The sequence below is a fragment of the Labeo rohita genome, unplaced genomic scaffold (assembly GCF_022985175.1).
Source record: "Labeo rohita strain BAU-BD-2019 unplaced genomic scaffold, IGBB_LRoh.1.0 scaffold_194, whole genome shotgun sequence".
In the NCBI taxonomy this organism is placed as follows: domain Eukaryota; kingdom Metazoa; phylum Chordata; class Actinopteri; order Cypriniformes; family Cyprinidae; genus Labeo; species Labeo rohita.
Genome location: NW_026128154.1, coordinates 1 through 56,797, shown reverse-complemented (window position 1 = coordinate 56,797; position 56,797 = coordinate 1). Strand labels below are relative to the sequence as shown.

The window sequence follows — 56,797 nt, the reverse complement described above, 5'->3', positions numbered from 1 at the left end:
TTGACTTGACTTGTTCCATCGGCAACCTCCATACTGCAGGCCCAAGTGGTCAGTACAGCCTTAACCCAGAAGCAGAAGAAAGATTAAACTGTTAGTGAGTACGATGAAAGATTTTGTCAGACAGCTGTAACGTACAGTGGAATAGTTGAGGATCCTGAAAGTGTGCTAGATGACAAGGGATCCCAAGTCTGCATCTGGTCAGATGGCCTTGTAGCTGAGCACAGAAAAGCATTGCCATTTCTAGAACTAGCTTGGTATAACAGAACTCTCAGAAGTAACCTAGACTGCTTGGCTTCATGGGAAAGATACTCTGATGTTAAAGCCAGAGTAAAGATTGCAGCAGCATCCCTTCAGGTCAACACAAAGAACCAACAGAAATGTAAATGTCCTAAGAGGGAGGGCAGTTGTCATTACTGTGGTAAACCTGGACACTGGATGAAAGAGTGTAGGAAAAGCAAAAAGACATTAGGAGAAGTGAACAGCTCTTACTCAGTCTACTTACCACTCTGAAGCAGCCCCTCCCCACTTCGCCGAACTGTTGGAGCAGCTTGCTCAGGTGTTAACTGTTAGGTCTGTGAGTGCTTAATTTCCCCAGTACTGCACAAGAAAAAATATTCTTTGTAAATAAAACTACAGGAAGGTGACAGTCACTCCCATCCATTGAGAGAACGCCAGTTAAGTATACTCACAGCCTTCAAAGCTATACTACAGCACACTCCAGTCACTCACCTATCCTCTATGGGTTATGATGTTTGCTATGACTGATGTTTACTCTAAAATACTTTTTTTAGAGGATGGAGTGATTGCACAGTTAAATTCACACACCAATTACAGGGACAGACTAGGACACACACAGACCAGTGAGGAGCCGAAGTGCAACAGGCCTCGGGGGCCAACCCTGTGGTGAAGACTTCCTCACAGGTTTCCCCTATCAGTAGTTTATCCCCACCTCACTGGTCCATAGGTGTCAAATGACTTTAGTGCTCCTATTATGCCTTTTCAAATATGATCTTTCATGTAGTGTGTCATGTAGCTGTATGTGAACATAAACTGTCTGCAAAGTTGTGAAGCCGACAGTGCACAATAAATAAAGTTATTGTCTATCCAAAAAAAAGAGTCGGCTCACATTTGCCTGAATGAAACCTGAGGAATTTGAATCTTTTTCTGTTACGGCCATACGTCACGAAGTAACACATTTGCATAATGTCCGCCCAAGTTCTACGTCGCGAACAACTTGCCCGCCCCCAAACAGTAAAATTTCCATGTGGTTTACATCACATGGAAATTTACACGTACATTATACAGAAGACGCTGTATCCTACGCTGTGAGTAAAATTGTTTTGTACTCACTTCGAAAAGATGATGAATCTACAAAGATTGTATTTTCTAGCGATCGTTCAAAATACGTAGTTATGTATATTATGTTGTGTAACAACCCTGCACGTCTTGTTAACCGGCTAAATCACGTTTCTGTAGGTCTGTTGTTCAGCTGTGGACCCACTGTAGTCTGAAAATTTGTGATTGATGCAGCTTGACTGTCTGTCTGTCTCATTAGCTGGAGTAATGATAAAGGCTGGCGCACAAAGCGGCTTTCACACCGAATGAAATTGCCAGCACTTTCCACGGTAGACCGTGCTAACTTGTCGATCAGCCACTTCAGCCGTTTCATCATCAGACTTTGGCTTGAATTGGCATGGTGAAATCGATGCCATCTTTTCTATGTATTGACAAGTCTCCAGGGCTGTCAGTCAGTTATGGCAATGGGCGTTTCGTTCTCCGACACACTGTACATGGTAGACCAATCATAAAGAACTGCGCCATCTGACCAAACACAGCAGTGAGGGCTCACGGAAAGGAGGGGTTTAGAGAGACTGATTCTTCGAACTGATTCGCACGAGTCGTTTACGAATCATTTAGAAATGGGGTAAAATTAAATCTATTTTTGGAGAAAACTAAAGTGTTTTTTGACCTTGCATACATGTAAACCTGTTTTGGGAGTCTATTAAAACAATATTAGCAACCTTTAAAATGGCATAATAGGGGCACTTTAAGACTAGGTCAACAAAACCACTATACAATCACTAGACTTAAAACCACTATACGATCAATAGAAGTCTAAAGATGTCTATGCATGAATACCGCTGATCTGCTGTTTCTTTGTTTTTTTTTTGTGTTGCAGGTATGTGTACATGCCATGTCATCTTCATAAGCGGCACCCTGGTGTAAAGCATCACCTCAGACATCCATGAACAAGCTTCATGAGGACAAAGAGCCATCTGAGTGAATCTACGTAGGAAATGGACTACAGAAAACAGACTTCACAACTATTCAGGCGCCATGGACTTCAGGACATCCACTCTTATGCTACATGGTTTTTTATGTCATCATGTAACTTGTACGACATGTTACCATCCATGTCGTATGTGTCAACAGTTATGGTTCTAAAAAGAACTATTACACCTAATTAAATCTAGGGCAAGACATGGAATAAGATATATGTGCCTGTAACTATTTGAAGTTATATGAATGGAAGATGGGGCTTAAATGTTAACAAACATAGGCTATAGAGTGGATTTATGGAGGTTTAAATTTGTATTATGTAAGAGTTATTAGAACTCTCAAAGGGGGTACTGTGGGATTACAAATTTAAGAATCTGTTTAAAATCATTTTCAACAGCCTGTAAAAATATGATTAACATGATTTTTTTTTTTTTTTTGCTTCAGATTTAATGACTATTCCTAATTTAATGAGGACAACTCTGTAAACATAAAATTAACATGATGATATTTATCAATGTCCTTGTAATGCCACGCCAGCAGAGGGAGCCCTCACCCACTGACTGACTGTTGCTGCTCCGTCTGCTGCTTCACTGGTAACTTCCTGTTTGGTGGCAATAAAAGGAGGCCATTTTCAAACAGGAAGCTGTGAAGTATTGTTTTGCTATAGCGGACTTTACCAAGCATTTTCCTTTTCTTCTGTTTTCTTTGCCCTGTTTTTTGATTATCACGGTTTGGTTTCTTATCATAGTTTTGTCTTTGTTTTTGTCACAGTTTTGCCTCGTTCATTGCCATAGTTCTGTCTGGTTTCATTTCCTTGTTTATTTGTTACTTTTCGGACTGCTCTCCCTGGTTTTGGACTCTGCCTGTTTATTGGATTTACGCTCTCTCGCCTTGCCCTGGATATTACTGTTTGTTTGGTTATTGACCCTGCCTGTCTTGACTAGGATCTGTTAATAAAAGCTCGCAATTGGATCTTACACGCTTCCTACGAGTCCTGCTCATTACAGTCCTCTACCCATTTTGTCACATCGGTTATCTTTGGGGTCAATTTGACCCCAGGCTCTTTTTTCTGTATAAAACATAATAAATATCAAAATTTTACACACATTTTTTGGGTGATATTGCGGTCACTATAAAATGCTATAATTTTATAACATTTACTATAATTTTATATATTCAGTGTAATATTCAAAACATAATTTTTGTGGTTTTCTAGGGAAATATTAAAATCTCTACTGAAAATGGCCTCTAAGCAAAGGTTTTCTGTCAATAAGATTTTGTCACTTTTTTTTTTTTTGACAGTGAAAGTGACAGAGTGACTGAATGGTCTGAGATAGACGATAATGCAGAGGAGGACCCTGATTATGAGGCATCCTCCTTACATGAGAACACTCCTAGTGTTGACCCTTCTGTTGTCTCTCAACCACCAGCAGACACATTACCTTACACAAATAGAAAGTTATTATGGTCCCGCTCCCCACTTGAATGACTGAGAAGACTTAGTGCTACTAATGTCATCAAAATGGTTCCAGGGCCCACCAGATATGCTGTCAGCCTTGTCCAATATCAGCATTTGAGTTTTTCATTACACCATCAATTGAAAAGGATATACTTGAAATGTCAAACTCAGAGAGAAAGTTGTATGGCCGGGGGTTTCAAATCTGTCCTGGAGGCCCCCCAACCCTGCACGTTTTGTTTGTCTCCCTCATCTAACACACCTGATTCAACTCATCAGCTCATTAGTAGAGACTGCCTTAGTAGAGAAGACCTGAACTGGGTGTCTCACATAGCGGAGATATATACAAAACATGCAGTGTTGGGGGCTTTTGATGTCATATAACAATACCTGGTTATTTTAGGCAAATTAGAAATCCTGTGCTGAACATGTCCCCAGGAAGTGGTACGTCTGGTCACCTTACTTTACAATCCACTCCTCCCATCACTGTGGATGATTGTCTGGTTCCCTTTCATGGCCCTTCAGACAATACATGCCAAACAAACTAGCCAAATATGGCGTACTAATATGGGCCACATGTGTTTGGAGTTTATTTAAAATGCCTATTTAACTGGTCAACAAAAATATAAATGACCTGATACATTTTTTTTTTTTTTAAAAAAGTCATATTCTGGAGGTTCCACTTGCTGGGGTCAAATTGACCCCAATGGAACAAAGGTGTTAGTGGATTTTAGGGTAACAGGAGGGTTGAGACATTCAGTGATCCTGATTGCACTGTATTGGCCAGGAAAACTGTGGATAGCGGAAATAATTCTGCTTCTGTACGATCAACCCTGGCCTCCCCTGCTGCGCAGGGACCTTCTTTCTCAGGCGAACGGGGAAATATTTCATCCAGCACCACACAAGGTAGCTCTGTGGGCCTGGCCCATGAGAGGATAAATTATGATATGTATATGAAACCTCTAATATGATTGACACAATTCAGAGTGCGAGGGCAGCCTCCACACACTCTCTGTATGGTCATACATGGAGAGTGTCTGAGCGATGGTGTGCAGAGAATTTCATTTTTATCTTCTGCATTGGATGTTTTTTGCTTTCTGCAAGAACTATTGGATAAAGGTAGAGCCTTTTTGACTGTAAAAGTCTATCATTCAGCATGTCATGTGGGCTTGGATTCAGGAATGATAAGCCAACATTCCCTGATTTGTAGACTTACGAGGGGGTGAGATGGCTGTGTCCGCTCATTAAATCCCTGATCCTGTCCTGGGACTTAACAGTGGCTCTGGAGACGCTCTCGCAGCCTCCTTTTGAAGCATTAGAGGATATTGATTTGTGGCGTCTTTCCTTAAAGACTGCATTGTTGACAATTCTCACTAAAGCAAAGTGTGTGAGTGAATTACATGGTTTGTCAGTACATCCGTCCTGTGTGCAGTTTGCATTGGATGGATCGAAAATTATGCTAAGGACTAACCCGGCATTTGTTCCTAAGGTCAGGGACACAAGAGGACAGACCTGTGGAATTGTTAGCGTTCTTTCCACTGCCTTTTTCAGAGGAAGAGCGGTTACACTGTTTATGCCTGGTAGGCTCTTTGCATGTTTGTGTGCAGAAGACAAGGCTTTTATAAAGATGTAATTAGCTCTTCATCTATGTTCTTGGGCTATGGGAACCTGGGAGCCCTGATCATCTCTGATTAAGAAAGCGCCAATGAAATTTGGCTAGTGGATTTGCATAATGCACCACTCCCGTGTAACGGGTATAAAGAGGTGCAGGTGCATCCACTCATTGGATTTTACGCTGAGGAGCCAAGATGGTCTCCCTGGCCACCAGCAATGGTTCGAGACTGTGGCAAGAGAACGTAACGTCTCCGTTCCCTCCATCAGGGAACGAGGGTTACATACATAACCGAGACATTCCATCTCTGTCGGTCACTACGAGTTATATTGTGACGACATTAGGGGTCCATGTGAAACATCACAACCTGAACTATGTCACAATCCTGAGCATAGCAAATGTTGGCAAGCGATGCATGTCAGATAAATCCTGTGCTAAGGTCATAACCTTCCCACTCAGATATGGACTGGGGACTCAGATATGGACTGACCCAGGCCTGGGGCAGTACTACATATGTAATGGGTCTCTGAAGCATATCCTACCTGAGAGTAGGGATGGAATGACTGCCGGCAGAGACTGACAGAGTGATCTGTCCAAGGGAAGACATGGGTTTACCGAGCGGGAAACCTCACCGTGGAAGAATACACATATGGAATGGTCCGCAGGGAATCAAGCCATATGGACACTGAGCCCAGTACAGGGGCCAACCGGAGACCGTATATGCGCAATGCTCTTATGGGACACAGCGACGCCAAGGCTGGATCTGCCTCCTCTGGGGGCAGTGCTTGTAGGTTCACCACCTGATCTCGGAAGGGAGTGGTGGGAACCTTGGGCACGTATCCAGGCCGGGGTCTCAGGACAACGTGAGAGTAGGCCGGCCCGAACACAAGGCACTCTTCACTCACCGAAAATGCTTGGAGGTCCCCGACCCTCTTGATGGAGGTGAGCACGGTCAGGAACGCTGTCTTAGCAGACAGGAACTTAAGCTCGACTGACTCCAGCGGCTCAAAGGGACCTCTCTGAAGTCCTGCCAGGACAACTGATAGATCCCAGGAGGGCACCAGGGGTGACCTAGGAGGATTTAACCTTGTGGCACCGCTCAGGAACCTAATGATGAGATTGTGTTTTCCCAGGGACCGGCCATCCACTGCATCGTGATGTGCTGCGATAGATAGATACACTTTAATGGTGGAGGGTGACAGCCTATGCTCCAACCTTTCTTGCAGGAAAGAGAGCATGACTCTAATCAAGCATTTCTGGGGTCTTCTCGGTGAGAAGAACACCAGTTCTTGAACAGACTCCATTTCAGAGCATAGGCTTGCTTCGTAGAGGGAGCTCTAGTCTGCGTGATAGTCCCTACCACTGCCGGTGGTAGATCACGTAAGTCTGCCGCGTCCCGTCCAGGAGCCACACGTGGAGGTTCCAAAGATCTGGACGTGGGTGCCACATGGTGCAGAGACCCTGAGAGAGCAGGTCCTGCCTCAGGAGGATGTGCCAGGGGTGGGGGCTGTCGCAAGGAGCATGAATTCCGGAAACCAGGTCCGGGTGGGCCAGAAAGGCGCAACCAGCAAGACCTGCTCCTCGTACTCCCTGACCTTGCGCACAGGCAGACATTCATTCATGACCAACATTCAGAATGGGCATTTCATCAGTGCACAGTTTAGGTGTCTTGAGATCAAGGATGGGCCTGCGCTTGCCATCTTTCTTGGGAATGAAGAAGTAACAGCTATACAAGCCTGACTCACTGTTCGTTAGGGGAACTGTCTTTACGGCCCCTTTTCCAAGCAGACTTTGCACTTTGGTCCGGAAAACATGTGAATCATTGTTGAATACCGAAGTTTGAATAAAAAGCAATTGGGCGTTCTATGGTCTGCAGAATCCAACTTGACATGCCCAGAATGTCTGAGGCTGAATAAACCTAAATAATCTTGTAGAGGATATAGGGGACACGAGGAAAGCGACCTCTGAATGAGATCAAGCCGCTCACTGCAGGCGAGGGGCACTGATCCTCGTGTAAAATACACTGGCAAATCGAGGCACTGTGGGGAAAGTCAAGTATGCGAGCCTGATAAGTTAAGATCAGTTCCGCTGCCCCGCTGTTTCTTCTTCCAGCACGTGAAAAAAAAAGTGTAAAAAAAAAAAGCTGATAATAGTGAAACGGTAACACTTACAATAAGGTATCATTTGTTAATGTATTAACTAACTTGAAGTAGCAACAAACAATACATTTGTAACAGTATTTATTATTTTTGTTAATGTTAGTTATTGAAAATTAATCTTATTTTAAATTGTTTCCAGTGAAACTATAAAATATAGGTGCTGCTTAAGTCATTATAAATTAAACATAAACAGCTAGAATAATTACATTTAGTATTTCAGTACAAAACTGTATTCATTTGAACACTTCTCTAGCATACAGTAACATTACCGTTTAATCTTCCAAATAAATTTGAAAAGTATTCGACTTCCAGTAGATGGCAGCAATGTTTTACTAAATTTTAGCCCTTTCTAACGTTATCATTTTAATGAGCCCAGTTATATACAAATATTACAAAATTAGCCACTTCCATTAGCCAAATACCATAAATACCAATTACTACACACAACTACTAGCGTAAAAATATTATTAAAACGTGTTATCATGTGACACGAAAAATGACACGATTATGTTACAAAGTCTCTGGAACTCCACTGTTATGAACCTATTTTAAATGTTTAGACTAGGCCAGCTGTAATGATAAGTCCATGATAAGTCTGTAATTATAAGTCCAACTGAAGGCGGCGAGTTGTGATGAACCCAAGTGCAGTTTTATTCATAATCCAAAACGTGAAATTCAAACAAACAATCCAACTATGATGAACTTGATGATTTGACTTGACATGAACGAACTCACCAACAGCAGGTTTACACTTCAATACACGACAAGGAACAATGGGAACATGAGGGCTACTTATACCAAACAATGGGGGTTACATGACATAAACCAACCAATGAGAACATGACACATGACTAAAAAACAACCATTCAGAACATGACACATTGAACAGTGGAACCAATGGCAGGAATACAAGAGGGCAAGGGAAGCAAGACACAAACAAAGAACATGGCAAAACTTCAAAATAAAAGACATGAAAACATGAACGTGAACAAAACCCAAACCCCACGTTACATGTCCCCCCCCTCTAAGGGCGGCTCCAGATGCCCAATACAAAACTCAAACCCCAAAGTCCAGGAGGGTGGAGCTGAGGCAAACAGGGGGAGGGATGGAGGGCCAGGCCCATGCAGGGGAACAGGATTGGGATCATGGGGCAAAGGCAGACCTTGGCAGTGGAGATTTGGTGGGCCTGGACCATGAAGCAGTAGCAGACAGTGAAGCCGTGGAGGACTTGGGCCGTGAAGCAGTGGCAGGCTTGGAACATGGAGCCATGGCGGGGCAGGCAGAGCCGACAGGAGTACCACCAGGATCCAACAAAGTGGAATGGTGGCTGGATTGGAACAAGGAGCACAGCGAGTTCATGAATGGCCTCCATGGCCGTGACAGGACAGGCAGAGAGTACGTTGATGGCCTTCATGGCCGTGACAGGACAAGCACAGAGTCCATAGGGAAACACCACCCCTTTAGGAGGTTCTGCAGCCAAAGCTGCCACCTCCGGGGGCACTGGTGCAGGCTTGCGGTCAGACAAAGCCTTTGGAGCAGACTCGTGGACAGACGAGGCCTCTGGTGCAGACTCATGGACAGACGAGGCCTCTGGAGTGTAGTGTGTAGCCCACACACTTAAAATGGCGACGGCCATTCATTTTTTCAGTCCTGGCCCAAGCTTTGCATCAGCAGAAGCTTGAGTACTATGCCCCCCCCCAAAAAAACCTCTGGGGAAATTTTGGTGGCCATCTTGGCCGGGGACTCTGGCATGGCAGCCATCTTGGCCGGGGACTCTGGCGTGGCGGCCATCTTGGGAACTGGCTCTGGAAGGGCAGCTATGACAGGTGCAGACTCTGGAAGGGCAGGCATGGCGTGAGCAGGCCCTGGAGTGGCAGGCATGGTGTGAGCAGGCTTTGGAGCAAAAGGCGTGACGTGAGCAGGCTTTGGAGCGGCAGACATGACGTGAGCGAGACTTGGAGCAGCAGACATGACGTGAGTAAGGTTTGGTGTGGTGGGGACTATAGGATTGCATTCCTCATCTGCAACTCCCACAGTAAAAGGTGAACCAGCTAGCAACAGTGCAAAGTCACTGTATTCTTCTAGTGTAGCCGAGCATCTATTATCTGGCATGAGGTTGTACAAATTGTCCTTAAGTCCATTGCAAAAAATTCCTTTCAGGGCCACATCATTGCATTTTACCAAATGACACAAACTACAAAAGTCCTCCACATATTCCTCTATTGCCCCCCCAAAAGGGTCTTGCCCCTATTTTGATAGCTCCACCCCACATATACGTACACAACCCAGACAACGATTATGGCAGTGTTGTGTTGTTATTTAGGTACTGATCACAGGATCGATTTGAAGGTTTGGAAGGCTTTGCAGACTGTGCTGTATATGTATAAAATATTAATTCAAATAAATGTACAACGTAATTCTACCTCTAAAAAGTATATTTATGTTGTTGTTTCTTGTCGTGTGTGCTTATCAATCTCAGTTTAAAGCAGTTTATTGGCATGACTGTTTATTCTGTTTTTTTTTTGGTTTTTTTTTTTTTTTTTTTCTGACATTGAAATAAATATAAATAAAAAAAACTATCACAAATTAAAAAGGATTCATGCCAATATTATCCAAAACCCCACTTTTCTAGGGCGTTTCCAAACTTTTGGAGGGCAGTGTAGGCTACAGCACAGTGGCCAAAGCCATTGAAACCTTCAAATCTTTCTTGTGATCAATACCTAAATATATAATAAATATTATCATGTGATGTATAAGATAAATGTTAGAACCTCCCTGTATAAGAAACATAGGGGGAATAGAATCCTGTAGTGAGTCTGTTTATCTGTATTCCTACAAGTTCAATCAGATCAATATCCAGATACAACTCAAACTTGCGCCCGCAGTAATAAAACTCTGTTTGATAATTGCCAGCAGAAGAACAGCGAATGACAGGAGTTGTGCACTTGAAAACAAAACCCACTAGACAGTGACCATGTGCTGATTGTGAACATGTCTCTCACTGACAAAGGAGTATAACGTTACTTTAAATGCTTGCGCAGTCAACTGTTTGTGAAATGGAGCTTTGTGCTCTTGTAACCTACCTTTCTCATTCGGCACAAATCCAAATATTCCATAATATTTTCATATTGACGATGTATCTAAATACTAACGCATTCCTACGGTGACTAACTTTCCTCATACCAGCAAAATCAACTTAAACAAAAAACAAATAGGATGTCGCTTTCTGCCATTTTAGTTTCATTTGTCATAAAACTAAACTGAAACTCAGCAAATATAGGCTATGTTATGTGTTGCACTGTTTTTCCCCTTGTCTAACAGTTACTAAATTAAATATGTCAAGTATTTATTCCTCGTATGTATATATGTACTGCAGATTTTATAGCCTATATATGACATTATAATTTGATATAATATTTAGTATTTTCACATGTAGTTAGAAAAAAAATTTAATTTGTACTACTGTCTGTTAAAAATAAATGAAAAGAAATCTAGCGCAGTAGATTTGTTTTTTTTCTTCTGTTGTACCGAAATTGTATCGAGCCGTGACCCCCGAACTGAGGTACTGTAACGATGTGAGTGAGACGAGAGGCGAGCGGATCCATTTGCGAGCTTTTATTAATGGGACGAGGCAAAAACATGGTCGAACAGGCAGGGCAGCAACTCTCCAGGGCGGAGCCGGAGGCGGAGCAGGAAGTGCATGAGTCCTCCAGGGCGGAGCCAGAAGTGCGTGAGTCCTCCAGGGCGGAGCCGGAGGCGGAGCAGGAAGTGCGTGAGTCCTCCAGGGCGGAGCCGGAGGCACGGGAGCCATCCAGGGCGGAGCAGGAGGCGGAGCAGGAGGCACGGGAGCCCTCCAGGGTGGAGCAGGAGGCGCAGCAGGAGGTGTGGGAGCCCTCCAGGGCAGAGCAGGAGGCGCCGGGGCCCTCCAGGGCAGAGCAGGAACCCGCGTCATGGACTGGGACCTGGGGAGAGCAGGGACAGAGGAGGCAGACAGAATGAAGAGAGAAGCAGAGAGTGCACAGGTTAACGCCGCCTCCCTAGGAGGTTCTACAGCGAATGCTGACACCTCAGGAGGCATGGGCGCAGCTTCTCTGACGGAAGAGGCCTCTGGAGCAGACTTGAGACCAGACAGGACCTCTGGAGCAGACTTGAGACCAGACGGGACCTCTGGAGCAGACTTGAGATCGGACGGGACCTCTGGAGCAGACTTGTGAAGTGACGTGACCTCTGGGGCAGACTTGTGAACAGACGTGATCTCAGGAGCAGACTCATTAACAGACGTGACCTCCGGGGCGGTCTTGTGAACAGACGTGACCTCAGGGGCGGACTTGTGAACTGATGTGACCTCAGGGGCGGACTTGTGAACAGACGTGACCTCCGGGGCGGACTTGTGAACAGACGTGACCTCTGGGGTGGCCTTGTGAACAGACGTGACCTCAGGAGCAGACTTGTGAACAGATGTGACCTCAGGAGCAGACTTCTGAACAGACGAGACCCTTGGAGTGTAGTGTGCGGCCCACATACTAAGAATGGTGATCACCATCACACTGGCAGACATGACGTGACAAGGCTCTGGGAGGTCAGACGAGACGTGACAATAACTTCACTTGGCTCATGAAGATCAGCTGTGGTTTGACTTGGTTCATGGAGATTGGCTGTAACTTGACTTAGACCGGCTGTGGCTTGGCCTGGCTTGTGTAGACCAGTAGTGACTTGACTTGGCTCTTGGAGATCAGCAGTGACTTGACTTGGCTCGTGAAGATCAGCGATGACTTGACTTGATTCATGGTGAACAGCAGTGACTTGGCCTGGCTTGTAAAGTTTAGTAATGACTTGACTAGACTCATGAAGATCAGAAGTGACTTGATCTGACACGTGAAGACCAGCAGAGACTTGACTTGGTTCAGGAATGACAGCTTTGACTTCGCTTGGCTCAGGAACCACGGCTGTGACTTTGCTTGGCTCAGAAACCACGACTGTGACTTTGCTTGACTCAAGAACCTCGGCTGTGACTTGGCTGGATTTAGGAAGAGCGGCTCTGACTTGACTTGACACAGGAAACACAGCTTTAACTTGGCTTGATGCTGGAACCACAGATGTAACTTGACTTGACTTAGGAAGAGCAGCTCTGACTTGACTTGACATAGGAAACACAGCTTTAACTTGACTTGACACAGGAACAACAATCGTAGCTTGACTTGACACTAGAACAGCAGCCGTAGCTTGACTTGACTTGGAAACTTGACTTGACTCAGAAACTTGACTTGACTCAGGAAACGCAGCTGCAACTTGACTGGCCTCGGAAAACAGCTTCAACTTGACTGGCCTCGGAGAACACAGCTGCAACTTGACTGGACTTGGAAACTTGACTTGACTCAGGAAACACAGCTGCAACTAGGCTTGACTTGGAAACTTGACTCGGGAAACACAGCTGCAACTTGACTGGACTCGGAAACTTGACTTGACTCAGGAGATGCAGCTGCAACTTGACTGGACTCGAAAACTGCATCTGCAACTTGACTCAGGAAATGCAGGACCCTCGCGTCTGAGTCTCGCCTTCAAAGGCTCATTTATGCCATCACAGTAAATTTCAATAATAATACAGTCCGGGAGGGTAGAATGGTTAGCTATGGCCAGAAACTCACGGGTATATTGCTCGAGTGTGCGTGGTCCTTGTTTGATCCTGAATAGAATCCTGTCTGTGTCCATATCTGTCGATTGTCCGGGGGGTGAAGCTGCTGGATCCTGTTGTGACGGAGTATTCTGTAACAATGTGAGTGAGACGAGAGGCGAGCAGATCCATTTGCGAGCTTTTATTAATGGGACGAGGCAAAAACATGGTCGAACAGGCAGGGTCAAAACAACAGCAAACAGGTATGTCAAAGGCAAGGCGTAGGGATTAATCCAGAAAACGAGTCCAATGGCAGGCGGCGAGACAGACGAAAACGAGAAGGCCAGGCGAGGGAACTAAACACAGGGAACTGGGAATTGGGAACTAGGAACTAGGAACTACAGTAAATACAACAACAATACTAATCACAATACTCCGTGCTTGCATGGGGAAAGACCGGGGCTTTTATAGTGCCGCTGATTGGTCACAGGTGTTGACCCAATCAGCGTGCAGAATGACGGGGAATGTAGTCCGGGGTGTGGTGCAACAGTCTGTGTGTAATAATGGAGCGAGAGCGACATCTGGTGGTGAGCGGTCTGCAGAACACCGACCAGATTCGCGACAGGTATGTACCGAACCGTGACATCGGTGTACCATTACACCCCTAATATATATATATATATATATATATATATATACACACACACACACACACACATGGTTGCAATCAAAACGAAATTATTTAACCCCCAAGAGTTTGCAGTACTTTACAAATACAAGCTTTTCTGAAGATCCAGGACTTTATAAATCTGCATCTACAACGGTTTACTGGCATATTAAAAGTGATGATGTCAGTATATAATGTAATGTTTTTGAGTTATGGGATTTTTTCATAATACAGCTGTTACAATTATTCAACCCCTCTTCAACATTGCTGTTTTAAGTCACTTATTTTTTTTATGGTGGGAAACAAATGCTGACAAAATTGGCTTAAAACACAATTAAGCCTTTAGAAACTCTTTAAAAAAAACTGAATTATCTTGGGGTGTTACACATACATACATTTAGCCCATGCATGTGTTGAAGTTGAGTAGCAAATATGGTAAAGTCAACAGAGCTCTTACAAAAGCTATAGAGAAGCTATAGAGAAGAAATAGTTTTATTAAATTAGAAAGTCTAAGGCTACATGAAGATTTCCAAGACCTTAAAAGTTCCTAGAGACACAGAACTGTGATGAAATACTTGGTTGAATTTGAAGTAAGCAGTGGCAACCAGTGATCTTCTAAGCACTTCCAAGCAGTGATTATTGGTGGTTTTAAAGAATACAAATATTGGGGGAAGGGGGGGAGGTTGGAATGGGTTGGTGCCTGTATTGACAGAAAACAAATAATGTATTCTAATAGAAAAACTCAAGCCACTAAAGGGACATGGCTGCTTGCTAGCGGTAGCCTGTAATGTACTGTACATTACAGTACATTACAATTTCACTTACCACATAAACAGAGTAAGGAAAGATGACTGAGGGCGAATGATTTGCAGATCCTGAGCACCACTGACAAGCATCTAATCTTGTAAAATCTGTGGTAAGTACTACTGCTCTAGTATACGTGTGATCGCAAATATCGAAAGTGAAAGTAAAAAGAGATCATGCAGGAATCACAGACAGGAATCACGTTGCCACCTCAACATCGTGATGTCTATCAGGCATCGGCGATGGACGATGGCATTGTCTATCTGCCCAACCCTAGTAGGCACAGAATTTTGTTTATATTTTTATTTAGATTTATTTCAATATCAGAATAAAACAATCAGAATAAAAAAAATGTCAGTAAATTGACATTGAGAAGTAAACACAACAAGAAATGACGAGAAAAATATACTTCCCTGCTGAAAAAAAAAAAAAAAAAAACAGCTAAAACCAGCCTCCCAGCCTGACCAGCTAAGGAAGTGGCAAAAAACCCTCTAAAACCAGCCCGTTGACCAGCTAAGACCAGCCAACCTGCTTAGGCTGGCTTTAGCTGTTTTTTGTTTTTTTTTCAGCAGGGTTGGTAGAGGTAGAATTACGTTGTACATTTATTTGAATTCATATTTCATACATATACAGCACAAAGCCTTCCAAACCTTCAAATCGATTCTGTGATCATGAAAAGATATCAGAAACAGTAAAAGGCTGTTTGTCTGATGCTGTTTGCGTAGCGGGAACACTAAACTAAGGGGAAGCAAGAGGGGAACAGACTTCGAAACAACAGTGGAATCTGCTGTGCAATCACTGATTGCAGATGAACAAACAAGCGAACATGACACCCGAGCATATTCAAGCAAAGGCCAGCATATATTAGGTTTATGAAACAAAGCAAAACCAATGTTACTCACCTATCGAGAAGAAACAAAACAACCTCATCGCCCGATCACAGGCTTTCGACCCTTCAGCACTGGAAAGCTGATCCGATATTTACACGGGTCCTACTTCTTGCCTTTTTGCAGCATTGTCCAATCCAGTCCTCGTCCCCCAGCTCTGCATATTTCGTATGTATCTCTCATCACGAACAACGTTTGTTCTATTCAAATGTAAGTGCCCTGCGAAGTGGACATCACATGATATTCCACCATGATTCCAGTTCGAAACGAGTATATATGTTCCATTCAGATTTTTTTTTACAAAGGTATATGATGTCACACTTCACACTTCTCTAGTAAGGTTCGTCTGTGTCTGAAGACACTGCAGGCATCTATGCAGCACAAATTTATGAATGAATGTTCCAAAGTGAAGTAAACTTCAACGGATTTCCCCTGCTCAGGGAGTAGGGAGCAATGAGCACTGTGTAGGGATCATGGACTGGAATTGAGAACCGCTGTCTTATCGTAAGCCTTCTTTTGTTCTGCAGACGTTTTCCTCTTTTGTTTTTTAATTCACCATCTCAATCTTTCTGTCGTCGCTCAGCTCTGCTAATATTTTTCTTACAAAAACACATCGATTCGCTACAGGAAGTCTTTATTAACCCCCCAGAGGTGCCAGGATAAATTTTAATATAACTCCGATTGCATTCGTCTGAAAGAAGGAAGTCATATACACCTAGGATGCATGGAGGGTGAGTAAATAATACGCTACAGTAGTGTTGGGTCCTATCATCAGCCTGTGAGATCGCCAATACATGATATTGTGGTGCTAAGGTATTTAATTATTTACATACTTAGTTTCATTGCCCAAAACCAGCTCCAGCATAAGGCTAAAAGCAGCCTAACATTATCAAAGAACATCGTCACTGATCAGCCTAGCCAATTCTAGTGCAAGTTTATGCATTTTAAAAAACATTCGCGTTATAAGTGAAGCTAACGTTATCTACACTGTATGATGAATAAATCTCTTACCACACATGTCTGCGGCGCGTTACGGCTCTGAAGAGGCCACTCTAATCAATGCTATCTCATCACTGACTGATGCATCCATGTCACGCTCACTCATGTCTGATCAAAAAGCGGCTGCCCTCATGTTTACAGCAACTGTGAGTAAATTTTCTGTCATCTTTTTAAGACTGTAATATGAAGAGTGTACAAGGTTAAGATATTTACAGCAACGCGAAAACGTGTGGACATGGCCTAAAACATTTTTGAGAAAAGACATACCCCACCTTTAAACGACCATAGTTCCTAAGCCTATCACCTTTTGTCTGTGATGGATTTTGGTGCCCATTCCCCAGTCTTTCAAACTGTGAGAAATGTTTATGATCATAACGACCAGAGGTGTAAACTTCTCTTAATCTCTGTGAGGTATCTTCATGGTACACAGGTATGCTGGTATGCTGTGTAGGCTACTAACTTCCATCTGAGCATGATTAGGTAACCTTGAGGTTGTTGTTACAGTTAGCCAGCTGGCGTGTGTTACATTTTATTCTGTCCGTCTGTTTAATGCTGGGCTGTGTGGTCAGGTTTTCATCTAATTTAATGCATTGCTTAATTTTTGTTAGATCTTTGTTGTTGGATCATTTGACCCTTCAAGGTGGATGCCATTACATTTGGAATTTTATGTTCTCATGTTTGCTTTTTCTGATACACTTCATGGAGCTTTTTCTTAATGAGCTGATGATCTGACTAAGGTGTGTTAGGAGACATGTTAAATGTGCAAAGCAGGGGAGGAGAGGATTAAGAACCACTGGTCTATGGTTTCTATGGCCTGTACTTCCAACTCTATATCCTAATATTGTTTCCTCTTGCCCTCTCTTTTCTTCATCACCAATATTGTCACATAATATAGATAAAATAGATTTTGACAAATGGTCCACCACGGATTATAATATTACCTTCCTTTGCCCAAACCTCTTTTATACTAAATTGCAGTTCTTTTCCTTTGGTCTTTATTATGTTCTGTTTAATGAATGTAACACACCCTCCTTCATTACTACTGTCGCTCTCTCTCTCCGGATACTCTCATAGCCGATTTCAGTCAAGTTTCCTGAATATGAATTGTATCTTGTTTTGCTTCTAATTCATGAATAAAACATCCTGTCTATTTGCTAATAAACTTACTGCATTCCACTGAATGATAAACATGAATCCTGTCCATTTTGCCATTCTTTGTTTTTCCTTGCTCGACTTCCACTGCTCTTTTCCTTACTTTGCATCCTCTGTTACTAAGGGAGACAATAAAACATAAAATAAACTAATGAATGATCTAAATTCTTCCTCTTCGACCTTTCCCACAAACGATTTGTTCATTTTCCTTAGAGATATTATATATAATGTAAGTATACTGGAAACATTGGTTTAGTAAATCTTAATTTTTAAAACATCTTTCAGATTCACTAAGTGTCTCAAAGCGCTTTTAATGTGCAGAAAGCAAAAAAAAGAAAAAGAAAAAAACATAACATTTAGACTATTGATCTCAATGTAATATTGAGGGTGGTGATGGGAAGAACTATTAGCTGTCATTAACTGAACCCACCCAGAATTGTTAATCAGAGGAAATGAAACTGAGTAAAACAGATGTGGCCATCTTCATCACTTAAAACACATTTAATGGCCATTAGAAGAAATGATGCACTTTCTTTTTTGCTATAATGTGCAATATTACATCATCTTGGTGGGGTTCTGAAAAAAAAAGCATGATAGGAATGAAATAATGTCTCAACAACAATACATGTCTGCAAAACAATAAATGTCTTTCAATAAAAGTTCTTCAAATTTATTTCATGTTTTTAAGGTATAGAATATTATTCTTGTTGTTCCTATATTGCCAAGCAACAGAAATAAGCATGTTACATGTGTAAGATTGGTCACTAATTCATACAGTTTCAACGCTGTGTTCCATGTGGCAGAAAATGCCTGAGCATTAAGGCAGATCTGTTAGTACTGTAGATGTCAATGCTTTTAAGGAAAGGCACATACAAAACCAACCAATCGTAAGTCAGATATTTACCAGTTGATTTCCAGTTGAATGGCAGTTGAATGCACTTTACACTGTATATATTTTAGACTAATCATAAAAAGCACACATCCATGTACAACTATAGTGGGAAAATTAATTAAATTCAATAAATGCAGTCGTCTGCTCTTTTACTCCTTTAAACCATTTACATTTAGGCAAATTCCAGAAAAATACTTACACAATTATTATAGACAACAATCATTATAGACAAAAAAATCACCCACAACACAGCTGTCAATGAAATGTCAGTTGCTGAACCCCCACTTTCTGAAAGATACAGCCGCACTTAGCATTTCCTTCCGGTTCTCCAAACAGCCACGTAAATAAAGCCTATGATAAGAAAATTCTGCTACTTTGACAGCATTTATAATCACCTTATATTTAATTTGTACTTAACTTTTTTTTATATCTTCGTTTGTGACTTTCAGACAAACTGGACTATAAACCATTTCCCCTAAAAGTGCTTGGCTCATGATGAGGTGAATTCATTTAAAAAATTCAGAAAAACAAGACACATGAGAAGTTGATAGACAGTGACACCTGTTGGTAAAAAAAAAAAAAAAAAAAAAAGCTAATCAAGGCTTTATGACAAAAATTTAATTTTATAAGCTTTTTGACAGTAACTCATCTTCAAAATAAACCAAAAAGTTGTAAATCATATTTTGACATAATATACTGTAATGCAAAAGCTACTTTTGCTTTTTATTCTTACACCACTTTTCCTAACATCACCTGAGGTGCTATGTCCAATGAAATTCAGTTTTGCTGCTCATGCCCATGGTGTGCTTGACTTTGCAATTGGCACTTGCAGTTATATATAAACAGTGCCTTACACCGCTTCATTTTTTCATGTTTTCTTATGGTGCAGCTTTATGCTAAACTGCTTTAAATAACACTTTTCCCACATCAATCTACACTCCATACACAATAATGACAAAGCACAAAACAGGTTTGTAACAACTTTGCAAATTTACTAGAAATAAAAATAAAATGATTCCATTGCATAGGTATTCTGTTCAATTTCAATTCAAATTTATTTGTATAGTGCCTTTCACGATACGTATCGTTGCAAAGCAACTTTATAGCAAATTAATTTTTACAATATATTTAGTAGTTGTCACACCCCTGTGGACTGTTTAGTTTGGTTTCTCCCTCTTGTGCCCATATTTGGTTGTTCCTGTTTCCTGTACTCATTTAGTCATCATTAGTTTACCTTGTACCACCTGTTCCTTAATTAAGTTCATCGTTATCACCTGTCTTTATAAGTTGCATTCTGTTAAGTGTTTGGTCTCGTCAACGTCAAAACGTCAATGTATGCGTTTTTTTACTCTCCTCCTGTGGATTTATCTGTTTTGGTTTCTCCTGTGGAATATAATAAAGACTTTATCTTTGACCTTTGTCTTCGTTCGCCCCTTCCTCGCACGATACGTGACAGAAGACCGGACCTTAAAGATGACAGAGGCTGAGGATGCGCTTTTGGGTCTGCGGCAAGGTGGTCAGAGGTTGGAGCGGTATGTGCGCCTCCAGAGTGCCCTCCAGAGCCCGTGTCTCCTGAACTGTCCCAAGCCTGTAGGACCCTAATTTCCCCCAAGAAAAGTGGGGGATATGCCTGAACCACCTGCTCTGCCATGGCTGCCTGAACCGCCTGCTCCACCATGGCTTCCCGAGCTCCCTGATCTGCCATGGATTTCCGAACTGTCTACTCCGCCATGGCTCCCTGAGCTCTCAGCTTTGCCATGGTCTCCTGGACTGTGTGCTCCACCATGGCTCCCCGAGCTCCCTGATCTGCCATGGATTTCCGAGCTGTCTATTCCGCCATGGCTCCCCCGAGCTCTCTGCTTTGCCATGGTCTCCTGGACTGTGTGTTCCACTATGGCTCCCCGAGTTCCCTGATCCGCCATGGCTTCCCGGACTGTCTGCTCCGCCATGGCTCCCTGAGCTCCCTGATCTGCCCTGGAGGTCTTCCTTCTCTCCGCCCTGTGTCTGCCCTGCACCATCCTCCAGGGTGCCCACACCCCCTACCCAGTGGATATGTTACGATGCGAGATGCGCCTTCCGGGAGGGGGGAGTAATGTCACACCCCTGTAGACTGTTTAGTTTGGTTTCTCCCTCTTGTGCCCATATTTGATCATTCCTGTTTCCTGTCCTTGTTTAGTCATCATTAGCTTACCTTGTATCACCTGTTCCTTAAGTTCATCGTTATCACCTGTCTTTATAAGTTGCATTCTGTTCAGTGTTTGGTGTCTGGTCTTGTCAACGTCAAAACATCAATGTATGTGTGTTTTTACCCTCCTCCTGTGGATTTACCTATTTTGGATTTTCCTGTGGAATATAATAAAGACTTTATCTTTGACCTTCGTCTTCGTTCGCCCCTTCCTTGCATGATACGTGACAGTAGTAGCTTACTAGTGGTGACTATGTCAAGTTGATGTACATATGGCAGAGATGAATGGTAAATATTAATTATCAAACAGATAAAGAACACTATAAATTAGTAGCAAAATTCGGTAGTGCTGTATGTTGTTTCAGGGTTGGCATCATCTGAAGTCCTCTGAGGGGTTGGCATCATCTCTTCTTAAGTGTTCTGGATCCAGACTGAAGCTTGTGAATTCCTAGTTACCACGGGATGTCAATCCCACGGCAGAAACAGAGAACAAATAGGAACATAATTTCGCGTAGCTGCTGTTCAAACCAAGCAAAGAAAGATTTGTTCAACCAGAGCTAAAAGATCAATAATGTGCATTTGATCAGATATAAATGCAGTAAAAGTTTATGAGATGCATTATTTGAATGCTTGGCTAAAAAGATGTGTCTTTAATCTAGATTTGAACAGAGAGAGTGTGTCTGAACTCCAAATGTTATTCCGGAAGGCTGTTCCAGAGTTTGGGAGCCAAATGTGAAAAAGCTCTACCTCTTTTAGTGGACTTTGCTATCCTAGGAACTACCAAATGTCCAGGGTTTTGAGACCTTAGGGAGCGTGATGAACTGTAGCATTGTAGAAGACTAGTAAGGTAGGCAGGAGCTAAACCCGTAAGGGCCTTATAGGTAAGAAGTAATATTTTGCAGCTGATGCGGAACCTAATAGATAGCCAGTGCAGAGACTATGAAATTGGGGTAATATGATCATATTTTCTTGACCTGGTAGAGACTCTAGTGGCTGCATTTTGGACTACCTGTAGCTTGGTTAATGAAAATGCAGGACAACCACCTAGTAGTGCATTACAATAGTCCAGTCTAGAGGTCATGAATGCACGACTAGCTTTTCTGCATCAGAAACAGGTAACATGTTTCGTATCTTGGCAATGTTTCTATAACATGACATAACATAACATGAGAAATATGATTTTCAAAAGACAAATTGCAAATTTTGACTGTAGTGGGAGTAACAGTACATCTGTCTAGTTGTAGATTGTAAGCCAAGAGATTCTGTGTACGGTCTTTTGGTCCAATAAGTAATATCTCTGCTATATCTGAATTTAATAGGAGAAAATTATTGGTCATCCAATCTTTTACATTTTTAACACACTCTGTTAACTTCAATAATTTGTTGTATATATATATATGTGAGTATCATCAGCATAACAATGGAAACTAATCCTGTATTTTCTAATAATATTACCAAGGGGCAGCATGTATATTGAAAATAGCAGAGGACCTAGGACAGATCCTTGTGGCACTCCATACTTTACTGGTGATAATTGAGATGACTCCCCGTTTAGATAAACAAAGTGGTAGCGATTGGACAGGTAGGATCTAAACCATCTTAAAGCCTGCCCTTGGATACCTGCATAGTTTTGTAGCCGATCTATTAGTATGTCATGATCTATAGTGTTGAACGCAGCACTAAGATCAAGTAAAACTAGCAATGAGATGCAGCCTTGGTCTGACGCAAGAAGCAAGTCATTAGTGATTTTAGCAATTGCAGTTTCTGTGCTATGATGGGGCCTGAAACCTGAAATTCTTCATAGATATCATGTTTTGCAAAAAGGAGCACAGTTGAGCAGATACAACTTTCTCTAAAATTTTAGACATAAATAGAAGATTAGAAACGGGTCTGTAATTTGCCAGTTCACTTGGGTCTAGTTGTCGTTTCTTAATAAGAGGCTTAATAACCGCCAGCTTGAATGGTTTTGGGACGTGACCTAAAGATAACGACGAGTTAATAATATTGAGAAGCGGTTCTTCTGCTACAGTTCTTTCAGTAATTTATTGGGTACAGGATCTAATAGGCATGTTGTTGGTTTAGACGCAGTGATGAGTCTATTTAGCTTTCCTGTCCTATAGTTGTAACTAATTGCAGTTTTTCTTTGGGTGTGACACAAGATGTTGACATATTATAGGCAGCAGAGTCTACATTTGTTATTTTATTTCTGATTTTATCTATTTTATCAGTGAAGAATTTCATAAAGTCATTGCTATTAAATTGTAAGGGAATTGTTAGGAGGAGTGAGGGACGAGAGGCGAGCGGATCCATACGCGAGCTTTTATTACATGGGTGAGACAAAGACATAGTCGTACAGGCAGGGTAGAGACAACAGCAACAGGTATATTATGGCGATGTACAATAGAAGTCCGTGAGTCAGGCGTGGGTCGAACAGGAGCGAACGGGAGCAATACAGATAATCCAGAGAGAGTAAACGATAGTCCAGGCGAGAAGTCAAAAACACGGGAACAAGGAAACTAGGAACTCTGGAAACTAGGGAACGCTAACAACACAATACAATCTACAACAATTCAACAATCCGTGAAGTGCACTGGGGAGGACCGGGGTTTTTATAGAATGCCTGATTGGTCACGGGGGCTGACGTAATCAGAGCGGTGGAGGATGGGAGATGCAGTCCGAGATGCAAAGTAACAGTCAGAGTGTGTAGGTGAGGCGAGAGTGACATCTGGTGGTGAGTGGACAACAGGACACCGACCAGATTCGTGACATAGCCCCCCCCCAAGGAGCGGCTTCCAGACGCTCGAAAGAAACAACAGTCCAGGGGAGCGGTGGGGCGGGAGCGAGACAGGGCGAGGGTTGGAGGACCAGGTCCATGTGGGAGGCCCAGTGATTGAGGCAGGACCGACAGAGCAGGCGGAGCAGGAGCCCTCCAGGGCAGAGGCGGAGCAGGGGCCCTCCAGGGCGGAGCCGGAGGTGGAGCAGGAGCCCTCCAGGGCGGAGGCGGAGCAGCCCTCCAGGGCGGAGCCGGAGGCGGAGCAGGAGGCCTCCAGGGCGGAGGCGGAGCAGGGGCCCTCCAGGGCGGAGCCCTCCAGGGCGGAGGCGGATCCTCCCTAGGAGGATCCACAGCCGAAGCTGACACCTCAGGAGGCATTGGCGCGGCTTCTCCGACAGGGAAGGCCTCCGGAGCAGACTTGAGACCAGACGGGACCTCTGGAGCAGACTTGAGACCAGACGGGACCTCTGGAGCAGACTTGAGACCAGACGGGACCTCTGGGGCTGACTTGAGACCAGGCGGGACCTCTGGAGCAGGAAACCGCGTTATGGCCTGGGACCTAGGAACAGCAGAGACAGAGGAGGCAGACAGAATAAGGGGAGAAGCAGAGAGGTTGTAGAGGGATGCCGCCTCCGTGGGAGGATCTACAGCCAGGGCTGACACCTCAGGGGGCATTGGCATGGCTTCTCCAAGTGAGGGGAGCTCTGGAGCAGATTTGAGATCAGACGGGAGCTCTGGAGCAGACTTGAGATCAGACAGGAGCTCTGGAGCAGACTTGAGATCAGATGGGAGCTCTGGAGCAGGCTTGAGAACACATGTGACCTCTGGAGTGTAGTGTGCGGCCCACATACTGAGAATGGTGATCGCCATCACACTGGCAGACATAATGTGACTTGACTCTGGGCGGTCGGACGAGACGTGACTTGACTCTGAGCAGTCAGACGAGACATGGTGAGGTTCTGGACAGATAGACGAAACGTGACGGGGCTCTGGAAGGTCAGACGAGACCTGGTGAGGCTCTGGGCAGATAGACAAGATGTGACAGGGAACTGGAACAGCAGTAATAACTTCCTTTGGCTCATGTAGCTCAGCTGTGGTTTGACTTGGTTCGTGGAGATTGGCTGTGACTTGACTTGATTCGTGAAGATCAGTGGTGAACTGATTTGACTCTTGGAGATCAGCAGTGACTTGACTTGGCTCGTGAAGTTTAGTAGTGACTTGGTCTGACACGTGAAGACCAGCGGTGATTTGAACTGACTTGTGAGGATCATTGACTTTACTTGACTCCGGAACCACGGCTGTGACTTTGCTTGACTCAGGAACCACGGCTGTGACCTTGCTTGACTCAGGAGGAACGGCCCTGACTTCACTTGGCTTGTGAAGGTTAACAATGACTTCACTTGGCTCAGGAACAACAGCCTTGACGTCGCTGGACTTGGAAGCTTGACTGGACTTGGAAGCTTGACTGGACTTGGAAGCTTGACTGGACTTGGAGGCTTGACTGGACTTGGAGGCTTGACTGGACTTGGAGGCTTGACTCGACTTGGAGGCTTGACTCGACTTGGAGGCTACAGCCGTAGCCTGACTTAACTCTGGAGCAGCGGCTGAAGCTTGACTTGGCTCTGGAAAAACAGCAGCAGCTTGGCTTGGCTCATGAGGACCTGCTGTAACCTGGCTTGGCTCATGGAGATCCGCTGTAACAGGACTTGACTCCTGAACAACATGGCTTAGCTCAGGAACAACATGACTTGACTCAGGAACAACGGCTGTAACGTGACTTGACTCGTGAAGAACAGGTGTGACTTGGCTTGACTCGTGGGTAACAGCTGTGACTTGGCTTGACTCGTGGAGAACGGCAGCTGTGTCTTGACTTGACTCAGGGGTAGCCGCCGTAACATGAAAGAGCGCCACTTTAGCTGCCCATACTGTCATTAGGGGTGTGTCCAGCACATGGGCCATCATGACCACAGGTGGCGTCCGGGTGCTGACCACAGGTTCTGGAGTGGCAGCCATATTGTGGAGGGGCTCCGCCGGCGCCGGCATCTTGTGAGCGCAGGCCGGCGCCGCCGCCATCTTGCAAACGGGCTCCGCAGTCGCCGCCATTTTGTGCACGGGCTCTGTTGTTGCTGCTGTATCATAAACGCGGCCGCCATCTTGTGAACGGGCGCAGCTGTCGCCACGATTAGGTGAGCGCTCTCCGTGGCCGTCGCCATGGCTTGAGCGCGCTCCTGCACGGCTGCCATTTCACGAGCGATCCAGGCGGCAAACGTGTTTGTGGGATCGTGCTCCGGCATGACCGCCAATCTGCGGGTGGGACGCACGGTCGCCATTACCGCGTTGTCGCGTTCCCTCTGCACGACCCCCACGGTGTACGGCGAACCCACACACAACAGCGCAAAGTTCAAAAACGCCTCCAGTGACGAGCGTGGGCCCTCGCGTTTCAACTGTGTACGGAGGGGCTGGTTCACGCCGTCACAATAAATTTCAATTATTATACAGTCCGGGAGGGTGGAATGGTTAGCGATAGATAGGAACTCACGGATGTGCTGATCGAGAGAACGCGGTCCTTGTTTAATCCTGAATAAAATCCTGTCTGTGTCCATATCTTCTGAATGACCGGGGGTGAAGCTGCTGGATCCTGTTGTGACGGATTGTTCTGTTAGGAGGAGTGAGGGACGAGAGGCGAGCGGATCCATACGCGAGCTTTTATTACATGGGCGAGACAAAGACATAGACGTACAGGCAGGGTAGAGACAACAGCAAGCAGGTATATTAGGGCAATGTACAATAGAAGTCCGTGAGTCAGGCGTGGGTCGAACAGGAGCGAACGGGAGCAATACAGATAATCCAGAGAGAGTAAACGACAGTCCAGGCGAGAAGTCAAAAACACGGGAACAAGGAAACTAGGAACTCGGGAAACTAGGGAACGCTAACAACACAATACAATCTACAACAATTCAACAATCCATGAAGTGCACTGGGGAGGACCGGGGTTTTTATAGAACGCCTGATTGGTCACGGGGGCTGACGTAATCAGAGCGGTGGAGGATGGGAGATGCAGTCCGAGATGCAAAGTAACAGTCAGAGTGTGTAGGTGAGGCGAGAGTGACATCTGGTGGTGAGTGGACAACGGGACACCGACCAGATTCGTGACAGGAATATTTAGATCGGGTGGTGTCTGGTTATTTGTTAATCTAGCCACTGTGCTAAATAAAAACTTCTATAAGTTTGCGGATATGCTCAGCCCTGGCAGCTTTTAGAGCCTGTCTATATCTGGACATACTGTTTTTCCACGCAATTCTAAAACTTCCAAGGTAGTTTTTCTCCATTTGTGCTCAAGATTACGAGTTTCTTTCTTGAGAGAACGGGTATTTGTCAGACATTCACCACTGCCACCTTCACCTGCCACGTCTCCAGTAGCACCACCCACCTGTTCATCCTCACCAAAATTCTAATCACGTGCACCTGATTCCAATCAGCCACACCGTAAATTTAGGACTCTCTGCCAGACTCCCTTTGTCGGGTCTACCGTTCACACCCCTTGACGACAGCTCCTGACCTCATGTTTGTTCTCTCCGTCGAACTCTCCTGTGCTCACTGGTTTCAACGTGGCTTTCCAAACTGTACAATCACCGTCACATTCTCACAAGGACTGTCAGCTAAGATATATCATTTATCATTTGTCTCTACTACTAAGTAGAATGCACAGAATGCTGCTAAAGTCGCTTTTCTCATCTCACTCCTTACCGGTAAGGCCCTACAATGGGCAAAGGCGATCTGGAATTCCAATAACCCCATTATTAATTCCTATGAACAGTTTACCAGTCATTTCTCTGAGGTTTTTAGTACAGCAACTGGCACTCTCACCACTTCTGATCAGCTGTTCTGTCTGCAACAAGGTACTTCTTCGGTCAACGAATACACTCTCCACTTCCGCATGCTGGTGGCGGCTAGCGGCTGGAATGAGGTCACGCTGCTGGGCGCATACCGGCAAGGACTCAACCCAGAAATTTGCGCCGCCATGGCTCTGTACGATGGCAGCACTGGATTGGAGTCCTTCCTACAGCGTACAACTAGAGTTTCTCAGCGGCTAGCCGCCTGCCAGCCACCGGTAACCACTCCTCAGCCTGCCTCGGTGGCTGCTAGCTCCCCAGTACCAGAACCCACCCGGCTCTCACGCACCGAACGAAATCACCGCATAACATTCGGACTATGCCTATATTGTGGACAACAGGGACACCATATCCGCACCTGCCCCATCAGACCCCCACACCCGGTGGTGAGTACTATTCAATCCGAAGTTGAAACTGCCAGTCTTACATTATTACCCGTTACTCTGCATACTCCTGATTGCTCTCTTTCTGTGTTCGCTCTGGTTGACTCAGGCTCCTCTGGCAACTTCATCTCGCAAGAATGTTTGAACCAACTCCAACTCCCACGTCATCGCCACAGTCAGGTTTATGCAGTAAAGACCATTCAAGGAAAACCACTCGGGCGTGGAAAAGTACGTCATTCATCTCCCTACATCACTCTGCAGGTTGGATTATTTCATAAAGAGGAAATACAATTTCTGGTACTGGAAGAGTCAACCGTGAGTATCATCCTGGGACGCCCCTGGCTGTGTCTTCATCGTCTGGGATCGCTGGGATCCCTGTGACGTCACCCGTTGGAGTCAAATATGTTATACCCAATGTCTGTCCAAGTTACCTCATCCTCAACCCGTTCCAGCTCTAGTGGCATCTACACATGTTGAGAGTCCTGAACCCGCCTTCACACCAGAGATCCCAGCGGAGTACGCAGTGTTCCAGGATGTATTCAGCAAGCAATCAGCCACCCATCTTCCACCTCACAGGCCATGGGACTGTGCCATCGACTTGCTGCCTGGAGCTCAACTACCCAAGGGAAAGGTGTATCCTCTGTCCATCCCGGAGCACCAGGCGATGGAGGAATACATCTCGGAGGCTCTTAATCAGGGATTCATCCGACCATCTACCTCGCCGGCCGCTTCGAGCTTCTTCTTCGTGGGCAAGAAGGATGGAGGTCTTCGTCCCTGTATTGATAACCGGCAGCTCAACTCCCAGATTCTTCAACAGCCTTATCCTCTCCCCCTGGTCCCCGCCACCCTCGAAGAGCTTCGTGGAGCCCAGGTCTTCACGAAGCTGGACCTGCGGAGTGCTTACAACCTCGTTCATATTCGTGCGGGAGACGAATGGAAGACCGCCTTTGTAACACCTACGGGGCACTACGAATACCAGGTCATGCCGTACAGCTTATCCATCAGTCCTTTTGTCTTCCAAACGTTTATGAACGGGGTGTTCTGGGAGTTCCTCCATCGGTTTGTCATGGTCTACATTGATGATGTTTTGATCTACTCCCGGAACATGGACGAACATCGCCAGCACGTCCAGCAGGTCCTTCTCAAACTCCGCCAGCACCACCTGTACCTCAAACTGGAGAAGTGTGAGTTCCATAAACCATCCGTACAATTTCTAGGTTACATCATCAGTGCCGAGGGTGTGCAGATGGACCAGGGGAAAATTCACGCCATTCAAGACTGGCCTCAACCTAACAGTATGAAGGAACTCCAACGTTTTCTAGGATTCTCCAACTTCTACCATCGCTTCATAAAGGATTACAGTTCCATTACAGCTCCATTGACCTCCCTCCTGAGGGGCAAACCTAAACATCTCTCCTGGAACCCCACTGCCCACGAAGCCTTTCAACAACTCAAGAACATCTTCAGCACTGCACCCCTATTACACCATCCAGATCCAGAACTCCCGTTTACAGTCGAGGTTGATGCTTCCACCACTGGAGTGGGTGCAGTGCTCTCTCAAGCGGTCGGTGAGCCTCCCATCCTCCATCCCTGTGCATTCTACTCTCGTAAACTGTCTCCGGCAGAGCAAAGCTATGATGTGGGAAACCGAGAACTGCTTGCCATCAAATTGGCCCTGGAAGAGTGGCGCCATTGGTTAGAGGGGGCTATCCATTCATTTACCATCATCACAGACCACAAAAACCTCCAATGCCTGCGTGAGGCTAAGAGACTAAACCCCAGACAAGCACGTTGGGCACTCTTCTTCACTCGTTTCAATTTTAAAATCACGTACCGACCTGGCTCCAAGAACATCCCTGCAGACACCCTCTCTCGTCTATCTTCTTTAGATCTACACACAGACCCCGAACCTATCATCCCTCCTAACCTCATTGTCAGTCCCATAATCTGGAACCACGATCAAGACATACAGCACGCCACTCTCCAGGAGCCTGCTCCGCCGGAGTGCCCAGAAGGTAAAATCTACATTCCCCGCTCCCAGCGTCAAACCCTTCTGGGCACAGCTCACCAGTTTCCGGGCTCTGGACATCCAGGTAACAAACGGACCCTCTCGCTTCTTCAAACTCGTTACTGGTGGCCCAGTATGCGCCGTATACCATCAGGTACTTCCAGAGTTGCTCTGTCTGTGCCATGTCTAACTCACCATGCATGTTACCTACAGGAAAACTTGTACCACTACCCATCCCGGAGAGGCCCTGGTCCCATCTCGGCATTGACTTCGTGACTGGCCTCCCCAGCTCGGAAGGTAACACGTGTGTTGGTGATAGTCGATTATTTTTCTAAGACATGCAAGTTTCTCCCATCAAAAAGATTACCTACAGCCATGGACACCACCGAACTTCTCTTCAACCAGGTGTTCCGTCACTTTTGCATCCCTGAGGAGATTGTGTCGGACCGGGGCCCTCAATTCATTTCACACATCTGGAAAGATTTCTTCAAGCTACTTGGTGTAACTGTTAACCTTTCCGCTGGATATCATCCACAGACTAACGGTCAGACAGAGAGAAAGATCCAGGAGCTCGGACGTTACCTCCGGGCATACTGTCACGAGGATCAACACAGCTGGAGCAGGTTCCTCCCGTGGGCCGAGTACGCACAGAATTCCCTCCACCAAGATACCACCGGCCTAACACCTTTCCAGTGCGTACTCTGATACCAGCCTCCGCTGTTCCCCTGGACGGAGGAACCCTCTAATGTTCCAGCTGCAGACCACTGGTTTTGAGAGAGCGAGAGAGTGTGGGACTCAGCTCATCACCATCTTCAGCGAGCGGTATGCCGTAACAAGCATTTCGCCGACGCCAGACGCAGGACCGCTCCCAGTTACCAACCAGAGGATCTGGTTTGGTCGTCCTGCCGCAAGCTGAGTCCCCGCTACATTGGTCCCTTCAAAATCCTGAGGCAGATAAATGACGTCACTTTCCAGCTTCAGCTCCCACCCAGGTATCGAATTCATCCCACATTCCACGTATCTCTCCTAAAACCCTTCTTTCCCTCTGCCACAGAAACCCTTGGAGCTAAAGCGGAAACCCCTCCTCCAGAAGTCTTGGACCAACCTTCCATCTACACGGTCCACAAGATCTTGGACTCACAACGTCGGGGAGGCCACCTGGAGTACCTCGTAGACTGGGAGGGGTACGGACCAGAAGAGCGATCCTGGGTCTCCAGAGACGATGAGCTCGACCCCACTTTGCTATCGGACTTCCATCGGGACAACCCGGATCGTCCTGCCCCTCACGGTCGTGACCATCCTCGGCGTCGTGTTAGGGCATCGGGACCCGCCCCTGGAGGGGGGGGGTAGTGTCAGACATTCACCACTGCCACCTTCACCTGCCACGTCTCCAGTAGCACTGCCCACCCGTTTATTCTCACCAGAATTCTAATCACGTGCACCTGATTCCAATCAGCCACACCCTATATTAAGGACTCTCTGCCAGACTACCTTTGTTGGGTCTACTGTTTGCACCCCATGACGACAGCTCCTGACCTCATGTTTGTTCTCTCCGTCAAACTCTCCTGTGCTCACTGGTTTCAACGTGGCTTTCTGAACTGGACAATCACCGTCACATTCTCACAAGGACTGTCAGCTAAGATATATAATTTATCATTTGTCTCTACTACTGTGTGTTCATCCATCTGTTCAATAAACGCTGGTTTGGTTTGTCACTCACCTCTCGTCTCCACTGTGTGTGACAGTATTACTGTTGTACCATGGTGCAGTACGTTTTTCTCTAACTTTTTTCAATTTGATGGGAGTAACAGCTTCTAACGTATTGGAGAAGATGGTGCCCATATTGCTGATCATTTTGTCTAGATCCTGTGTATTAATGGGTACACAAAGCAGTTGAGATAAATCAGGCAGGTTATTTGTGAATCTATCTTTGGTGGCTGGAACAATAATTCTGCCCAGACAATAACACAGAGCCATATAGTTAATATCAGTAATGCACGGCGTAAACAATACAAGGAAACGGTCAGTAACATCATCGCTTTGGGGTACGATATCTATATCAGTAAGATCAATTCCATGCGATATAATTAAATCTAGTGTATGATTAAAACGATGAGTTTATTAGGGTCAGTAAACACAAGTCCTAACACATCATTTCTATTATCAACATGAATGTTAAACTCTCAGACAATCAATACTTTATCAAAATTAACCAATAGTTCTGAAAGGAATTCTACAAAATCTTTTAGGAAATCTTTATACGGCCCTGGAAGTCTACAGTAGCTAAAACAAGAGATAGGAGAGATTTATTTTGCATATCTGATATAACAGTATAACAGTAGTTTGGTGGAGTAAACCCATTAGACCAATATAATCATTAGGTTTTAGCCAGGTTTCAGTTAAGCAGAGTACATCAAAACTATTATCTGTGATCATTTCATTCACAATAACTGCTTTGGGTGCAAGTGATCTAATGTTTAGGAGCCCAAGCTTTAAAAATGGTTTCTGTTCATTTATTTTGCATTTTTCTAGATCCTGCATTAAATTTATGTTTTGACCACACTATTCAAGGAACAGACACAGTCTTTATCAGTTGGACAGTGCAAGTACTATCATTTAAGCATTCAGAACAAAAGCCGTCATAGTAGTTCCCACAGGAGTCCCGCTCCGACTCTGCTGGGGTGCAGCCCACCAGCACGGAAAAGCCTAGGACGTTCCCAGAAAAGATTCCAGTTATTAACAAAGAGCAGTTTCTGTTCTTTACACCATGTCAATAACCATTCAATTTGAGCAAGATGTCTGTTGAACCTTTCGTGGCCACGTCTATACGTGGAAGCAGTCCTGACACGATGATCCTCATCGCGGGCGATGTGCTGCGAACCGTCTTGATCAGGCTGCTGAAGTCCCTCTTCAGAACCTCCGTCTGCCACAGCTTGATGTTGTTCACCCCCATGTGCAGGACGATCGCGCCGATGCTCTCACCATCCTTCAGGATTGTGGGTATCTTCGCAGAAACATCAAGAACGCGAGCACCAGGAAAACAGCGAGTGTGCACTTTACCTTTAGCTAAGGTAGCACGGACATACCAAACAATAAAGTCTCCAATGATCACAGTGTCGCATTCCATCTCTTGCGGAGGGGAACGAAGCGGTTCCGGGTGGAGATCTCAAAAGACCAGAGGCGAGGCCCTCGCACTGAGTGCAGCTCGAACGTGGCCTCACCTGCACTCAAAGGTAGACACCAATTCGCCATTACAGCAAGTAACAGTGACTAAACAATGGTAATGTGTGTAAACAATGCAAGCAAGATTAGCGGCAACCACGCTGGTGGTGCTAACGGGCTATAAGCTAGCAGACTCCGGAAATCAAAACAAAACTAGTAATAACAAGGCAATCCGGTTGTTTTAGTTACAAGGGATATATTCACACATTATAATAAGCGAAAATGATGGTGTATAAAATTGATTTTAGATTGAAAAATAGACAATAAGGACTTAATTTGATGGAGCTCAAACTCTAAGCGTGCAGCAGCAACAAACCAGAAGTGAGACAAGGTATTCATTCACCCATTTCTGGGACACTTGAATTTTAGCCCAGGAGCACTCATATCACTTGTAGATGTTACTACACTTTGAGTGGAGTTAACCTGTGGCAAATTCATTTAAATGATATGGAAAGCCATACACCTCAGAGCAAAAACCAAGACCTGACGTCAAAAGTACTGCCTGTAGAGCTCAGAGGCAGGATTGAGTCAAGGTAAAGATCTGGGGAAGAGTTCAGAAAAAAAAAAAAACAATCTGCTGCAATGAAGGTTCACAGAAACCTGCAGCCTCCATTATCCATAAAGGAAGAACTTTGGAACAACTAGGACTCTTCCTAGAGCTGGCCTCCTGGCCAGATTGAGCAACTGATGCAGAAGGGGCTTGGTTATACTGGTGATCATATATGCAGATGGGAGAAACTTACAGAAGGACAAACATTACTGCAACATTCCACCGATTTGGGCTTTATGGCGGTGTGGCCAAACTCAATCCTCTCCTCAGTGAAGATATATGAAAACCCACTTGAAATTTGCAACAAAGCACCTAAAGAACTCTTCAACCACCCTGAAATTATGACTCTTCAACCACCCTCAAAATACTTCATTTTGGATTTACTAGTTTTGGACTATTTCTACTTGGGGATTCCGTCACAGGACAGCGCTGTTCCTCATTGCGCTCCTGGACTCAAATGCTTCACTGGTGAGGCTGATTCAATACACATACACACAAACAACATTGGACTTAAAGGACAGGAGAAAACACACGCACGTTCATTTATTGTAAATATTGTATATATTGTGTTTCCTGTTGCTTTTTGTTGTTGTTTTTTTTTTTTTTTTTTTTTTTTGTTTTTGTTTTTTTTTTTTTTTTTTTTTTTTGTATTTAATACACTTTGGTTTGCATTCATCGTTAATAGTTGTGTTTTTTTTGTGTGTGTAACTGGTTCAGGCAATCTAAGTAGGGAGGGGAAAGAAAAATTATTTTTATGTAGCCTGCCTTTTAGGCTGAGTGTTACAAGCTTTGTGCTGTGGGGCTTTTTTTTTCAGCGAAAGGGACTGAGAAACCCGTCAGAGTAGAAGGAAAGCTCAAAAACACAAAATAAATCGATAGTCTTAATGAAAACATAGTCCAGAGCAGAAGGTTCACCTTTCAGCAGGACAATGACCCTAAGCACACAGCAACAGCTTAAAGACAACAAATGTCCTTGAGTGGCCCAGCCACAGCCTGGGCTTGAACCCAATAAAACATTTCTGGAAAAACTTGAAAATGTCTGCCAGCCCCCATCCAGCCTGTGTATATGTGAACGTGTATCTGAATTCACAACTCGCCATTCAGTTTGCGGTAACACTTCCAGGTTAAATTAATTAGGAAGGGTCATGTGACATTCAATTTAGACAAACTAAATACAAACAGAAATACGCATTTAAATTGTGGAGTCATAAAAATACAAAAAAAAAAAAAACATTAACTCCTGAAATCACAGACATGTCATACATAACCCATAACTGACCTATCAGCGTTAGCAACAATATGTTTTCATTATATTTTATTTTCTGTCATGTTCTGAATGTTCATGCAGTTCTTTGTGTAATAGTTTATTCGCTGTGTGATTTTTTATTTTTTTTTCTGGCAGTTAGTCAATGACCCATACCCTGTAATGCTGCATTCAAGTCCTCCTGGGACGTTCGTACTTTTAAGTTGACAAGTCGTCATTACGACCTCAGGTGAGTTTTCTACATCAAATTTCTACCTTTTCTACATCAAATTCAACAAATTTTTAAACTCTGCATCTACAAAATGACGCATAAAGAATGTGCATAATTGTTTGCATTTTTCTGTTTTTAATTTATAAAGGTGATGTAAACTGCATCATTATATATTCTATGGCAATTATACAATGATTTTTTGTATATATAACTTTTTTTATACAATAGTATTTTGTATATGTAACTTATATAGTTTTATTGTACATTACGAAAAATAATAATTTTATTAATTTCAACATTAATACAGATGCTGCATATCTATTGCCCTTGGCTACGTTCAAAGGGCCTAAGGAAAATTTTGAGTTTCCCACTTGTAATACCAACTTTGTGGTGGCCTTCATGTGCATTCAACTCATAAATACGATCTATCCAACATGACTTGAATGCACCATTAGAGACCCGGATGCTGGTGCAGTTTAGAGAAAGTGTAAGTGCTGCTATTATCATAAGCGCAAGATGGACCTAACACCAAGAATAATGTCATTTCATTCATTTCATTTTGTCATTCATGTTTTGATGAGTAATGAGTAAGATCCCTTTACCAGTTCAAGAAGTGTGCACATATTCTATGATGCCTCAGAGTGGGCATACAGCTCTGTAGCCTACCTTCGCACAGAGAATAACAAAGGCCAGATAGAGGTGTCGTTCTTGGCAGCTAGATCACGCGTAGCTCCAAAGAAGCAAAAAAAAATTCCCAGACTTGCATGACCTTTGCACAGCTTTAACTGGAGCACAACTGGCAGCAGTTCTGCAAAGAGCAGTTCTGTGGTTCTGCTCACCACAGTTTCTACCACAGTTTTAAACTGGCTGCAGTCAGACTTATGCCACTTCTACAGAAACGTCCATCACATTGGCCTAAATTACCCAACCTAGTGCCAGCCGATACCTCTGGATATGGGGGGCAGAGAATGTATATTTATATCATTTCATATAGTTAATCAATATCACACAAAGGGATTTTTTTTTTTTTTTCAAGAATCACAAATGTTCAGAAATATTGATTTTATACAACAGTTCAATAAACTAGAACATATTATTAGGAGACTTACGTTATGGACACCATATTGCCTATTTTAGCTCTATTTTGCCTCAAAAATCATTCCAAACACAGCCACTGCACTGTTTTGCGTGTGACGGTGACGTTGTTTCGTTCCTGAATGAATCAACTGTTTAAATTATTTGGTTCAATCGCAATAACTCACTTATAACTGTGACTTACTGATACCTGATGGCGGTTGTAATTCCACAAGTACTTATATATATATATATATATATATATATATATGTATGAGGAGTTTAGATGCAAAACCAGCTAAAAGTCATCTCGGGCAAAAATGAGATAATGATACTGAGTGAATGCTCCTGACACATAGTATACATCCATCAAATACTTTTACTTTACAACCAGTACTTACATAGAAATCTACACAAAGAGCCAGAAAGAAATGCTAATTTTAAAGAAATATGTCAGATTGATTTAGAGGCTTTTGCATCTGAACTCTTCATATATATTTATATATCATTATCGTGTTGGGGGGCTCCGCAGTAAGTCATAGCCCCGGGCCCCAGTGAGGTCTTAATGCAACCCTGGCAGTGGGCCCCGAGGACTGGAGTTGAAAACCACTGCCATAACACATCACACCCTGTAAGCTAATCGCGAGCTTACCCTGTTATGTAATCACTGTATGAACATATTTACCGTGTGTTACTGAAATGCAGACTGTTGTTTATTTACATATTGATGTCCCTTTAATGTAAATTTATACTTTATTATTGTTGTTTCTATTTCTAGAACCACACTCAAGTAAACTTTAAAGGCTGAAACGAGTGGTGTGTGCTGCTAACTCCTCCTGAACTGACATAACTTTATTGTTCTGACCGGACAATTTTTGGTGGTTGCCACTGGGTATTAATTAGCACCTAAGAGATAAACAATTATTTACAGATGTTTTTATAGCTTAACTTTAGATTTGTTGTGGACATAAATAAACTAATAACTGTGTCTCTAATGTTTGTAAACATTTTGCTTCATGTGCGCTTTAGCCTACATCGTGTCAGGCATTCACCACAGCCACCTTCATCTGCCACACCTCCGGTAGCACCACCCACTCGTTCTGCCTCACCCGAATTCTAACTCGCATCACCTGTTCCTCGTTGAGCCATGCCCTATAAATAGGACACTCTGCCACTTGCTCATTGTCTGGTCTACTGTTCACATGCTGAATCTGACTCTCCTTCCCGTTTATGCTGATTTGATGTGGCGTGGCTCTTCCTCTGGACTCTTGGACTTCTACAGCTTACCTAAGCATTCAGTTAAGAACATCTTTGACTGTTTAATGCTTTGTCTTTTAAATAAGACTTTTGTAAATAAATTATTGGATTGGATTGCCACTCATCTCTCGTCTCCTCCATCCCTTTGTGTGTGTGTGTGTGTGTGTGTGTGTGTGTGTGTGTGTGTGTGTGTGAGAGAGAGTGTGACAGATTATTTCTGAATGTAAAAATAAAATTTGACATGAGTCTACCTGACTTATGTTTGTTTTTTTTTGTTTTGTTTTTCCTTTTAAACGCAATTTTATACAAGTAGCTTTTTTTTTAAACCAATGCAGCAAACATTTTTTAAATATATTTTTAAAATAATTTAATGTATTTAAAGCACTAACAGAGTTTTCTTTTCTTTTATTACCCTACATTTGGCCAAAATCTAGAAAAGATTTGCTGTATTATCTGTGACTAAAGCGCGGCGGGTTAAGATAACCAGATCTCGTCCTTTTTTTTTTTTTTTTTTTTTTTTTTTTTTTTTCCCTTTTTTATGAAGTCATGTATTTTTATTTTTAAGATATATATATATATATATATATATATATATCTTTATTATGTTATAATTCGTATGTATTTGCTTGTTTGTTACCTGTTATGGCTGCTGTCACAATCACCAGCTGGAATGCCCTGGACATCCACCAGAGGGCGCTCCATTGGCATTCTATCCTTGACTCTATTTCCCACATTTCTTTGCCCAGTCTTGCAAAATTAGTTTTCCCCTTGTTAGCTTCCATAGTGTTTAATTAGCTCCTCCCCCTTGTTACTTTGTTATCCTGTTTGTCTCTCCTTTACTATAGAATAATATTAGAGAATGAAGTTGCATTTGGATCTTTATTGTACAAGCCTCAGAGCAGTGTTTTATGACAACTGCATTCCTGTCAACCACAGCTGCACATCTCCAGTGGTTCTTCCAGTTTCAGCAGATTCAGATTAATTTTTTTAAGGTGGTCTTCTAGGGCAACAACAGCTCTATGTACATGCTTTACTGTCCTTTAATCGCACATAAAAACCACAAAAGTGTCATAAAATATCAACAAATCACACTTTTTGCAGGGAGAGTCCCAAGCTGATGAGAATGAAGTGACTTTAACCACTGTCTGTCTCTCTCTATTCTGGGATTGATTGCCTACAGACAGACGATTCGCTTCAGATCGATTAATCAATATTGTGTGATCATAATTTTCACCTTCCGATGACGGAAAATCTTTCTCTGTACTTAACCATGAAACATGAAGCTAAGAAATATACGACTGTATATGATTTGCACAAAAACATCAGTATTATGCCGTACTGTAAAGTGCAGTTTTCACTCTGAAATAGAATATGGCTGCTTGGTGACATTCTGAAAAGCCATACATTGAGCAAGACACCTGGACACTGGTTTCTGTATGCAGGGGGGAAAAATACATTCTTGCAATATTTTCATTTTTATGGCTCAGAAGAAATGCATAAATAGCAAGCCAAGTAGTAAAACAACACAGAAAGAAAACAAACAAATAAATAAAGAGCCCAAAAGTAGCGTGACAGCTTAACAGACTTCAAGTAAGTGAACCTGTTTTAAAGCACATCTCTCTGAAGGCGGATTTTTCTATACAACCCTTCCACAGACTCCATAAGCGTGCTCACGATTATGTGCAGGAACGCCAGGCGCGTTCTCGCGCAAAAATGTAATGTGCAGCCACCTTTAGTCACAGATTGCCCTTGGTCACCGATGCTTAGATTTTTTGGTAGAACAGGTAAGTTTTTATTTTAATTGTCTTTGTTTTGTGGAGCTCAGCAGCGTGTGTCAGTTTTCTGTATTTGTTGGTGTCGCGTTCCACATTTTGAATATCCTTAAATAAACGCTGCAGATCACATGTTTGCTGTAATATATACAGTATCCTTCAGCAATTCAGTCTCTTTTCTTTAGGGTTTGTAAATAAATATCCGTTAGACAGGCAGTCTAAATGAAATGAATAATGTTAACAGTTTAATGGTTTTATCCATCACGCATAGGTTTTTGTATTCAGTTGTTCTGAAATACGCGTGTTGTTTATTACCATATACAGACTGTCTTATTGTAAATTTGCGCTGTGCAATTACGCTACTAACGGTAACTTTATATTAAGGTTACCTTTGTAAAGCATTTACAGAGGTGTTAATTAATGACTGATTACTCAATTACAAATGCATTATAAATTATTGATAATTGCAGTTATAACTTCCTGAATAAAAGGGTGACTTTAATGCGATACCTGCCAAATAGTGAGCCATTTTAACTCATGTTAACAAATTCCTAATAAATATTTTTTTTTTTCGTAGCCTACTTATTTCGCTCAAAACCAGATTCCTGTTTTAGCAAATGTGGCAACAAAAATGAACGGTGTTGTATTTGCCGTTTTCTCCCTATATCTCATGACATCATTAACCACGATGTTTCGCCAAAAGGTTGTGATGCCTATCCACGGCAATGTGTACCACCTGACTTCTAGTTTATTAATGAAATTACCATCCTAAAACAAACAAACAACAACAAAAAAAAAAAAAAAAAAAAAAAAAAAAAAAAACATGAGTTATTAAAAATGAAAAAAATAAATTCCAGTATTAATTATATGTATTTTATATTTATATTCTATTACATTATATTGTATTTAGATTTTACATCAGTAAACACGACTTTGCACTTGAAGAAAGGTATTATTTATTTATTTATTTATTTATTTATTATCGATAGAATAATAAATAAATAGAAACAACATATAAATAGAAACAACAATAATAAAGTATAAATTTACATTAAAGGGACATCAATATGTAAATAAACAACAATCTGCATTTCAGTAACACACGGTAAATATGTTTATACAGTGAATGCATAACAGGGCTAGCTCGCGATTAGCTTACAGAGTGTGATGTGTTATGACAGTGGTTTTTTAATCAATACTTATTTTTATATAATTTTAAAGCCCACTGCATCTTCAGTATTTGCAATGATGATGCAATGACGCGGTTATTTGTATGGTAATACAAATACAAATACAAATGTATTAAACTAACACAGTGATTACGCATATTAACGCTTGAAAAACATAGTTTCCAATGTCACATGGCTAACATGGCTAACTGTATTATAAAATAAATCAGAAATCTGCTAATGTGTGAAATAAATTGGAATAAATACATTTCTTTATTTATAACATGAGTTAAAAATGGCTCAGCATTTGGCAAATATTGTACTAAAGTCACTCTTTTATTCATGAAGGAAAGGAAAGGAAGGAAAGGTGGTGACCAAGCATACCCATCCAAGTGCACACACACACACAGCAGTGAGCAGTGAACAAACACACACACACAGTTGCAGTTGGGGGAGTTAGTGCTGGGTATTCACTCCCCCCACCTACAATCCCTCCTGGACCTGAGACTCGAACCCACAACCTTTGGGTTACAAGTCCAACATGATCCCCATGATCAATGATTTATAATGTTTAATTAGTCCTAGAGATAGGGAGTTCCCAATGTGGCTCCATGTCCAAAGTGTTGAATTTTGTCCATTTCAGTTGTTATAAACCAAATGTGGGTCACTTTGCATACAGCTGATACTTAATGTATTTAAAGAAGAATGTATGAAAAACTAATAATACCGAAACTAGAAATGTAGCTTCCCTCTATCAAAACATTCCTGTGTTGTTGCACTCCATTTGCGTGAAGTTTAGCATTCTTTGAAGATTGTAAAAGATTAGCGGAGACTCACATTAAGGAGGATAATCCACTCCTGACAACAAAATCGAAATATTTTCTTTGGATTTCTAACATGTAGCAATCAAACAATCAAGATCCGCACACGAGCTAATACTTCTTCAAAACTTCTTTATTAAATGCTGCATCAGAGGTCATAAAAATACGTGCCAAAAGGTGCAATAAATGTGCAAAGGTGCAAAACGTTTTCGAGGCAAAGCTCTTCTTTTCTAACATGTACACATGGAGAATATACCTGTGAAATGTAAGTTATGCACTGAGGAAAACACCACGTATGAAATACATTAAACAGTGTCACACTCATTCACTGTTTGGTCTGTCTTTTCGTTCTCTGTGCCGGTTCATTTGTTGTCATTGTTACTCATTTGATTTAGTCATTATTCCCAGGTGCGCTTGTCTCACTATAATGCAGGGGTCACCGGACCCGGTCCTGAAGTTGGAGGTAAACTCTCCAGGACACCGGCGCTCCAGGAACAGGTTTGGTGACCCCTGCTAGAATGTGTATTAAGATCTGTTCTGTGTCCGTTGAGTTGTCCAGTGTTGTCTTTGCTTTGGTTGTGTTGGTTTGCCTGTGTGGATTATTTAAGGACTGTTATCTTTCATCTTCTTCGTTGTGCGTTTGTTGTACCACAGAACCGTGACGCTTGAAGTGGGCCGGTACGCACCAATATGCAGTTATATATATTATAGCCTTTTTGTACCGGCACTTTTTTCGTGCATACCTGCACTTCTGACATGTTGCTGGCACTCACAGTCAAATCGTCGCTGCGTGGGTGTTTAGAAATGACACTATGTAAATCACACTACCAGGAGGGATCTCCTCTCATCTCTGCAAATCACGTGAATACATGCAAGCGGAGTCGGTCTACCTCATGAAAGCGCACATCAATAGCACGATTTTCTGTTTCTGTTTGGCGTAGGCTACTATTTATACACAGAAATTGACTCTGGCATATGACAAACAGAAAATTGTGCTATTGAAACACATTTTCAGGAGACCAGGCACACCATAAACTCCAGAAAGATCCAGTAAGTGAAAGTTCGCAACAGCACTAATGCAGAGAATAGTGACTTGCGTCCAGATGCCGGTAAATTATTCTTTATAGCAGGAGTGTAATGTATGCTGGCTGAAGGTGTTTTAGATTATGCAGTGGTCAGAGGTTTACTGTTTCTGAATATATACCCTGATAGCACACGTACGTCACAGAGATGTCTATTTGAAGTCTGCTTTTAAATCTGCAAGATGTATTTTGAGTATTTGCTCAACTGCAATATACGTTTAGACGTTAATTATTGATTGATGGATTGTGGCACTATGCTGTACATACATTGTGAATTATAAAAATTAAAGTGGCAGTCAGGTTATGCTTATTTGTATTGAAAATGTTTATTTAAGTATTGATTGATTGATTGATTTATTGATTGTGGCACTACGTTGTGAATTATGAAAATTAAAAAGTACTTATTTATTTATTAATAATTCCATCATTGTATTTGGGTTTCATGTGTCCTTACTTTGTGTTGCGTTTCCCCTTTTATGCTGAATTTACATAGGGGTTCGTAACACTCCTCGTACAAGCATTACTGAAATGAATTCAGATATAGAGTCTTACGAACAAACTACTGAGAGCAAGTTGATGTTGACCATTTCAGTGCATTTTTGGCACTCAGACGGGTAGGTTCAGTGTCATTCTTTTGATAGAGGGAATCAAGCTACATTTCTAGTCAACATTATTTATTCTTCAGACATTCCCCTTTGAAGAAGTACCATTTAAATATCAGCTGTGTGCAAAGTCACAACCATTTAAAGTTTCTAAAATATATATATATATATATATATATATATATATATATATATATATAAGAATGAGAACCTAAAATCATACTGAGATATCTTTAACACTTCTAGAAATACAGGCACACAAAGTTTGGAAAAATAATATTTATACATGTGTGTTCTATGCAGTTTTATTGGGGAATAAGGGAAACAAGATACATGTCTAGTTTCAACATTATTTGTTTCTCAGCTGTTTCTCTTTAAAATAAAAAAAAGTATCAGCTGTATGCAAAGTTTTTGGACCACAGAAAATGTGTACAACAACATACTCTTGAATCCGTATGAGAACATGAGAACCCAAAATTCAAACCACATAGGGTCTTTAAAATAAGAATACTTGAAGAAAAGTTTGTTGAAAACCAAAATCTAAAAGGAAGATCGTCATAACTTTTTAGCATTGTTTTTTTTTTTTTTTTTTTTTTTGAGAAAAGTTTAAGAACTGTCACCAGTGGCATATAATGCAACAAAGATGTCTAAAATATTGTTCCAATATTTACTCCCTATTACAGACAATACTTTTTGTCCAAAAGATGTTACCAATACCACTGTCACGTAAAGTCCAAAGATGAAGACGATGATAAAAATAAAACAAGGTTTATTAAATAATTCCAAAGACTCACAGACACTGTGTGGAACACAAACAATACCAGAAAACTAAGAGGTAAAACAGAGCAACTGAAATACAAGGCACACAAGGGAAGTAATGATCAATACCTGTGCTGATTAAATGAATTTAATGAAACTAACCAAACATAATTACATTAAATCTTTTTTTTTTTTTTTTTTCACAAAACCTTTGCTCTTTAGAAACGTCAGTTTCGTAATAATAGTAATAGTAAATATGTAAAGTAGCATAATATGGAAATACTTAATAAAGTAGGTTGAAACTACCTCAGATGTGTACTTATAGGTTTTGTGCGTACAGTTTACAGTTTCCGTTTTTGCAGTGGTTTGCCGAACATTATGTTCTTTTTATCTAATTTGACTTATCTTTCATTGTCGTTCTGTCTGCGCTGTTATCCAGTTGCCTTTCACTCCAAAATGGCTGCTGTTCTACTGAAGCGCCACCTAGTTGCTGTTCCCCACAAAGCATCAGAATTTCACCTCTTGGCTTCTGTACTCTTTGACAGAACTGTGACAACCACAAACTGACCTCAAAAATTCTTTTAATGAAGGTTTGGCACGTCCATGCCAGGCCTTGTATATGGGAGAGTTAAATCCAACACTTACCAGCAGCCAGATCACCTGATTATCTGCTGTAAATAAAATGTCATATGCCTGGAATAATAATAATAATAAAAATCACATTTAATAATATACTATTTAATATTTGATTATATAAGACTTCTGTTCAAAAAACAGAAAATAGACACACTATAGTCTATATATACCAACAAAGACGCTTTATATTTACCTTTTATAAACAAGACGTTGTAACTTATTTCAGCTCAGATTTCTACATTTTAAGTACATACATCATTTTGAGTGATAAAATGCTAGGCAGACTATAGTGTGTCTATTTTCTGTTTTTTTAACAGATGTCTTACATAATCAAATATTATATAGGATATTATTAAATATGAATTATATATATACGCATGCAAATTACTGTACAGTTACTGTATGGTGTTAGGCAGTGGATTTTAATAGTGAATTTTGAATTGGTTTCTTCTTGTAAACTCAGAGATGTGGATTCAGATGGCAATTATATTAACACCAGGATTCTGGATTTGGAAGCAATAAAATCACAGACTAACCCCTGTAAATGTTGATAACCGCTTATTTCCCCATGAGAAACAATTACCATTAGAATTGCTCACCCTGAGTTTTAGATAACCTTTTGTTGTGTTATTAAATACTGCTTGCACTTAGATCCAGCCTCTATACTCTCTTCCCTGCATCAATCGTTAAAGGTAGTAACCAAAAATATCATATTCCTTTATATAGCTTCTACCAGCAAGGCGGGCTATTTGCACTTAGTGTAAATAGACACTCCGAATGTAAAAAAAAAAAAGGTATGTGTTTTAAATAAATAAATGTATAAATAGTGTTTATTGCCGTATTAACTGTTCATGAGATGGACTGCTTGAAGGAAGAGACTGTTCTGATGTCTGGCCGTTTTGGTGCTCAGCGCTCAGCAGCGCCGACCGGACGGCAACAGTTCAAAGAGGAAGTGGGCTGGGGGTGAGGGGTGAAGAATGATTTTACCAGGTTTCCCATTGCTTGCATTTTCAGTCCACATTTTAAATGTCAGAATGTGTCAGAAACAGCACCGCATTCAGAAAATTCACCAGGTGTATATGAGTGCAAACCCTCAATGCTCTGATGAGCTGAATTGGGTGTGTTAGACGAGGGAAACGTGTAGTGGTGAGGGGTCTCCAGGACAGGTGATGTAACTTATTTTCTTATTGCTCTCCCCCATGCAGGAAACTACAGATTTGCCTATTGCTGTACCTAGACAAAGCTGCACTTTCAAAGCAGTAATCATCTGATGAAGCTTTGTGCATAGAGGATGGGAAAGACAGATCACGAAGAGCAGCGTATTGGGAATTAACTGGAAACAGAAGTACAGCTTCCGCTACAGGGGCCATAATGGCCAGTCTTGTTCTTAACGAGACTGGGATGGAGAACTGTGGCATCGATGACTCCTTTAAGTACAACCTTTATGGTGTGGTGTACAGTGTTGCGTTTGTTCTGGGACTGGTCACGAACTGCGCTTCACTGTTTGTCTTCTGCTGTCGCATTAAAATGCGTAACGAGACCACGCTTTTCATGACCAATCTAGCTTTATCGGACTTAGTGTTCGTGTTTACTCTTCCTTTTAAGATCTTTTATAACGTGAATCGCCACTGGCCGTTTGGCGACACGTTGTGTAAGATCTCTGGAGGAGCCTTTATCACCAATATCTATGGCAGCATGCTGTTCCTGACATGCATCAGTGTGGATCGCTTCCTGGCTATCGTTTACCCCTTCCGTTCACTCTCCATCCGTACCCGTCGCAATGCTGGTATCGTGTGCGGTATCATCTGGTTGTTGATACTCGGTGGGGGCATGTCAGTCACATTCTTCTCTTCCACCAACCAGTCCAAAACTAGCACCACCTGCTTCGAGGGATTCTCCAAGAAAACATGGAAGACGTATTTGTCGAAGATCACCATCTTCATCGAAGTGGTGGGTTTCCTCATCCCATTGATGATCAATCTAGCCTGCTCTTCCATGGTGCTAAGGACTTTACGTAGACCCGCTACTCTGTGTCAGACCGGCGCCAACAAGGAGCGCGTTCTGCGTATGATTGTAGTGCATCTGGCCATTTTCATTGTCTGCTTTGTCCCTTACAATTCTGTTCTATTCATCTATGCCATGGTGCGCATTCGAGCACTCGTGAGCTGCTGGGTGGAGAGACTTGCGCGAACCCTGTACCCCGTAACGCTTTGCATTGCAACCTTCAACTGCTGCTTTGACCCAGTAGTCTACTACTTTACCTCTGAGTCCTTTCAGAAATCGCTGACTACTGGGAAGTGTCAGGCCATGCAGGAAAACATGCAGCAGAGTGAATGCCCTGTATCTACCAAGGAAAATACTGGCACGCACACAGTTGAGCTCCACATGCTGACCAGCAATGGAAAAGAACAAGCCAGTGAGAGCCAGTTCTGAAAGCAATGCGTAGTTCCAGGACTACGTTCAGAAGGATTTCTACAAGTTTCTAGTCTCAGGATGTAGCGTTAAAGAAAATGACTGGAATTTAGACTTTCTCACTGAAGCACCTGCATGGAACATCTATGTTTAAATAACCTTTGTCTCTTCTTTGATTTTTTTTTTTTTTTTTTTTTTTTTTATTTTTTTTTTTTGTCTGCCCATTAGTTTGTGTTGACTACTTTTTGATTTACTGAAGACAGTTACTGTTTGCACAGACCTCAACACTGCAATTTAAACAGACGTTACACTGTAACCTTGTCAAAGCACCTTCTGAAAGCGTGTGTGTGTTTTCTCCAAAATTCATGTTATTATTACTTCACTTATGTGAATTACATTCACTTGTGTGAATGTGGAATGCATGTGTAAATTTTGCTTTCCAAATCTCTAAAAGTTTGTTTTCCTTTTTATTGAAAACAGCATCCGTAAGCTTTTACATGATACATCTTAATTATACGTAAAACTGAAAACTGGTGAGAACACATTTCTAAAAATAATCATGTTTCTACTCAGGTAGTTATGAGCATGTCAGCATTGTAATTCATTTGCCCTGCAAGATTCTCTTTAAACTGCTACGCTACTGACTTTACCAGAAGACTGTTTACAGTAAGTAAGTAAAGTTTATTTATATAGCACATTTCTCTCAGCAAGCTGACCAAAGTGCTTAACAAAATCAAAAGATAAAAACATAGAACAAATAAAACAAAGAATAAAACAATAAAACATAAACAAAATCACAATCAGAAAGCCTGGGTGTGTTTTCAACATCGTTTTAAAAGTTGTAATAAATGGTGCAAGGCGGATATCCAGTGGCAATTGATTCCAAAGACGGGGGGCGGCGACTGAAAAAGCCCTATCACCCTTTGTTTTCAATCGTGATCGAGGGACAACTAAAAAAGCCCTATCAGAAGATCTTAAAGATCTAGAGGTGCTAAGGACTGTACACTGTAACCTTGTCAAAGCACCTTCTGAAAGCGTGTGTGTGTTTTCTCCAAAATTCATGTTATTATGACTTGTGTGAATGTGGAATGCATGTGTAAATTTTGCTTTCCAAATCTCTAAAAGTTTGTTTTCCTTTTTATTGAAAACAGCATCCGTAAGCTTTTACATGATACATCTTAATTATACGTAAAACTGAAAACTGGTGAGAACACATTTCTAAAAATAATCATGTTTCTACTCAGGTAGTTATGAGCATGTCAGCATTGTAATTCATTTGCCCTGCAAGATTCTCTTTAAACTCCTACGCTACTGACTTTACCAGAAGACTGTTTACAGTAATGTCCACAATAGCATCCCATGAGGCAATGCTGAGAATAAACTGCCTTACACATTGCGTCATTGAAATTGTGTAATGTTTTTTTTTTTTTTTTTTTAAGGTATGAGGACAAAATGTTGTATTCTGCACGAACTCTATTTGGCATTTTGTGTAAATAAAGATTAAGAGAACTGTTGCAGTAATGGTTGTCAAGTAATTTTTATTTGTGTAATGCTTTTCACTATCTGTGTTAATTCAAAGCTGATTTACACAAATGTGCCTTAATGTGTTGTAGCCTACAATCAGCAAGCCAAAGCTAGTCCTTATTCCGCATGACCATATGTTAGATCCCTTAATTCTACCCCATACCTAAAATTAAACTATTAATTAGGCCAATGCATGCACACTGCATATTCAGACACCATGCAGCTTATGGTGTCGGACATCATCTTTGCCAGTTCACACACCCTTTTAAAATGGGCATCATTAATTATTCAGACTGCCATAAATAACAATTTTAGCAAATCCACCTTTAGCTTTAAATAGTGCTTTTAAATTGTTTCTGGTGTCAGAGCTCTGGTTCCCAGAACACATTTGACTATGGTAACTGGTGTCTCTGTGTTTCACATTTTGTACAAGAGAAGGTCCTATGATTCTGGGAGCTTTTAACAGATGTCTCAGACATTTCGCTTTCAGCCTGCTGCAGGCTTCTTAATCTCATGCGTCTCTAATAGCATTTGGATGCATTTTTAACTATACTCCTCACATACAAAAGTCTTACTTTGTTATTGTAAAAGGTATTGCTTTGTACATGTATTATTTTGAACATCTTATCGCATAAGTAAAACAAAAAACAAACAAACAAAAAACAGCTCGACACATTATTTCTATTATACATTTAGTGAGCATGTATTCTCAACTTAGTGCAGAGCCAACATGAGTTTTGTTTGTCAGTGACTTGATCTACAGTGACTTGCACAAGAGCGTGTGGGATATCAGAAACTGGGTCTTATGTGAAGACTTGGAAAATCCTCTGGTCTTGCATTTACTTGACCAAATGCTTATTATGACTGCAGCAATGGGTCCATTGTCTCAGACTCAAAAAGGCTTGTGGTCCAGGTCTCGAGAGCTGCCTTAATACTCTTAAATATGTTGTTGCAGGCGCGATTTGGCACGTAATCTTTACCGGATTAGGGGAAAAGGACTCTAAATCATTCTGAAGGGGCTTTATTTGCTTTACTTTTACATGTCTATTTTGTGACCTTGTAATGTTTCATTTTTAATGAATGAATTGATGAATTCATGAATTGCTCACAATAAAATCTATAGCATACATTCAGAAAATAGAACAGAATTTTTATTTTATGACAGCTTTATTTCTTGAGTGTGCATGTTATATTAAGCGCACATTAGCATGTTATATTTGTATTCATCAATAATAACGTTACTACATATAAATAATAGTGTTATTAAATAATAGTGTTTGTATATATAATAACATTTTAACAAAGGAGAGATTTTAGTACATTATTTTGACATCATTTTATTGTTTTCTTCTTCTTTGGTTAATTAAACCACTACCGCATACCTTATTACTATTTATACACAATGTTTTAATCATCACATCAACACTAGTCCATGTTTCATGCAGATGGTCCTGCATTCCAGTCATCTGTGGTATTGGTTAGATAATACAGTCTTCTTTTTCTTACTACTAATTCTACTACCAGTCATTTAAACTGGTTAATTAATACTTTTATTCAGCAAGGATGTAAAAAGATGTTAAATTTATATCTATCTCTCTCTCTCTCTCTCTCTCTCTCTCTATATATATATATATATATATATATATATATCTCCATATCCCACCACATTACACATTTTAGATACTATAGTCAACTACTTTTAGATTATGTTTGACCTAATTTGTTTATCTCATTGTAATAGGGCAAACGTGTAGCACTAATATGACAATACAAAGAGTAAGAAAATGTATTCCATTTGTTGTAATTAAGTAAGTAAGTAAGTAAAGTTTATTTATATAGCACATTTCTCTCAGCAAGCTGACCAAAGTGCTTAACAAAATCAAAAGATAAAAACATAGAACAAATAAAACAAAGAATAAAACAATAAAACATAAACAAAATCACAATCAGAAAGCCTGGGAGTAAAGGTGTGTTTTCAACATCGTTTTAAAAGTTGTAATAAATGGTGCAAGGCGGATATCCAGTGGCAATTGATTCCAAAGACGGGGGGGCGGCGACTGAAAAAGCCCTATCACCCTTTGTTTTCAATCGTGATCGAGGGACAACTAAAAAAAGCCCTATCAGAAGATCTTAAAGATCTAGAGGATGAAAGAGGAGTAAGCAGATCTGTGAGATAAGAAGGGGCTTGACCGTTAAGAGCTTTAAAAACAAACAACAACATTTTAAATTGAATTCTAAAATGGACAGGGAGCCAATGAAGAGAAGTTAAAATTGGTGTAACATGACCAGTTTTCTTTGCCCTGGTCAACAGCCTTGCAGCAGCATTTTGTACCAACTGTAGACGTGCAATGGATGACTGAGGAAGACCCAAATATAATGAGTTACAGTAATCAAGACGAGAGGTGATAAAAGCATGAATGACCTTCTCCAGGTCTTGAAAAGACAAAAATTATTTCAGTCTCGAAATGATCCGTAACTGATAAAAACTATTCTTAACAACTGTATTTATTTGCTCGGTCAAGCAGAGCTCAGATTCCACAATAACACCAAGATTCCTAACCTGGGTGGAGACTGAGGAGAAATGTTTGCCAAGCTCATTGATAAGATCACCTCTCAATTTTGGGGGTCCAAAAACGATAATTTCTGTTTTATCTTCATTAAGTCGAAGAAAACTATCAGATAACCATTTCTTGATATCCGCAAGGCAGGCCAATAAGGGCTCAATAGTATCGCCAGCTTTCAATGGTAGATACAACTGGGTATCATCAGCATATAAATGAAATGAAAGGTTATGCCTCCTAAAAATATCCCCCAAAGGCCGCATATATAGATTAAAAAGAAGTGGACCTAAAATGGATCCTTGTGGTACTCCACAGATAATAGGAGCAACAGATGAAGATAGCTTACCTAACTCAACAGAAAAGGACCTGTCTCTAAGATATGAACTGAACCATTCCAAAACAGTACCCCTGATCCCAAACAAATACTCTAACCGCCAAAGAAGAATATTATGATCAAAGGCAGCTGTAAGATCAAGAAGCAACAGAACTGTATTTTTGCCACCATCAACCACAAGTAAAATGTCATTTAACACTTTAAGCAAAGCAGACTCAGTACTATGATGGGCAGAGAAACCAGATTGGAGAGGTTCTGTTAATTTAGCTGCATTCAAAAACAAAGTCAATTGTGAATATACAACTTTTTCCAAAAGTTTAGATAAAAATGAGAGCTTAGAGACAGGTCGATAATTATCAAGGCAACTTTCATCCAGCCCCTGTTTCTTAAGCAAAGGTTGAACGACAGCATGCTTAAAACATTTCGGGACTACCCCAGCAGCTAGGGACGAATTTATCAATGATTGAATGGCAGTACCAATTTCAGTAAAAGAGGCCCTAATAATCTCTGAAGGAATTACATCAAGTGAGGAGGCAGTTGTCTTCATCTTGTTGACCAAATCACAGAGTTCCCTCAAAGAAACATTTTGAAAACAAGAAAAAGAAGCCGGGCTAGCCAGCAAAAACAATGACAGATCTGATAACTGCAAGGTAAAAGAGGAGTGAATAGCTAACACTTTCTCAGAAAAGAACCTTAAAAATTTTTCAAAAAATCCTAGGTCTATTAGTGTCAATCAAGCTCCCTAGAGTTTTATTCTTCTGAGGAAATCTCTATTTTACTATTACTTTCTGTTGTTTAAAGTGATAAAATTCTTCTGCTTTTTTCCCCTTTTTTCCCCACCAGATTTCTGTTATTATCCATCAAACTAATCCGATCGCTCGCTTTTAATCTATAACCGCCAGTGCAACGCCGCGCTGTGCGTTAGCATTCCGTTTGCCGGTTAGCCTGCCATTTGCGTTCCCACTCACGTCTCTATCCACGTCTACTACCGCTTTCCTTTCTTCCCTCGCTCTCGTTGATCGCTCGTTTTTATTCTACAACCGCGAGTGCAGCGTGTTTGTAGTGTGTTAGCCGGTTAGCTTGCCATTCACTTTTAATTTTTCTCTACGCCTTTTTCTACACAAGTTCATCAGACAACAGTGGTGAGTTGAAATCATTCTACATCTACGGTGAGTAATGGCTTCTTCTCCTTTCCTGGTAACCTGCATCACCTGTCATATGTATAGTTTATCAATCTCTGTCGGCAGCGAGGGATTCACATGTGATAAATGCAGGGAAATAGTTAGGCTGACAGAGAAGATTTCAGAACTAGAGACACGCATCCAAACTTTAATCGAGGATAGTAAGAATGTGAGGGCATTAGATACGGCTTTGGATGCGACTAGCTTAGGAAGTCCCGTACATTGTTCGGTTCCGGTAACTTCGCCTTTGCAGCAGGGCAACTGGGTGACTGTGAGACGGCATAGTCGCGGGTCAAAACACCGCTCTTCCGTTCCGATCAGAACATCAAACAGGTTCTCCCCACTCAGTGACGCACCCACTGAGAAACCTGATCAAAGTGCTCTAGTTATTGGCGATTCTATTGTACGGAACGTGAAAATAGAGACACCAGCCACCATAGTCCAGTGTTTACCGGGAGCCAGAGCGCCTGACATCTTGGCAAATTTAAAAGTGCTGGCTAATGCTAAACGTAAATTCAGTAAGATCGTTATTCACGTCGGCACAAATGATGTTCGACTTCGCCAGTCGGAGATCACTAAAAATAATGTTAAAGAGGTGTGTGAACTTGCAAGTACGATGTCAGACACTGTAATTTGCTCTGGCCCCCTCCCTGCGTATCGTGGTGACGAGATACATAGCAGACTGTCGTCACTAAATGGCTGGATGTCTAAGTGGTGCCCGCAGAATAACATAGGTTTCATAGACAATTGGACAAGTTTTTGGGGCAGACCTGACCTGTTGAAAAGAGATGGTCTTCATCCCTCCAGGGGTGGTGCTGCTCTTCTCTCTAGTAATATGGCATATAGTCTTAGAGTTTGCACTTGACTAACTGGGGCCCAGGTCAGGAAGCAGACAGACTGGCTAATCCGACCGTCTGCTAGCCGCCTCACGTCACCAGAATCAGTTAATTCTCAGCACATAGAGACCCTTTCACCTAGATATCATGCTATAGAGACTGTGTCTGTTCCCGAGCTAGACAATACAAAAGACGTCCAAACCAATTTAAGAGTAACAATCTAATCAACGTTCAACAAATAAAAAACTTACATAATACAGAGAAACAAATGATAAAACTTGGCCTTTTGAATATCAGGTCCCTCTCTACAAAAGCGCTTTTTGTAAATGATATGATCATTGATCATAATCTAGATGTGCTATGTTTGACAGAAACCTGGCTAAAATCAGATGATTACATTATCTTAAACGAGTCTACTCCTCATGATTACTGTTATAAACATGAGCCACGTCTAAAAGGTAAAGGGGGAGGTGTTTCTACAATTTATAGCAATATTTTTAGTGTTTCACAGAGAGCGGATTTCAAGTATAACTCATTTGAAGTAATGGTGCTTCATATAACATTATCCAGAGAAACAATTGTTAATGATAAATCCCCTATGACGTTTGTACTTGCTACTGTATACAGGCCACCAGGGCACCATACAGATTTTCTTCAAGAATTTGCTGATTTTATATCTGAGCTGGTGTTGGCTACAGATAAGGTCTTAATAGTAGGTGACTTTAACATCCATGTTGATATTGAAAATGATGCGCTGGCAGCTGCATTTACAGACATTCTAAATTCTATTGGAGTTAGACAACACGTGTCAGGTCCCACTCATTGTCGAAATCATACTCTAGACTTAATACTGTCACATGGAATTGATGTCAATGCCGTTGAGATTCTGCAGCAAAGTGATGATATCTCTGATCATTATCTAGTCTCGTGTATTCTCCAGATGACTAAAACTGTAAATTCAACTCCTTATTACAAGTATGGTAGAACCATCACTTCTACTACAAAAGATTGCTTTCTAAGTAATCTTCCTGACTTATCTGAATTCCTCAGCATGTCCAATAGCTCAGAAAAACTTGATGATGTAACAGAAACTATTGACTCTCTCTTTTCCAGGACTCTAGATACGGTCGCTCCTCTGCGCCTAAGGAAGATTAAGGAAAATAGTCCGACCCCGTGGTATAACGAGCACACTCGCGCCCTAAAGAGAGCAGCCCGGAAAATGGAGCGCAGCTGGAGGAAAACAAAATTAGAGGTTTTTCGTACTGCTTGGCGGGAATGTACCCTATCGTACAGAAAAGCGTTAAAATCGGCCAGATCTGACTACTTTTCGACTCTTTTAGAAGAAAACAAACATAACCCTAGGTATTTATTCAATACAGTGGCTAAGTTAACAAAAAATAAAGAACCAACAGGCACTGACTATGCCCATCAGCATAGCAGTAATGACTTTATGAACTACTTTACTTCTAAGATCGATACAATTAGAGACAAAATTGTCACTATGCAGCCGTCAATTACAGTGTCGCATCAGATAGTGCGCTATAGATCTCCTGGGGAACAATTCAACTCATTCTCTACTATAGGTCAGGAAGAATTGTATAAACTTGTTAAATCATCTAAACCAACAACTTGTATGCTAGACCCTATTCCATCTAGGCTACTAAAAGAGATGCTTCCAGATCTCATAGATCCTCTGCTAAATATTATTAATTCATCACTGTCATTAGGATATGTCCCCAAAACCTTCAAACTGGCTGCTATTAAGCCTCTAATTAAAAAACACAACTTGACCCCAACGAATTAACTAATTACAGACCTATCTCGAATCTCCCATTTCTGTCAAAGATATTAGAAAAGGTTGTATCCTCACAGTTATCTTCCTTCCTACAGAAATATGATATCTGTGAGGATTTTCAGTCAGGTTTTAGACCGTACCATAGTACTGAGACTGCTCTTATTAGAGTTACAAATGATCTACTCTTGTCATCCGATCGTGGTTGTATCTCTCTGTTAGTGCTACTGGATCTTAGTGCTGCGTTTGATACTGTTGACCACAACATTCTCTTGAATAGACTTGAGAATTATGTTGGCATTAGTGGTAGTGCATTGGCATGGTTCAAATCGTATCTATCTGACCGCCATCAATTCGTGGCAGTAAATGATGAGGTATCATATCGATCTCAAGTGCAGTATGGAGTACCACAAGGCTCAGTACTAGGGCCGTTACTCTTTACGCTTTACATGTTACCCTTGGGTGATATCATCAGGAAATATGGTGTTAGCTTTCACTGCTATGCTGATGATACCCAGCTCTATATTTCTTCGCGGCCTGGCGAAACGTACCAATTTGAAAAACTAATGGATTGTGTAGTTGAGTTAAAAAATTGGATGACAAGTAATTTCTTACTGCTAAATTCTGAAAAAACAGAGGTGTTAGTTATTGGGCCTAAAACCTCAGCGTGTAATAACCTAAAACACTGTCTAATACTTGATGGCTGTTCTGTCAATTCTTCGTCATCAGTTAGGAACCTAGGTGTGCTATTTGATGGTAATCTTTCCTTTGAAAACCACATCTCTAGTATTTGCAAAACTGCATTTTCCATCTCAAAAATATATCTAAACTACGACCTATGCTATCAATGTCAAATGCTGAAACATTAATTCATGCGTTTATGACCTCACGGTTAGATTATTGTAATGCTTTATTGGGTGGTTGTTCTGCTCGCTTAATAAACAAACTCAGCTGGTCCAAAATGCAGCAGCTAGAGTTCTTACTAGAACCAAAAAGTATGATCATATTAGCCCGGTTCTGTCTACACTGCACTGGCTCCCTATTAAACATCGTATAGATTTTAAAATCTTGCTAATTACTTATAAAGCCCTGAATGGTTTAGCTCCCCAGTACCTGAGTGAGCTCTTATCGCATTATAGTCCCTCACGTCCGCTGCGTTCTCAAAACTCTGGCAATTTGATAATACCGAGAATATCAAAATCAACCGCGGGCGGCAGATCTTTTTCTTATTTAGCGCCCAAACTCTGGAACAATCTACCCTACAATGTTCGGGACGCAGACACACTCTGTCAGTTTAAATCTAGATTAAAGACCCATCTCTTTAACCTTGCTTACACATAACAAATCCACATTCTTATAATTCAAATCCGTTAAAGGATTGTTAGGCTGCACTAATTAGGTCAACCGGAACCGGGAACACTTCCCATAACACCCGATGTACTCGGTGCATCGTCAGAAGAATGGCATCTACGCTAATATTAGTCTGTTTCTCTCTTATTCCGAGGTCACATTAACCACCAGATCCAGTCCGTATCCAGATCAGATGGTCACTGCAGTCCCCGGATCCAGTCCGAACCCAGCCCAGACGGTGGATCAGCACCTAGAGACGACCTCTACAGCCCTGAATGTCAGCGGAGTCCACATCAACTAGATGAGCCCCAGAGACGGATCCACATTAAAGACCACATCACCTAGACGGCTGTCGGCACAAGACCACGGGAACTTTGGCCAGAGGAGAACTGGCCCCCGACTGAGCCTGGTTTCTCCCAAGGTTTTTTTCTCCATTTGTCACCGATGGAGTTTTGGTTCCTTGCCGCTGTCGCCTCTGGCTTGCTTAGTTGGGGACACTTTCTCTTAACACAATATTGCATTTTATTTTATTGTTTTTGATTAACTACCTTTACCTATAATGTGAGTGTTTAATGTTGCCTTTGGCATTGTTGATGTACTGTTTCCTATTTAATACTGTACAGCCGC

At 41.9% G+C, this 56,797-nt stretch overlaps 2 protein-coding genes across 2 annotated transcripts; both read left to right on the top strand.

Moving 5' to 3' along the window:
- Positions 1-45,545: 45,545 nt before the first annotated feature.
- On the top strand, positions 45,546-46,728 carry lpar4 (lysophosphatidic acid receptor 4). Its single transcript, XM_051102042.1, has one exon. The coding sequence runs from the start codon at positions 45,552-45,554 to the stop codon at positions 46,611-46,613; it is 1,062 nt and encodes a 353-aa protein (XP_050957999.1). The 5' UTR covers positions 45,546-45,551; the 3' UTR covers positions 46,614-46,728.
- A 5,121-nt stretch (positions 46,729-51,849) lies between these two features.
- On the top strand, positions 51,850-54,722 carry LOC127159149 (uncharacterized). Its single transcript, XM_051102052.1, has one exon. It carries the CDS (start codon positions 52,188-52,190, stop codon positions 53,055-53,057), a length of 870 nt encoding a protein of 289 aa, XP_050958009.1. The 5' UTR covers positions 51,850-52,187; the 3' UTR covers positions 53,058-54,722.
- The last annotated feature ends 2,075 nt before the right edge of the window (positions 54,723-56,797 follow it).

Coding starts and splice junctions, on each gene's coding strand:
- lpar4 (XM_051102042.1), top strand. CDS start 45,552: ATGGCCAGTCTTGTTCTTAACGAGACTGGGATGGAGAACTGTGGCATC.
- LOC127159149 (XM_051102052.1), top strand. CDS start 52,188: ATGGCTTCTTCTCCTTTCCTGGTAACCTGCATCACCTGTCATATGTAT.